The sequence below is a fragment of the Juglans microcarpa x Juglans regia genome, chromosome 2D, assembly GCF_004785595.1.
Source record: "Juglans microcarpa x Juglans regia isolate MS1-56 chromosome 2D, Jm3101_v1.0, whole genome shotgun sequence".
Classification (NCBI taxonomy): Eukaryota; Viridiplantae; Streptophyta; class Magnoliopsida; order Fagales; family Juglandaceae; genus Juglans; species Juglans microcarpa x Juglans regia.
This window is the reverse complement of record NC_054596.1, coordinates 22,818,502-22,890,590: the sequence shown is the minus strand read 5'-3', so window position 1 is coordinate 22,890,590 and position 72,089 is coordinate 22,818,502. Positions and strand designations below refer to the sequence as shown.

General features: G+C 38.3%; 1 protein-coding gene across 1 annotated transcript; it reads left to right on the top strand.

Annotated features, from left to right (window-relative positions):
* The first annotated feature begins 37,847 nt into the window (after positions 1-37,847).
* Positions 37,848-70,999, top strand: LOC121250824 (homeobox-DDT domain protein RLT2-like). The gene is given in 21 exon segments (XM_041150055.1): positions 37,848-38,395; positions 38,473-38,613; positions 38,770-39,213; positions 39,785-39,870; positions 42,514-42,939; positions 43,021-43,110; positions 43,190-43,354; positions 43,604-43,826; positions 45,901-46,001; positions 46,632-46,718; positions 46,816-46,968; positions 47,156-47,311; positions 57,534-57,743; positions 57,826-58,524; positions 58,615-59,175; positions 59,535-60,152; positions 60,825-60,929; positions 67,138-67,305; positions 67,691-67,951; positions 69,903-70,107; positions 70,110-70,999. Coding segments are annotated over 20 exon segments (5,469 nt in total). The 5' UTR covers positions 37,848-38,395; positions 38,473-38,498; the 3' UTR covers positions 70,706-70,999.
* Positions 71,000-72,089: the final 1,090 nt, after the last annotated feature.

Sequence of the window (72,089 nt, the reverse complement as noted above, 5' to 3'; positions counted from 1 at the left end):
ATTGAGCCCAAAAAGAAGTTGAATTGTGTCTTAAAATGGCCCAAATCGGCCCAAAAACTGTGGCCCAAACCTGCCAAACTAATAAACCAACTGTGAACTGGCCGGTTCCCCCTCCATACATGGTCGGTTTTGGTCGGTTTGCCCTCTCTAAATAGACCTATCGGCCGATTTCGGTTTAGGCCCAAAACCGACCGATAGGTCGATTTTTCAGCTCTAGTTTCAATTGATCGTGAAACCCAGAAATGATTTGTTTTTGAGAGGTGGAAAGACTAACAATGTAATGTAGGATATCATTTTAGGATAGTGATAGGATTACCATTCATTTACTATTTATAGTGTATTTGATTTTTTTTTTTATCATTTTCTTTTAAATATTTTTTTTAACATCCTTACTCATTAAGAAAAAATTTAAAAAAATATATATAATTTTACTAATAATCACTTCCTTAACCATTAAATAAAATTAAAAATTAAAGAAAAAATCAAATATAAAAAAAGTAGTAAATAGGTAGTAAGAGAGTAATAACTCTATCATTTTCCATCTTTTTATCCTAGTTACCATTCTTTCACGTGATATTAAGGGGATGTTTGGAAAAAAATTTCCTCTCATTCTATCTCATCTCATTTCCTTCTCAAATATCATTCAAATATAAACATTTTCAAACTAATCATTACAACTTTATCAAACTTTTCAAAATAAAAATTAAAAATAATTCAATTTTCTCAAATCTTAAAATAAAAATACTATTAAAAATTATATTCTAACAATATTTTTACTTTATAATATTTTTTATTCAACTTTTTTTCTCTCATTTTTAAAACCCCAATCAATACTTAACTCAAACTATCTCACTACTATTCATAAATCATCTTATTACTATTCACAAAATTCTCATCTCATCTCAAGCATCCCTTTAATGATTAAAAAATAATTATTAGATTTTTTATAGATTAATCATTTAATAATATTACATCAAAAAAATATTGTGAGGGTAATATTAAAAATAATGATAAATAGAATTCTTATTTTATTATTAAAACTTCTAATATACCGTGGCATAAGAAGTATGGTACACATAATTCAAGGTAAAAAGTATTATAAAAAGGATATATAGAAAGCTAAAGAATAGAGGGTAAAGTTATATTTGCAAACACAATTCATTTCAGATATTTTTAAATTATTTTATTATTATTTATTATTATTCATAAATTATTTTACTATTATCTATAAATATTTTGAGATATTTTTAATATCCAAACGGACTCCAAATGTATTAAAATGAGGATGAATTGAATCTATATACGTATGTTTGTGTTTTAGCTTTTAGACACTTTTGGTCCAAATGATCTTGAGTTTGAAAAAAATATATTTTATTTGGTGTTTTAAGATTTGGTGCTAAATGTTTTAGTTTTAGAAAAAATTTGGGTACATAGCTAGCATATATTAAATTTTTAGGGACTAACATGTTACTCCCAATTTTTTGGGAGTCTATAAGAAAAACTAGGCCTTGTTTGCTTAATGCTTTTTTTTTTTTTCAAAATTTCCAAAAATATATATATATTTCAATTTTTTATTAAATCATTTGCTTACCTTTCAATCAAAAGCCAAAAAACAAAAGCAAAACAATTTTAGCAAAAGTAAAAAAATAAACTAAATAAACTAAATAACTAAACAAATTATTTAAACAACTTTTTTACACTATATAACCAATTTTTTAAACCCCGATATACTGGTTTAACATCCATTAAAAGCACAACTTTAAACTAAAAGAGACATTGTACTGGAGTAGAAACTCCTTAGTTACAAATGTCTACATAGTCTCCTAACTACAAATTGACCTGCTCGCAACTTGGCTATCAACAGAAAAATGACATTCAAAAATTGGAGGATGGTCTCCGTTAAATCTTCTAGGCTCAGTCTCTCACTAATTGATCTCATCAAGACTTGTTCATCCTTCTTCATGACGACCTGGTACATCTCCTACCATTCTAGATGGAAATGATAGTTGGGACTATAACAAATTATACTACTACTAATCTACCAACAGTCTACGAAATATGCATAATAATAAACATAATGTGTATGCATGATTGACATGAACTTGCTTAGAGAGAAAACGTCACCATCATCAGAACTTAATACTTCAAGAAATGCTTACTTTCAGAAAAATAACATCATCAATAGAACACATGCTTGCTTTTATAAAACACCACTCATTCTTGGTCTTATTCTTATAGAGAGTTGACGCCTCACAGATTTTCATAAACCGTGTTCTCCTACTGGTTACCACACCATATCATAGGTCTTTTGACCAACTGTAAATACGTTATATAAAGAAGGAATGCTCAGGTATATCGTAACGCCTTCACCATGAGTACACTTTAGCTTTTGGCAGATCAAGTCGCCGTCACAAAAAATCCACATTGTTTCAGCAAATCGTAACAGCTTCACTGTAATCATTTTATTTTGCACTCACCAATTTAGGTGATATGACATCGCTACGGAAACCTTTTGGTCCAATTCGAAACCCGTTGACGGTTCTTTATCAATCCAGGAGATTTCACTCCATTTTTATACACTCTAGAATAAACATGGGAGTTCCACTAGAATAATTCTCCATCCAAACATTGGGTTTGTGACAAAAATTTAATTTGATGGTTACTTATACCTCATGGCAGATGTTCATGCTTCATGACAGATATTCATGCCTCATTATAGATGACAACATGGCATGACATAAATATTTCAGATATTGATGAGAACTTCAAATAACATGGTTCACTAATATGGTATTTATTATTTAGCATACTAGTATAAATCGAGAGTAAGTTAGAAGTTAACTTACAAAGTGCTTTTTAGTCACAGGAATTTTTGCACGGTTGAAATAAAGGCATACTAAGATTAGGGACCATTGAAAACTCATCAAACACTTCCAAAAACAGAATTTGCAAAATAGCTCTTTAATTATCCAAAAATTCCAATTTGACCCCTAAACTTTTTGAAATTCCATTTTGACCCAAAAAATATCATGATTCACAAACTTACAATATATATTATATACCATTCTAATTCCACTCCTAGTCTTATAATATGATTAACACAAAACCAGTCTCAAGAATGTTGCAAAAAGCTTGAAATTCATAACTTGAACACTAAGTGAGGATTAAACCTAAACCATACTCGAAGTCTTAACACTGAAATTCTCTATGATCATTTAACACCCCGCTCCTTCTTTCTAACGTAAGCAAGTTTCGAGGACGAAAATTATGTAACACTTTGCCTTTCTCTCTAGCGACTGTGAGTCTCGTTATGCGTGTCAAATCTCGATAACTTATTTTTAAAGATATTATGTGATTTTTAAAGTACGTCCAGTGTTTTAAATTCACTGAAAATATTTATATAGGGTATTTCTAGTGTTATTGAACTAACCTTAATTTTAAATAAGACAATTATAATATTTTTTAAGAGCTTCAAAAATATTATAATTGTCAGAAATCATTTTAATATCAATTATTAAAATGATTTCAGTTATTTAAAATATTGTGGGATTTGAATTATGTTTAAAACTCTAATTAATTAAATGGTTTTATTCTTTTAAAGATATTAAATAAGACTTCATCTTTTTATTAATGATGAAGGAATATTATTTTATAAACTAAAGTTTAGTTTAAATAATATTCTACCTTAATTCCTCTTAGTGCTTTTAATTAAATTAATATTTACGCATTTTAAATCCGTGTTTTAATCTTCTACCGTTAGATCATCTTGTAGATCCAAAGATGAAGGGCCTGAATTAAATACTCAAGCCCTCACTCTTTCTCCATCAATTTTCCTTTCCCTCTCTCTCTCTCTTCCCTCTCCCCCAGCGTACGCCGCACGCCCCTCTCCCTCTCACCCGATTCTTCCTCTGCCCAGCCTAGTGCGGCCATGCACCGCCCGGTCTCACCTCCACCATCAACGGCCTCCTCTCACGTCGGCCAGCCCCCACCACCTCACAGCCTCCACCTCGTAGCCAACTTCCCCATCACACACCCGCAGCTACCCATGCATGGTTTCACTGTGCACAGCCCTCTCCACCACCGTACGCGGCCACCCGTGGCTACCGAGCACCACCATGAGCTTTCCCTTCCCTCCCGCTCCCTCCTTCCCTTGACCCAGCCGCCGTAGCTCCTCCCTATACCGCACGCACGCAGCTTCAATACATGGGTTCACCATACCCACGGTTGAGCTCTACCTCCCATGGCCACCGCATCACCACCAGAAGCCTCCTCCCTCACCGGCGACCTCCCCTAGCCACCCCCATGCCCAACCGAGCCTCCCTCCTCTCGCACGCTCTCTCACTCTCTCACAGGTGTTCCTTCACCTCACAGCTAGATCCGCCGCCTCCAGCCATCATGTGGCGCCCTCGACCCCCACTTGTTATTTTTGTGGAGTTCGTGATACCGGGATGTTGACCACACGGATCACGCACCCCAACAACCAATGCTCAGAGTGTGTACAATATGCAATAAGTGTACAAATAATATTCGCAGCGGAGAAATAAAAATGGCTTTCTTTATTAAGTACCAAAATTGTTCAAAAATAATAAAATACTATTACAAGATTTATACAGTCATCCGACAGATAAAATTAAAGACAAGAAATAATATAAGGGAAACAAATCCCATAACACTGATCAATATCTTAGCAACTCAGACCTCCGGCGGAGCTGATCCCTCAGGTTCATACTCGGGCTCTACGTCAGACTCTACGGTACCATAAGACGGAACCGTAGGGTAAAACACCACAATGAGATTATGACATCTCAGCAAGTAATTAACCAAAACAACATCCAAGAGATTTAAAACACATTAATATAATCACATGTCCCCATACGGACAAATATTGCAGGAAACGAAACCACATTCTTTTTTCCAAAAATACCCTTTTAACAACTCACGCCAAAAATCCCATTTTTGGCCCAATCATAACCATTATTTTATTATGCATGCACCACGGTCTCCCATATGGACCGTCTGCACACCCTGGCTCTCATCATCACACCATGGGTAATGTCCGTGCATGAAATTTCGTAACGAGCGATGCCCAGTTTTGTGCCTAACGCGTACATGGCCAAGCATCATCTAACCTCGCCAGCAAAAGGCCACAGAATCGGTACGAGAGCGTTACCGTCTCGTCCATTCCCGTCGTCACCCTGTGACAACTCAGGGGACGTCATGTCAGTCTGTTACACTCCCGAGTGACCAGAGGAGCTCCACCGAGATAATGCCCCATCTGGACTTGGGGTTGTGATACACACGCGCCAACACCATTAATAACAACAGTCTCAATTCCAAACAGACAACGTGATTTCACAGCACAATTTATTTAAGACGATAAGTGTGCATGACGACAATTTATTGGATGACATATTAAATATCTCATTTATACATAAAATCTCAATCATTTACAAATATACAGTTTCACAAGAAACTACACTCGTAATCTCGTCCTCCAATCCGGCTGAAGGCCTAATTCCAACAACTCCAATTAACAATTACAATCTAACACTTCAACGGCTCAAGGCCCAATTCTCAACAAAACCAACAGATCAACAATACAACACAATTATAATAACGTCAATTTAAATCACTTGATTCGCGATGGAAAATTACATACACACGAAGATGGGTAATTCTAAAAGATCAAGCGAAATGAAGTGTTGCCAAAGGGAACGGCACAGCGGCGGCACACAGTGGAGCAGTGCCAAAAAGGCTTTTATCACACGGGTTGGCTAATTACAAACGGGTGGAAAACTCAACTCACAACAAACTAGTAATTTCACCAAGAAACCGAGTGAAATATACAAATTTTAGAACCAAAATCGAGCTCGACAAAACAACACAAGCTCACGGATTCACCAACAAAAATACAAAACAAATCTCAAAACACCAAGAGATGTGAAAAGCTTAAGCGAGAGAGAAGATGAGTGACTCGGCAGATTTTATTGCAGAAGTCGTGGCCTATTTATAGGCCAAGTATGGCGGTTGGAGGGGCCACGTGTCACACGGGTGGAAGAATGGTGAAATCGGTAGGGCAAGCCGTGGAAGCTCGAGGTGTGATGGTGCATGAGGCGGAAGGCATTGCAGCTCGACACGGGGAAAGCCATGGAAGATGGAGGTGGTGGCCGCGTGGAGCGGCAACTGGACAGTGAACATTTCGTAGTCCCATTGCCGCACGACACCGAGACGAAAGTGGGAGAAGGAGGTGGCTGCAGCGGGTGAAAATGCGTGACTAAAGGACCGCATGGCGTGGCAGCAGTTGCGTGGAGGAAGAAATTCGAAGGAAGAAGAAAAAGGTAGAAGAAATAAGAAGAAAATGGAAGAAAGTAAGGAGGAGGAAGAAAGGGGCTGCACGATGCAAGGGAGAAGAAGATAAAACCCTAAGGTGCAATCCTCCAAACGGCGCCGTTTCAGATAGTGGGAGGGGCTGGGTTCACTTAACCCGCACGGGCTGGGCTTCGGGCTGGGTCAAAACACAACTCACACGGCCCACAATTAGAATCACACAACACAAATAAAAACACACACACAGCCCACCAAAAATAAAAACACAACGAAAACAAAGGCCCAAACCGAAAATACACACAATTTAAAATAACATAAATAAAATATCACAAATAAAATAAAATAACAAATAACATAATTAAATAAATACTAGAGAATTAAAACACAAGAAAATTAGGAATCTCGCACACCGTGCCACCACTCCATCGCCACCATGCCTCTCCACGACACCTCCTAAACCCTTCCACGGCCAGCCGTAGTCCCAACCACCCCTAGCTTCACACGAACCCTCACCTTCTTGGGTGCACTATATAGGGCCAGATCCGCCATGCTCTGCCACCCCAGCCACCATGAGGACCACCCTCAGCCTCTCTTGGCCTCCCCTAGCCTAGCCCTACACCCAAACCGCCACTTTACGTGGTGGACAACCACTGTGCGTGGCTAACCACCTCGTACAACCCTTCCGACGTCATCAACCGTGACGGCCAGCGAACAACACACGGGTTATCTCATCGATGGTATAACCCTTTCTCCCTTGTTATTTATGTTATATGTTGGTTGGTTGGTTGGTTGGTTGGTTAGGTTGCAGACTGTCCTGTTAATATTGTGGAGTTAGCTGTATTGTGGGGTTCGCTGTGTAGTGTGGCAATTGTGATGTGCTGTGTAGTGAAGTGTTGGGCATAGTTGGGAAGTATGTTGTGTAGTGTTGTGAACTGTGCTATGAAGTGTGGTTATGGAGTATGTGCTGTAATGGTCACTTGGCGTTGTGTGGATTGGGAAGAGTACACGCGGAGTGTATTCTGTGTGAAGGAAGTACACATGGAGTGTACTCCATGTGATGGAGTGATGCACCATATGGCATGTACACCATAGTGGTGATGTGGTGTAGCGTGTGTGAAGGGAGTAGAGGTGAAGCGACACACCATGTGGCATGTCGCAGAGATAAGGATGGTTGTGTAGTTGATGGGCGTAGAGCGTGGTGAGTAGTGTCGGGAACTATGGAACAGTATCCCAAAGTAGTTGTGATGTGGCCTATAGTCTGAGGTGACAAGTGTCACCGTAATTGACTTATGGCTGGGAGTATATGTGAAATGACAGAACAAGTGTAAGAGTGCGCAGTGGAAGCATGACTAGGGAATGTCACAAAGTGACATGGTTACTGGCAGTCATGCTTGTGATGGGTGAGGAGTTAGTGTAGGAATGGCGTAGCAAGAACGTGACGAGATGTCATGATGTGGTAGGAGTAAGTGAGGGACCGTACTCACGATGAGTTAAGTGTGGTGTAAAAATGATATTGCAAGATGTCAGATGGCGTGACACGATCACGGTGTAGCTTGGGAGTAGTCTCGAGCTACATGATGTGACGTAAGGCATAGTTGTGAATGGAGTCTTGCCATATTAAGTGTTGAGATGAACTGTCAAAATAAACGGGTAGCATGAAGAGTCATGCTAGCCAAGTTAAGAGAAGGTTGGTATTGGAGTATGGCGCTTGTCTCTACGAACATGTGATCAACGTGTTATATGTTGGTCTTAGGTGATGAAGGAGTAAGGTACATGTGTAATCTAGTGAAACACATGTGCCGGACAGATTCACCATATATAATGGATAATCTGTCCTAAGTACGGGCACACGGTGCTTAAGCCTCAGAGTTGGCATAGAGCCATGTGACATGTATGGATGGGAATGAGGATTAGTATGAGCTCAGATGCTTGAAGGTAGTGACGGGTGTATTGTCTAGGATTGGGATGCGTGACTTCGTCGGTCGAAATCATGCATCGGAAGGTGGTCAATATGAAGAGTAAGAAGAAGGTCTTAGTGTCTTAATCCTAAGGTGAATCATGGGTTCACTTTAGTGAATGGGCACTCGTGGTAAGATCTTGAGTTTGGAAGGTGTAGCGACCGTAAGTGGATCCCGAAGGTTTTAACATAATAAAAGGCATGCAGGAGCACGGGATAGAAGGAGAGTGTTCCAAGTGAATTGTAGTTTATGTCTTCTAAGTTTAGTTGCTTATGCAATAGATAAATAATAACGTCAAGGTTATGTGTATGCATGTAGGTTGCTATCTGACATGCATAGGAATGGACTGTATGATATGAAAGTAGCATAGAGTCCAGGTAAGTATTACATTCATACTCTTCTAGAGTTTTCTAAAATACACGAAATGAAAATGAAATGTTTTCCCTTACGATGTCTTACGAAACGACATGAAAGATGTTTTATGAAAACATGATAAGTATAAGTGTTCAAAGGTATACATATGTACGACCCTCTTTGGCAGCCTCTTTTTAAGCACCCAAAGTATTAATTGTACGCATGTGAATAGATGACTATATGCAGTATCTATTGTATCTATTTTCCACGAAAAGAAATGTTGAGGCTTACGCCCCGAGCTTTAAACAACGCGAAGACAGTATGTTGTTTTAAAAGGTCCCTACGAACAGATGCTTTGTGGATGCCACGAAAGATGTTTTATGGATGCCATGAAAAATGTTGTTTAAGCCCATGCTTTTAAACGACATTTTTCCATGATCGAACTATTAAATGAAAATGACTAAAAGGACTAAAATGAAATGAACGTTTACTGTATAAAAATACGTAACGACCATATGAATGAATGAAAAAGGTACCAAAGGAATTGAGAGATTGCAATGCCGGATAAGTAGTACTAGTAGTGCATCCAGTGTTGCCCCTAACAAAAAAGGGATTCCCAACCCGTGGTCACAAGCAGAGTCCGAGTCCAAAAGACTGCTAACCCCAACACATGGGGCGTAACAGTGTGTACCGGCCAATGAAAGTGATAAGAAAGAATGTATGAATGCATCAAACTCTTGAAGAAAAGAAGGCACTAATGGGAGATATGTTTCATGAAAAGAAAATATTTTTTAAAGAAAAATCCCGTCCAGTGATGTTTTCAAACGAACGCACGCATGCATGTACGTATAGTATGTACGGAATGATGAATGCATGAATGAAAACCTATGTTATTATATTTTAACTGTATGAAGTAATACTTATGAATCATCGACTCATTTTAGTTTTTACGTATGCCCCTCCCCCTACAAGAACAGAATGAGCAGTATGCGTCAGGACGGACGTGGCCCAAGGGGAAGAGCATGGAAGTCTAGGCATGAGTTTTAATTGTATAAGAGGCCTTTATTTTAAAGATTAATGTTTTCCGCTGTAAACCTCTTTTATTCTTAAAGTATATTTTATTTTATAAAGTAGAGTCTTGCATCTTGGGTATGCAAGTAAAAAGTTTTAAATCGAACGGTAATTCCCGTCGTCTTTCCTAAAATCATTTTATAAAAATTGCCACCACAAGGACAGGCGTTATAGATCAAGACACTAAAGCATGAATTCACAAACATGTTTATTTGCTGATTTTCACTTCAAAACATTCAGACTTGAATAGAACCTCAATTAGGGCAAACTTTATCAACAACCATCAAACCATGACTAATTCTTTGTTTCCCTTTGTTTATTACAACCTAGCACTACATGGCAAGCTAAATTTTTTGTATATTCATGTCCAAAATAAGTCCAACAAGTGTTAAAACCAAGCATTTACATCAAACTAAAATATACATGGAAAGGGTAGCCATTTGATGCAAAAATCTAGCCTTGGCCGAAACATGAGTGTTGCCAAACTTTGCATACTATCTTCTATTCTTATGATCCTCTAAAACAAACTTATAACCATGCAATATACTCTTGTAAAATAAAATTTCTTGGAAGTCCTAAGATAATAGCTACACACAAATCCAAGAATGTACAAGTGAGAAAGTCATAAACATAAACCAAGGTTCTGAGACATGCATCTATCATTTGCTACTTAATAGCTTCCAATACTTAAGATCTTAGTGTTAATCACACATTTGAAAAATACTCTCAATTCAAACCGAGACTAGATACACCATACAAGTCACAAAGCTCAACTTTGACGACTCAAAACTCAAGTCATCAATATATGCAACAAAATTGCTACCCGATATCATTTTACCAACCTTATGATTTATGCCACTTCTATTATGCTAATACTTAAGTAATGATCATGATCTCAACACTACCATCAAGTTATTAATTATCAAAACCGAACTCACTATGCAAATCCTTTATTTACTCAATAACTTCACATTAAAGCTTTAAATCCATAACAAAATAAGGTTACTAAGCTAACAAAGATTAGTCCTCCCAACTTCCCAAAAACCAACTATTATACTTAAAAACATCATTATGTGGCATATGCTAATCATGAACTTAACTTGAGTGTCAAAATAGAAAAGAAAGAGATGAAGAAAGAGGGCTTACCAAAATTGCACTAGGACAAGGAAAACTTGTTGTCTATCACTCACTCGATTTTCCACTTGTGAATAGTTTGAAGTGCTTAGTTTGTGTAAGTTAACAAGACTGAATGAGAGGGAATTGGATGTGGCGTGCAAAACAAAAGGAACTAAAGAATGAGGGGTTGTTGGTTCGGTAGGGTAGGGCATGGGCTTTGCTACTTTTGAAATTAGACTTGTGCTTTAATGAAATTATTGAAGTAACCGAGAGGCAAGTGAGGCTATAAAAACTTGGTAAAAGGGTAGGGTATGGGATAGGTTGCTTGCAAAAATAAACTTGTGTGTGTGTGTGAGAAAGCAAGCCATCCGAGTGTGTGTTGTGTTGGGCGGTTGGGGAAATGAAATTCAAATGTGGAGAGGGGTTGGTCAGTCCAGTACAAAGGTGTAAGTGGCAATGCATGGTGTTTGTAAGAGATCTAAGATATGTAAGGTCTTAAGAGATGTAAGGGCCTTATAAGAGAGGTATGAGTCTTGATGGATTGAACTAGTGTGTAAGAGAAACACCAAGGGAGAGGGAGAGAGGCATGGACAAGGGAGGGAAATTTGAAGTGAGACATACATTATTTTGGGGCTGGTCTAGACATGCAGCATGTGTAAGAACATGTAAGAGAGGTATGGATTTAACTTGCCTTGCACACAACCTACTTACATACTTGTACTATGCTTGATATGTGTAAATGAATATCAAATGGAGGGTGGTGATGGCGCCATGTGTTAAGTGAGTTTTCCTAGTGATTCCAAGCTGACTTGGGCATCCTACATGGCATGTTGACAATTGGTTGGTGACATGACAAGCTAGATGCCACGTAGCACTCTTCGATTGGCCCATTTCGCACTTGGAACGAAAATTTTTATTGCACTGTAAATCCTAAAAATTCTCACGAATCCAATGGTGGAACCCATTTTGTCTAATTATAATCCTAATGTCTCAAAAAATTACAAATAGCAATGCATTCCCTTTACGGATCATAACTCGACTATGCTTTCAAACCGAAATTCTAACTAGTTTTTAATTCATGGATTTTTCGTAAGTTCCCATGGCATAACCAATATCCAAATTAAAGAAATTCTTTTAATCTAACTTATTTCGGGAAGTTACAGTTTCTAACATTTTTTTCCATCACATACTTAGCACTCTTGCAATCTACTCAAACTAAGAACTCCAGAAATTTTGCAACACACAATACTATAAATAAAATTTCTTTTTCAATAATATTATAATTACTTAGGCCGCATTCCAAACTCTTGAAAGAAATGAATGATTTGTTCATGAGAGTCTTAATTGATTTCCTGTTTGAGAATGCCATCATATCTAATGTTGGAGGCATTTGTCTCAATATCAAGATAGAGCAAAGTTTTAACATACTTTTTAATCTCTTGAAATAGGACTGTATAAACTGAAGTTCACCGGTAGGATTACTTTGGAGTATGTCAAAGAGAGGTTTGCATTCAATATAAAGTACAATGATGATTATCAAAATGCCCTTTCCAAATTGCTAGTCTATGGTTGTAACCAGTCTGGTCCGGTTTATTGTTTATACATGTGATACTATATAAGTTGAGACTTGAGAGCCGATTCCTCTAATGCTTGTTTTCCTAAAAGGAATTTCTCTCTTTTGTTTTACAAGTATCATCAAATGAGATTCTCTTGTTATATTAATAAAATTAAGATTAGCAATTTAGAAAATAATATATATAATATAAAAATATTTAATATATAATATAAAATTTAAAAATATATCTATTTTACAATAAAAAGGCTATAGCATCATGAATAGTGATTTGTGTTTGAGTTCACACCATCTCCATTTGCACAATTACATTTTTGCCTTCATTCGCATAATTACATTTTTATCCTCTAATCCATCATTAAAAAAATACAATTAAATTTTCTATAACTCTAATATTAATTAGAATATAATAATAAAAATGAAATATTAATAATTTACAAATAATCTAAATTGAAGATTTTGTTTTATTGAAATTTTGTGGAACAAATTAACAACTTAAGATATTTTTTATATTTATTTTTAAATTCAAAAATAATAGTATTTTTCTTATATAATCTTATTTGTAAATAATAATAATTATCTTCATATTATTTCTCATAGTAATTCATAAAAATAGATTATAGTCATTGAACTAATAATATTTTCATTTTACAAAATGCAATTATTATTTTTACCTTCCAATTTATGTATCAGTTTATAGTTGGTCTTTCATGCATCATATTTACTGTTATATCCATGTAGTTTTACGAAATAAGTAAAGTGAATATTATTTTATTTTATTTCAATTTATTATTTTTAAACTAATATTATTTTCATTTGAAAAAAACCATTATACTTTTAAATTTCAAATTAATAATCTATTTTTACATTTTATCATTCCAATAACAATTATATCATGTGGATTTTTTGAAACAATTAAAAATAATATTGTTCTTTTCATTTGCCTAATTAGTCTCATAACGAATGGAGCAATGCATGTTCTATTATATGATTTCAATATATTGAGGGCTAAACATTTGATTTGTAATGTGTTCAATAATTTTACATTTTATATTTCCTTCATTTTTTTTTCAAGTATAATTATATCATTTGTAACATTTATTGCATAGATTTATGATTATCTTTACATTTATCTATTTGTTGATCTAATTGATATGCATCTTAAAATTCATATTTATCATATCAAAAATGCAATAGCACTTTCAACATGTAGGCTCCAAAACTAACATATATATATATATATATATATAAACACATCGGTCTGGTTCAGTTCAAATCAATTTTCAAAATATGAAAATTTGTACCGAATCTATCTAAGACTGGTTACGAACCGGACCGTCTGGTTCGAGCGGTTCAAAAGATTTTTGGCTTTTTTTTTTTTTTTTTTTTTAACAACCCTAGCCATCACCCAATCAATTACAAAAAAATGCTAAAGACGAAATTCTAAAGAATTCTAGCAACCACAAAATGTAAAAGTAGGTGATTTATTGTAACGCCTCCCAACTTCTCCTTTCCTATTTTAACCCGTTGTTATGGTGTTGCTGAATAATCCATAGTTATCTTCCTACTGTGCCATTTAAAAAAGATTATGAAAAATGGAATATAGATTTTTTAAAAATTTATTGAGGATGAAGCGGAAGCATTTGAACAAACTACATTTCTTGTACCAGAGATAAAACTAATAACCATTAAATATATACATCATACTTTTACAATATAATTATACAACGGCTTTTTTACACACAAGCACTAACTAATATTATTTCATTTCTCCACAAAACGTTTACATAAGTACATGAAAGGCTCCTATTCATCTTGGTCATCCTTGTTAACAATCTTTTTCTCTAGAGTGGATTTCAATGTCCCGGCCATAAAATTTGTGGTTTCATTATCAGTAAATATTGAAACTGTAGTTGGACCGCCACCGTGAGATTTTAGATTTTAGTGCTCGAGATCCATAAATTAGACATGTGATTGCCATGTATTTTTATATTTCCAAATTTAATGCATAAATATATATAAAAAAAAAGAATAAAATAAACATTTACATTAACAAGCATAGTTTGTTTCATAATTAATCAAAAAAGCAATAAACATAATCAATCATTATTTCACAATTAATTCCAACTCCAAACTTTCTTATATAACTTTTCAACAAAACACTTCCTTCATAGACTTTACCAATGATCGACTTCCTTTTCATAAATTATAAATACTTTCTTTCATTTGTTTTCTTTCATACTGTACTCCATTATACACAAGTCATAGCTTATCATATGTAACACCCTTCCTTATGGTGAGAATTTAAAAAATTATTTTAAAAAATGAGACCTGAAATACTGAACCTTTTAAAACTTTTTCCTTTCATAATCTCAGGATATAAAAGATTTTATATTTAAAATTAAAATCTACTTTACAAATTAAAAGATAGTTTACTGTTGAAATCAGTAATTTAATTAATTACAAAGTCCTTTAATAAAATACTCATTCTTTCATACATTACATAAACATGTCTAGGCTTCTGTCACCCTTCTCATGGGTAATGTCTGTCCTGGCGCTTCGAATACTCAGTAAACATTACTTCGTATTGTAAAAATGTATTGTAAAAATATATTAACATAGGTTTTCATTCATGAATTCATCATTCCTCTACATACTTTACATAAAACATTTATTTCCTTAAAAAATATTACAAGGTGTGACTTTTCTTTAAAAATATTTTCATTTCTCATAAAACATTTCTCACACTTTGCACATTCATTTATAAAGAAGCTAAATCATGCATACATTCAATTATTCTTATCACTTTTCCTCTGACCTGTACACACTATTATATCCCATGTGTTGGGGTTAGTAGTCTTTTGGATCTAGATTCCACCCGTGGCCACAGATTAGGAATCTCTTTCAGTCAAGGGGCAGAACTGGGTGCAATACCAGTACTACTTACCCGGCATTGCAATCTGCCCAGTCCATCGGTACCATCATTCATTCAGTCATGGTCGTTACTTAACTTCATACATTAAAACATTCATTTCATTTCCTTTCCTTTCATTTCATTCATTTTCTTTTCATTCATTTATTCATTCATCAGTTCATTTCATTTCATAAACATCATTTTAAGCATAAACATGAACATCAGCAGTAAACATAATTTCATAGCATCCTTTAAATATCCTTTCATAGCATCATTTAAATTTTGTTTCATAACCTCATTTAAATTTTGTTTCATAGCCTCATTTAAATATCATTTTATAGCGTCATTTAGATATCATTTTATACACTCATTTAAACATCATTTACTAGCATCAAGCATAAACCTTAACAATTCATTTCATGGAAAATAAAGACAATAAGTACTACATATAACATCTATTCATATGCATACAAATATTCTTTGAGGTGCATCAATAGGGATTACCAAAGAAGGTTATTACATACATATACCTTTAATCATTTATACATAGCATGTTTTTATATCATTAGAAAACTCTAAAAAAGTATGAACATAATACTTACCTAGACTCTATGCTATTTTCATTTCATACTGTCAGTCCATTCATGTGCGTGTCAGATGGCAACCTACATGCATCCATAACTTTACATCATTCCCTTTTCATTTACATAATAAACTTAAACTTAAAATATGCATAAAACTACACTTTACTTAGGCTATGTTTGGGTAGTGAGGTGATGTCAGATAATCTGTGAATAGTAGTAAACAAGTGGTGAAAAAGTAATGATAAAATATTAAATAGTAATGAATAGTAGTAAAACGTAAGTGAAAAGTAATGATAAAATACTGAGTAGTAGTGGAGTGATCTCACTACCTATACACAACCTTTAACTTTCTTCACTTAGACCCATTCAATTATTCAATCCAACTTCTATAAATTATTTTATCACAATCTTCTAAATTCTCAAGTTGTAGCTTTGGGACCCACTTAAAGTCACCTTCCTAATGCAAAGCATTTAACTTAAGGTTCTTATTCTTTAAAGTGAACCTTCTTGATTCATTTTAAAGGTTAAGACACACTATCACATTCATCACGTTCTTTCTACCAAACCATCTATTCTGATGCATAACTTGAACCTACTAAGTTATACAACTCAATCCTAATCAATATATACATCCCTTCTTTCATTCATATGTAATAACCAACATCTTATTCTAATCCAAACCAAGCATAATACACGACTTTAAGCCAACTCTGAGGCTTAAACACTATATACTCATATTTAAGACAGACTTTCCATTATATATGGTAAATCTGTCCAGCACATGTGTCCAACCAATTTACACATCTACCTACCTTTTTATCACCTAAGATCAACATATAATTCACTAAAATGTCTGCTTGTGTCTACAAGCTTCATACACACCGACACTAACATCCAACTAAAATCACACATGTACGTTGCCCTTTCATCACCTAAGTTCAACATGCAGTCTACCCAAAACATCCACTTATTTTTACAAGCTTCCTACAAGCCAACACGTCCCTGCACACCGCATGTCCAAACTTCATAACTTATCCCCACACCTCACATGACATACAACCACATCACAAATTACACTAACATCCCATATCACTTCACACAGTTCACAACTACTTTCCAAACTGCAAAGTAATCCCATCACTTCACATGACATCCAACCACTTCACAAATTGCACAATCACCCCATCACTTCATATACACAAGCACATCACAACTTCACATTTAATCCGATCACTTCACAACATACCTACATATAACAAACTACATCACAATTGCACAATAATCTCGTCACTTCACACTAAACACAATCACATCACAACTACACAAACATCTCATCACTTCACACAGCACAACCACATCATAACTACACCACTCACAATTCACTGCACATAACACATTTCACAATTCACAATAATCAACAGAGCACCTTCCACAGCACCATTTAAGCTTCACAAACATAATATTTCATTAGATAATGAGAGAGATTTATACCATAAATCGAAGGTCGAGCCGGGCAGCGGTACAACAGGCCAGAGGCGGCAGTGATGAACTTGTGCAGCTTGCTGCCTGCTGGTCCACAACAATCTAATGGTGGTTCGAGGTGACAAAGCTGGTGGGGTTTTGGTGGGGTGGTCGCCATGAGGGGTGGTTTATGGCTATGTAAGGCCATTTCGTGTGGCTAGAAATAGAGGTCTGAAGAGGGAGGGCGATAAAGTGGAGGAGTTGGATTTGTGGCTCAGAAGAGATTGTAGTGACTGTGGGTGGAAGACAGTGGTGTTGGGTGAAGCTAGGTTATGGCAAGGGCTGTTTGGAGGAGGGTCACGAGATTCTCCACTGGGTGCAGTGGTTATGGCCTTGGGTGAAGGAGATGGTAGGGGCTGGAGGCTTGGGGCATCGTTGAATGTAAGGGCTGAAGAGTTTGGGTTTAAGAGGAGTTTGTCGTGATGAGAAAAGAACTAAATGGTGTGTTTGGTGAATATATGAAGTTGTGCATTTTGTGTGAGAATAACGGTATCAACTAAAAGGAGTTCGAAACAGGGCGTTATGAAGCTTAAAACAACTTTGTTTTCCATTGTAGCTACTAGTATAAAATGTTGATTCATTGTAAGTGTTATTTATTCAAAAGCTTAACAAAGAATTCGTCTTGGAGGTTGGAGGTTCCTTAAAAGCCTCTTCCAAAAATCAAGAAGTAGATTCTTGGGTTTACGCTTCATCATTTGTCCATTGTTCTGTGAATGTTTTGTGGACTTTTCTGGGTGAATTGAAGAATGCTACCATTGTGATGAAAAACGAAATCCTACACATGTGTGTAAGAGTCCTAAAGTGTATATATTGCAAGTAGAGAACATTGTTAATAAGGCTCTAGAAGTTGAGGAGGTCGTGGATGAACCTCTAGTGACCAGAGAAGAGTTTGTGACATAAGATTGAGAAGGGGTGAAAGTATCCTTTCATGCAATTTCTGGTTGTTCTAATAATAATGTCATGAGGCTATTGGGAAGGGTAGGCAGTTGTGTAGTGGAGATCTTAATGGATTCAGGAAGTAGTAGAGGCAAGGTTAAAGGTGCATGATGACTCAAAGCTACAAGTGAGAGTAGCAAATGGTGACAGATTGGTTAGTAATGGTAAATGTGAAGAGGTCATAAAAGTTCAAGACTCAAAGTTCATAATTCCCTTTTATGTTCTGACTTTGGGTTGATGTGACATTATGTTGGAGTTCAGTGGCTGAAGACTTTGGGGCCAATCAATTGGGATTTTAATTCGATGTATATGAGTTTTACAGTGGGGAAGTCCAAGATCACTTTACATGGGCTGAAGTCTGATGGTATAAGGGTTCGGAATTAGGGGAGGGGGTAGTTTGAAGTCTTCTTTGGTAAGACAGAAGGGTTGGTTTTTGTAGTTAGTGGCTAGAGATCAGAGAGAAAAACCTGGAAGTCATGTGAAAGAGGTGGAAGACTTGTTGCAGGAGTTTAAGGACGTGTTTGCAGAACTTGTAGGGTTACCTCCCACCAGGTCTTTTGATCATCACATTCCTCTAAATGAGGGAATTGGTCCAGTTTCAGTGAAGCCTTATAGATACCCTCACTACCAAAAAACTGAGATTGAGAATCTTGTTCAAGATTTGTTGAAATCTGGAGTGGTTAGGCCCAGTTAAAGCCCATTTTATTGAGAAAACAGCTTTTAGAACTCATTAAGGGCACTATGAGTTCTTAGTAATGCCTTTTGCGCTTACTAATGCCCTTGTCACATTTTAAGGGTTAATGAATGATGTGTTTAAGCCTTTTTTAAGAATGTTTGTCCTTTTTCTTTTTCTTTTTTTATGACATTATGATTTACAACAGAAGTTTGGCGGATCATGTTTCACATCTGAGATCAGTGCTAGGGGTATTGAAGCATCATAGTCTCTATGCAAAGATGTTAAAGTGTAAGTTTATAATGCATGAAGTTGACTACTTGGGCCATGTCATTTTTGGTTGTGGTGTTAAAGCTGATCCTTCTAAGACTGTGTCTATGGTTGAATGGCCCATTTAAATTCCTTGAGAGGGTTCCTAAGCCTCACGGGCTACTATAGAAAATTCATCAAGGATTATGGAACCATTGCTGCCCCATTAATAGTAATGCTGAAAAAGAATTTCTTCCATTGGACTAATTAGGCATTTCAGGCTTTCCAACAGCTTAAAAAGGCTATTTCTAATCCACCAGTACTTCGATTGCCTAATTCATCTAAAAGATTCACCATTGAGTGTGATGCTTCAGGAGTAGGATTGGGAGTTGTTCTCATGTAGGAGGGTCAGCCTATTGCTTTTTATAGCAAGACAATAAAAAGTAAGGCATTTCTCTTTTCTACTTATGAAAAAAAGTTGGTAGCTCTTGTTTCTGTTGTTGCTAAATGGAGACCTTATCTCTTGGGGGTGTTTTTAAGGTGAAAACTGATCAGCAGGCTCTTAAGTAATTACAATTGAATAAATTTCCAATTAAACAGTTAGTTCGTAATTACACCTGAAATGCCTATTTTAATACCTCAAAATCTAAAATTTCTCTTCACTCTAAAATACCATCACTTTATAGATCCACCAATATCCATTTAATAAAAATCCATCTCAAAACTCAACTTCAATTAAAGACCACATCTAGCCCAACAACAAAAGCTTTTGTAAAACACAAGCTGAACTTAGAACCAAAGCCCAACCTAAAAACAAGGCCAATTCAAAACCCATTTGAAATATACATTCAAATCTTACTTGGCTTAAGGGCAAAATAGTAATCTCATAAATCTATAATCTCCCCCTACCCTCTAACTTTACGTACTGCAGAACTCAGAAGCACCCATCTATTTACGAAACTCACAAGAGAGGGAAGACATGCGAAGGAAGCTCATCGAGGAACACAAGCGGAGGGCGGCGAAAGGGTGGCTGGGCTAAGGTAGAAAGTGGTGAGCCTGCGGTAGAGTACACAAAGAGAGAGAGAGAGAGAGAGTTAACGTGTGAGATAGAGAGACAAAGAGAGAATGAAACAAAGATGTTGCCAATGGCTTACCGAGAGGGACATGGTGGGCTTGGAGCAGCATGAAGTGCCCATCGAAGTTTTCTGTGCTGGTGGTAACAACGTGGTGGGGGCTAGCACCGTGTGGTGGCTTCGAACGAGATGAGCACTGGCTATTGTTGCTCTATTTTCGGGGGCTAAAACAGGGGACAACGGGCTGAGTTCGTGAAGAGGATGGTGGCGCATGGTGGGGCTTGGGCTTTGGTGCTGCTCGTTTACGATGGAGGGAGGAGCTACGATGCAACGTTGAACGTGGGGCTAGGCAATAGCTGGTGGCTTCCATCGTGCAAGGGGAAAACCCACATGGGGTGGTTTCCGTTTAGCTGAACGCACATGGGCTTGGGTTTTTGTGATTGTGAGGGCGCGCAACTAGGCTGGCGAGGTCTAACGCCGTGGTGTGGAGGCGTGGGGCAACTAGGCTGGCGGGGTCAACCGTCGTGGATATGGAGGTGTGGGGTTGGGCAGTGGGAGTTGTCTCATGATGGTGCAGGGCTACAATGAAGGCTGGTAGCTTGAGGAAGAGGTGCTTCACTAAAGACTCAAGCTGCGGCATAGCTTATCATGTAGTTTACCTATGTACATGTATAAATAGTGATGGGAAAACCCTAGGGAAGGGAGACGTGCATGTGCATGGGAGTGGATAAATACATTAGAGATGTGCATGCTATGACTAATGAAAAGAGACGCGTAAGGGTGGGGAGTTTTTAAAAACAAATTGTCGTTGGGTCTCCCAGTTTAATAAAAATAGGCATGAGCCTTAGGGTGATCAGGTAGAGTCTATTTCAAAAAAAGTTGGGTCCAAAACATATAGTGAATAAAAAAATAAATGGGCTATTCCCTAAGTTTTGGGCCTCAAACCAAACTCTGCAATATTGCAACTTGTCTCTTGAAAAAAATTAGCTGCCTATAAAAATATTCGACAAATCAATTGGCTTTCCATACGTATAAATCCAAAAATTTTAGAAAGCAGTTTGGTGCTGGTCCTGGGTGTTACAAATACGTGATCCACATGAAAAAAAAACTAATTTTTTAAAAGTGGATTACACTCTTTTTCAAAACAATTGTGTGGCGCTTGCACACTCCACGATTGTATGTGCATTCCTCCTTGATTGGGCCCCTTGTGTTTGTAGAGGTGTGGGTGGTTAAATATAGAATGAGAGAAGCTATCATAGTAATGTGTGTATGATGTGGTGTAATAGGGAGAGGACATCGTGCGAGGCTAATTCACCTGTTCGAAATTAATATCGCTACTCGTATTCAATAGATCAGGGCTTGAGAATTCATTAGGGTGGTGCGTATTACATGAAAGTGGTCAAAATTTGATAGATCCATTTTCATCTTTCTTGAGGGAAAAGGAGGAGAAAAAAAAAGGAACTTCCAAACTTGTCCCTCCTCTCTTAAAAACAAAATTATCTTTATAGATCACTAGTGAGCGGCACTTGGTACAGAAGAAAATTAAGACGCCATAACACGAAAAGAAGAAGCAAGTGGGTTTGGATTTAGAGCTTTCAAAAGCAATAAAATATATAATAAATAAAACTAATAATTATGATTTAATGAAATAATACATAAAAAGTAAAGACATCTTTTAAGACTCTGTTTGAATAGTAAGATGAGATGAGATGATTTTAGATGAAAGTTAAAGTTGAATAAAATATTGTTAGAATATTATTTTTTAATATTATTATTATTTTGAGATTTGAAAAAATTAAATTGTTTATTATATTTATGTGGGAATTGAAGAAAGTTGTAATAATGAGATGAGATAAGATGAAATCGTTTCTCTATCAAAAGGGCCTAAATCCCTTATCCCAATTCAGAGCATTTGCATTCGATGCCCTAAACTTCATTTTCCCTTATAATTTGGGGGAAAGTTTAGGGTTTTCACCCTAAACACTCTTCCATCTGAATTTCTAAAATAGGGTGGTAGAATTCAGATGCTACAGTAGATCCCCATATTTAGGGAGTGGGGATCCACTGTACATCCCAGATGTATCTTCTCGTTGGCTGCAGCTCTTTGCTCCCGCGTCTCCCTCCCCCAAACCGTTGGGTGCCTTCGTCGTTTTCACCCCTCCCTCGCACCTTAGTTACCATCGAAGACAGCCTCTCCATCGGTTCATCACTGTAAGTATCCCTATCCCCTCTCGCTTTCCTCCATTGTTGGGTTCCCCCATTATCATTTGAACAGACTATGATGATTCGGGTTCATGCGGTTTTGGAATTTCATCTGTTAGAGATCCTCCATGGCTGTTTGTACTAAGCTTCTCTATTTCATTTCACTAAGAATAAGGTTCCTCCATGGCTGGATTTTCAGATTCAACATTTTGACAAAAAACCCTAGACTTCCTTCGGGTTTTCAGATCTCATTCGAATAAATGCTTTTCTCGGATTTTTGTTCCAATGTATTTCCTTCATTGCTGTGATTATCATTTTCTATGCTTATATTTGGGGCTATTTTTCACTGATTTGTAAATTGCAATTTAGAAGAAAAAAACCCTAGATTTTTCTGAGCAATTTATTCCTCCATGTGCTAAGATTGTCATTTTCTATGTTTGGATTTGGGGCTATTTCCCCTGATCTACATATTGCAAATTATGAAGAAAAAAAAACCTAAATATTTTCGCCTACTGTTGGATTGATCTGTGTTGTTCAATTGCTCTGTGATGTTGGATTGGTTTGTGTTTTTTCATTGCTCGGTGTTGTTGGATTGTAACCATGCAATTTCATTGCTCTATGCAATTTCATTGCTTTTTGTTGTGAATTGCTCAGTGTTTTTCATTGCTTTATGTTGTTTCATTGTGACCATGTTGTTTCATTGCGACCATGTTGTTTCATTGCTCTGTGCAGTTTCAATGCTCTGTGTTGTGGAAAGATCAGTGTTGTTTCAATACTTAGTGTTGTTTCATTGCTTTGTGGCTTTTCAGTGCGATCATCTTGTTTCATTGCTCAGTGTTGTGAATTGCTCAGTGTTGTTTCATTGTTTTGTGATGTTTCATTGCGACCATGTTGTTTCATTGCTATATGCAGTTCCATTGCTCTGTGTTGTGAAAACCTCAGCGCTATTTCATTGTTTAGTGATGTTTCATTGCTTTGTGCATTTTCATTGCGACCATGCTTTTCATTGCTCTATGTTGTGAATTGCTTAGTATTTTTTATTGTTTTGTGTTGTTTCATTGCGACCATGTTGTTTTATTGCTCTGTGTAATTTCATTGCTCTGTGTTGTGAACAGCTCAGTAATGTTTCATTGCTCAGTGTTGTTTCATTACTTTGTGCCTTTTCATTGCAACCATGTTGTTTCATTGCTCTGTACAATTCCATTGCTTTGTGTTGTGAATTGCTCAATGTTGTTTCATTGCTTTGTGTTGTTTCATTGTGACCATGTTGTTTCATTGCTATGTGCATTTTCATTTCTCTGTGTTGTGAATTGCTCAATGTTATTTCATTGCTTTGTGTTGTTTCATTATTTTATGATGTCAATTGATATGTGCTGTGAATTGCAATTGATGGTTTGGGGTGAAAACCCTAAACTTTTTCCCAAATTATAAGGGAAAGGACTTTTGCAGCACCAAATGCGAATGAAAGTGATTTACTTTAGTTATATCTTACTTAAATTCAGCAATTTAATATGAATATTGATTTTTTTTTAATTATGTCTTACTTAGTTGTACTTGATATTTTTGTGTTTTTTTTTCCATCTTATGCAACTTGAGTAGTGGCTCAAGAACTAAAATCATTAAGTAGTTGAAATAAGTTGTGAGTATGTTACCCTAAATTTTTGTCATCTAATGGTTAATTGTTTATAACTTTATACCAGGAAACTAGCACAAAGCAATGAATCAGTACAGAACAATTTGTATACTTGGGAGGTTAATTTACAAGTGTTAGTAGGGCTCCATCCTGTAACGTCCACCCTTGTGGTGTGACTTTTTATAAAATGATTTTGGAAAAGACAACGAAAATTACCGTTCAATTTAAAACTTTTTACTTCCATACTAGGGTGCAAGACTCTACATTATAAAAATAAATGTACTTTGAGAATAAAAGAGGTTTACAGCGGAAAACATTAATCTTAAGATAAAAATGTCTCTCATACAATTAAAACTCTCATGCCTAGATTTCCGTGCTCTTCCCCTTGGGCCGTATCTGTCCTGACGCGTACTACTCATTTAGTTCTTGTGAGAGGAAGGGCATACATAAAAACGAAAATGAGTCGATAATTCATAAGCATTACTTCATACAGTTAAAATATAATAACATAGGTTTTCATTCATGCATTCATCATTCCATACATACTATACGTACATGCATATGTGCATTCGTTTGGAAACATCACTAGACAGGGCTTTTCTTTAAAAATGGGATTTCTTTTTGTAAAACATTTCTCCCGTCAGTGCCTTTATTTCTTAAAGAATGCGATGCATTCATACATTTATACATTCCTTCTTATCACTTTCATTGGTCGGTACACACTGTTACATCCCGTGTGTTGGGGTTAGTGGTCTTCCTTTGGACCTGGACTCCGCTAGTGGCCACGGGTTGGGAATCCCTTTTCAGTCATGGGGCAACACTGGGTGTACTACCAATACTACTTACCCGACATTGCAATCTACCCATTCATTCGGTACCACTTTCATTCATTTATGTGGCTGTTACGTATTTTCATACATTAAACGTTCAATCCTTTATTTTAGTTCAATCCTTTCATTCAGTTTAGTCATTTCCTTTTCAGTCCTTTTCATTTAACAGTTCATTCATAAAAAAAACATCATTTAAGAACATGGGCTTAAACATCATCTTTCATGGCATCATTTAAAACATCAGTTCATGGCATCCTTAAAATATCAGTTCATATGGACCTTTTAAAACACTTTCTTCGTGTTAGTCAAAGCGTCAGTTAAGACTCGAGGCACAAGCCTCAATATTTCTTTTCGTGAAAAATATATACAATAGATACAGCGTATAGTCATCCATTCACATGCGTACAATTAATGCTTTGGTTGCATAAAAAAGGGCTGCCAAGGAGGGTCGTACATACGTATACCTTTGAACACTTATACTTAGCATGTTTTCGTAAAACATCTTTCGTGTCGTTTCATAAAGCATCGTAAAGAAAAAAACATTTCATTTTCATTTCATACATTTTAGAAAACTCTAGAAGAGTATGAACATAATACTTATCTGGACTTCATGCTACTTTCATATCATGCAATCCGTTCATGTGCGTGTCAGATGGCAACCTACATGCATACACATAACCTTGACGTCATTCTCTATCTAATGCATAAGCAACTAAACTTAGAAGGCATAAGCTACACTTCATTTGGAACACTCTCCTTCTATCCCATGCTCTTACCTTTATTATGCTAAAACCTTCGGGATCCATTTACGGTCACTACATCTTCTAAACTCAAGATCTTATCTCGAGTGCCCATCCACTACAGTGAACCCATGATTCACTTTAGGATTAAGATACTAATACATTTATCTTACTCTTCTTATTGACCACGTTCCGATGTATGATTCCGACCGACGGAGTCACGCATCCCAATTCTAGACAATACACCAATCACTACCTCCATGTACCTTAGCTGACACTAAATCCTCATTCTCATCCATACAATCTACACAGCTCTAAGCCAACTCTGAGGCTTAAGCACCGTGTAATCATGCTTATAACAGATTACCCATTATATATGGTGAATCCGTCCGGCACATGGATCTCACCAAATTACACATGTACCTTACCCCTTTATCACCTAAGACCAACATATAATATGTTAATCACATGCTCGTAGGGACAAGTGTCATACTCTGATACCAACCTTCTCTTAACCCAGTTAGCATGACTCTTCATGCTACCCGTCCTTTTTGACAATTCATCCCAACACTTAACACGACAAGTCTCCATTCACAACTATGCATTACATCACGTCATATAGCTTGAGACTACACCGTGACCGTGTCACGTCTCATCACGAGTATGGTCCCTCACGTACTCCTGTCACATCGTGACATCTTGTCATGTTCCTACTACGCCATTCCTACACTAACTCATCGCCCATCACAAGCACGACTGCTAGTAACCATGTCATTTCGTGACATTCTCCAGTCATGCTTCCGCTATGCACTCTTACACTTGTTCTGCCACTTCACACATACTCCGAGCCATAAGTCAATCACGATGACACTTGTCACCTCATACTACAGGCCACATCGCAACTACTTCGTGACACTGTTCCACAGTTCTCGATACTACTCACCACGCTCTACGTCCATCAACCACACAACCATCCTTATCTTTGCGACATGTCACACAGTGTGTCGCTTTACCTCATGGAGTACGCTCTATGTGTACTCCCTCCATACATGCTACAGCCCATCACCACTACGGCATACCCGCTATATGGTGCATCATCACTCCACCACATGGAGTACACTCCACCACATGGAGTACACTCTACGTGTACTCCTTTCACACATGCTACGCCTCACAAAATACACTCCACGTGTACTCTTCACACTCTACCTTTTGCTAAAAGGGTATATTTTACATATACTCTCCTTATCCTATACTACGCCACAAGAGTACACTTTACGTGTACTCTCTTCCCAATCCATACGACTCCACATCATCACTACACCACATACTTCACAACCACACTTCATAGCACAGTCCACAACACTACAAATCATACAACACAGATACGCCCAATACTTCACTACACGGCACATCACAATTACTAACAGCACAGTCCACAACCTAACCAACCAACTAACATAAATAACGAGGGATAGAGAGTTATACCATCGTCAGGGTTGACCCGTACGTTGTTCGCTGACAGTCACAGTCGATGACGTCGGAAGGGTCGTACGTGGCGACTAACCCACTTACGGTGGCTATTTACCTTACATGGTGGTTGTTTGGGCGTTTGGATAGCTAAGTGTGGTCTTGGAAGGGCTCATGGTGGCCTCGTGGTGACAGTGAGGGGCGGAACACGGCATATCTAGTCGTGTACAGTGGCGGTTAGCCATGTGTAGTGGCTGTTTTGGCCACTTGAGGTGGCTAGAGGTGCGGTTCTGGTCATGGCTAGCCATGGAGGAGCTTGAGAGGGGTATTGTGGGCTGTGGTGGCGAGGTGGAGGCGGTGGATCTAGCCATGAGGTGGAGGGAGAATCTGTGAGAGAGTGAGAGAGAATGGGGGAGCTAGGTGGCTTAGCTGGACATGGGGGTGGCTAGGGAAGGTCACCGGTGGCCAGAAGAGGCTCTGGTGGTGGTGCGGTGGCCTAGGTAGCCGCGTACGGTGGCACAAAGGGGATAAACCCGTGCGTGAGGGGGGGAAAGCTCATGCGTGTGAGGGAGGACTATGGGCTTCGGGTCAAGGGAGGAGGAAGGGGGAGGGAAGGGGAAGCTCATGGTGGTGCTCGGTGGCCGTGGGTGGTCGCGTATGGCGGCGCAAGGGGAGAGAAATGGGTTTTACCCATTTCGGTTGGCTTATCATGAGAAGAGAGAGAGAGCTGCGTGTGGGAGAGGTCGGTGGTGGTTGGCCTAGTCGCCAGCGTGAGAGGACGCCGGTGGTGGTGGTGGTGGTGGCGGCGATGAGACCGAGCGGCTGGGCTGAGAAGAGAATCGATGAGAGGGAGAGAGGCTTCGATCGTGCTCAAGGGGAGAGGGAGGAGAGAAAGAGGGCAGGGAAAAGTGAGGGAGAAAGAGAGAGTGGTCTAGGTTTTAATCATAATTCATTTATCTTGGGATCCTCAAAACGATCTAACGGTGGGGAATTAAAATACTGATTTAAAATGCGTAAACATTAACTTAGTTAAAAACACTGAGAAGAATTAAAGTAGAATATTATTTAAACTAAACTTTAGTTTATAAAATAATATTCATTCATCATTAATAAACTGATGAAGTCTTATTTAATATCTTTAAAAGAATAAAACCATTTAATTAATTAGATTTTTCAACATAATTTAAATCTCATAATATTTTAAATAACTGAAATCATTTTAATAAATGACATTAAAATGATTTCTTACAATTATAAGATTTTTGGAGCTCTTCAAAAATATTATAATTATCTTATTTAAAATTAAGTTTAGTTCAATAACACTGGAAATACCCTCATATAAATATTTCTAGTGCATTTAAAATATTGGACGTACTTTAGAAGTCACATAATATCTTTAGGAACACGCCATCGAGATTCGGCACGCATGAGGAGGCTCGCAGTCGCTAGAGAGAAGGGCAGACTGTTACATAATTTCCATCCTCAGAATTTACTTACGTCAGAAAGAATGAGCGGGGTGTTACATATCCATATGGCAGGGTAATCCTAACTCAGATGGCCATCAAGCATTTTGTGATAGTTGTCACAAAAGGCAACTGGGGTTTATGGTTTTGCAGCTAGTTTGTGATAGTTTTCTGATTTTACAATGTTGTTTGGATTTCCTTTAGTTCTTTGTTGTGATAGAGAAGTAATGTGCTTCACCTAATGTTCGTTGGATTACCTCCCTTGGCTGTGATGATGACAAAGTCTTGTGGTGACACGGAAAATTTGGTACATACCTCCATGGCATGGTAACCCCGACGACCAATAAGTAGTGGCAATCGGTTGTTACAGTCATTGGAGGGTGACAAATTTCGTACATGTTAACATTCGTTTCCTGAGTTGGCTAGCAAAATCATCCTAAAATTTGTTCCTGCATGTCTAACATGTTTACCGATTGTTGTGTGTCTATAATGTTTTAGAGATGGATTCACAAGACCATGGATATATGTATCTCACCAACCTCTTAAGTCAATATCCTCAACTCAACCCCACAACCAATGGTCAAAGTGGACATTCTCATATGACTGTTGACGACTCTCTACCCCTTCACCAACCTCTTAAGTCATATGACACCCTCATCGCCCGAAAGGATGCAGAGGAGAAACCAAAGAGAGCGATTGGAGAGAGAGGAGCAAATAATGATGATTGATGTGAGTACCTTGCCTGGACTACAACGAATATATTTTGAGCAACATCAAAGGGAAATCGTGGAGAGATGCAATGCTGAAAAAGACTAATTTTTTTTATTAAATGTATTACTTTATTGAGGGAAATCCCAATTTTTATAATTTGTAGTATTTACTATTTAGACTGAGAATGAGGTTGAATATTATGGATTGTATTTATTATTTAGACTAAAAAAGACTAAAAAAGATGGATTGTGTGCATGGATATTATGGAAAATGAATTTGGCCATTACAACTACTCAAACTATTATAGATTACCCCCTGATATTACAACAAATAATTTCAAGTTTCTTGACTAAAACATGTTTAGGGTACGAAAATTGGAAAAGCAGGAATATAGTCATTACTAATAAGAAGATAATACAAATATTATGCTGCTAATCTACTGTTGGAAATAGAATTGCCATTGATGTTCAATTAGATCTGCCTGGAGATGATGATGTCCTGAGCTGTCTCTAATTTCATGATGACGCTAAATGAAGTCCATAAGTTCGGTTGTACGATTGCGCGACAGTTCTAGAATATTATCATCAATTTGATCGTACTCGATGTTCAGAGCTTGATTATCATCATGCTCGTCTTCAATGATCATGTTATGTAAAAGAATAATTTTATGCATCAACCACTATTCACTTTCACACCTCACACTTATAAAGTTTTTTTCAAAGGGGTGTATGGGTGATTTTAATAGGGTGTGAGGTGTGGGATAGTGAATAGTGGCTGATGCATAGAATTTTTCTACCTAGAATAATACATGCTTTCATTATATTTGTTAGATCATTGATTTTGAACATTCGTGAAGGTCCACGAACGATTGCAAATTATTGTTGAAGGACCCCCAAATGCACGCTCTACATCTTTCATGCTAATTCTTGTGCTGCTACAAAATGTTTCTTCTTATTCTCTTATGGAGATGGAATTGTCTTCACAAAAGTTGATCACTTTGGATAAATGTCATCGGTAAGGTAGTACCCCATAGTATCGTCATTGTCATTGACTGAGTAATTTACTAAAGGAGCACGACCTTGAGCTAGTTCCGTGAAAATAAAAGATCTCTCTAACACATTTATATCGTTATGCAAACCAGACAATCCAAAAAATGCATGTTATATCTAAAGATCATACGAAACAACCACTTTTAAAATAATTGTTGGTTCACGACAGTGGCTAGAGTACATACTTTTCCAAGCAAAGGGATAATTTTTCACTTCTAATGTATGCAATCAATGCTTTCGAGCATCCTTGAAAATTCACGTTGTTCACCAATTGCGAGCAATCGAGCAATATCATTAGTATTTGGAGACCGCAAATATTTATTAGAAAAAATAGTTACAATTGTCTTCACAAATCTTTTGAACCTCTCCATTGCGATGCTTTCTCCAATGTGTATGTATTCATTCATAAAATCACCAGTTACTCCATATGGAAGATTCTAATGACAGCGGTTATTTTTTGCATAGAAGATAAACCAAGTCTTTAAGCATTACCTCTTCTTTGGATGAAGTACGACTCGTAAGCCTCAACCTTATGTTGAATACGAAGAAATAATGGACGACTCATACGAAATCTCCTTCGAAAAGATTTGAGGGATATACTAGTGGTTCTGCAAAATAGTCGCGAAATAGCTATTCGTGCCCTTGAATATGATCATGTTGAATATACTTACGGCGATTACGACCACGCCTCAATGTTGATCCGTCCTCGTCATTAAGAACAACCTCCAACTCATCTTCAGAGGATAAGTTAAGCAACAACTTGCGGAAGAAAGAACAAGCCATTTGATGAAGAGAGTGGAAGATGAGGTTGTAAATTGATAATTTCTAAGATGAAATCAGACTTAGGTTCAGGAGAATGTGAGAATATGATTGGAACCAAAAGACCAATTTATACAAAAAAAAAATTACTGTTACAATAGGACAAAAAAAATGTTACCGTTAGAGAGAAGACAAAAAATGTTACCATTGGAGAGAAGATAAAAAATGTTACCATTGGAGAAAGGACTAACAAAATATTATCGTTAGAGAAAAGACAACAAATGTTATCATTGGAGAAAGTACAGCAAATGTTACCTTTGGCAAAAGGCTGAAAAGAATTAACCGATGGATGAAGGATAAAAATTGTTACCGCTACACAATACAAATAAAATATTACCATTATATATGCGAGCAAAAATTTATTAAAATATATCACCGTGTTAGAAATCGCACATCTTTAAGAAAAAATTATTATTTGTTATATTGTATTAATTTAAAAAGTATTATTGTATCAGGGTAAAAATCGTAAAAATTGTTTACAAAATATAGTAGAATGTGATTTTTGAAAATAAGAAGAAAAAGATAAAAGAGTTAATAGTTAAGAATGTAAATAAAAGTGAGCAAAAAAATAATAAAGAAAGAATAAGGAAAAGTTATTTTAAAATAATAGGGAAAAGATAGGGAATGAGATGTATGATGTTTTTTAAAGATATATAAAATTTAGGATAAAATTTAAGGAATGATGTATTTTAGGCCTAGTTTATTTTCACAACTATTTTTATCATATCTCATCTAATCATTACAACTTTCTCAAATTTTCACACAAAATAATATAAACAATTCAACATTTTCAAATCTCAAAATAAAAATAATATTAAAAAAATATATTATAACAATATTTTAAACTTTTAATTTTTATCTTTGTTTTTTTTTTTTTTTTTTTGAAAAAGAGCATAGTCCATACTTTCATTCCACAGAAGAAATACATAGTTTTTCTAGTTGGATACAAGGTTTTATCCAATCGGGATAATCCTCTAACCAGACCACCTCATCCTCACATTACATAGCAAATTTTGCAAGTCTATGAGCTACCACATTACTCTCTCTAGGGGCATACTGCAGTAACCATCTCTGTGCAAAACGCAACTTCATCTTAATACCTTCAATTCCTTGTCTATACCATGCACAATTCTCCTCATAGTCTTGTACTTCCTTGATGACTTTCATTGCATCCACTTCCAAAATAGCAGCCTCAATACCAAGCCCCCTTTCTGCCACACCTTTCTAAAGATAAAGGCCATACTTTCTAGTTCACTTTTCACTAGCTTCTGTGATAATTCAGACCAAGTAACAAGAAAGTCTTCTTCTCTGCATATCAGCTTCTGTGCTTTACTCATGTTTTCGAACCACACATCAGAAGTGGCCACACAACTCCATAACACATGACCACTTGTTTACTCCACCTGCTCGCAGATTGGACACAACCCAGAGTCAACAAGCTTCATTCTCAGCAAATTATCTTTAGTAGGCAGACAATTTGTTAGAGCTCTCCACAGAAATACCTTAATATAATTAGGTATATTAAGCCTCCACATATTCTTCCAAACCATATTAATCCCATTTCCAGCAGATTGTTCCCCTTCAAGCTGTCTTTTAATCTCCATTGCAACATAATAAGAACTCTTAATAGAAAAAAAGTTCGTTCTTAGCAGGTCCCCAGTAGAGTTTGTCTTCCAAATTCATTTTGCTCACAGGTAAAGTACAAACAAGAGCAGCCTCTTCTCTATTAAACGTCTCTCTGACCAAATCATGCTCCCAGCAACCACTAACCTCATCAATTAACTCAGCCACGAATGCTTCCCTTCCCAAACTTGAGATAGGCAATTGAACCATGTATGATGAAGGAGTTGGCATCCATTTATCAGCCCATATCCTAATATTATTTCAATTTCCCACCCTCCATCTCATTCCTTCTCTTACCACCTCTCTAGCCCCCCACAGACTCCTCCGTATAAGAGAGGGTCCTCCATCAAGCTTTGCATCCATAATAGAGCAATGTCTATAATATTTCTCTTTCATAATGGTAGAAACTAAAGAGTCAAGCTTAATTAGTAATCTTCAAACCTGTTTTGCAAGCATGGCTTTGTTAAAACAATCAATATCCCTAAAACCAAGCCCCCCATCAAATTTTGATCTACTCATACCACTCTATTTCCTCCAATGGATCTTCTTGTCATTCTTTAAATGTCCCCACCAAAATTTCGCAAGTAAGGAAGAAATTTCATTGCATAATAGTTTAGGCAACTTAAAAACATCCATAGCATATGTAGGAAGCACTTGTAAGACAACTTTTTTCAAAACTTCTTTCCCTGCTTGTGTTAAGAACATATTCTTCCAGTTGCTGATTCTTTCCCAAACTATTTCTTTGATTACACAAAAGGATTTATATTTAGATCTACCCACAACACTTGGCAAACTCAAATACTTATCAAAATCACCACAACTTGTTACCCTGTTTCTTCTACTAAGTTGTTCCTTATTTGCTGAGGGGTATTTGAGCTGAAAAAACTGAGGTTTTTTGTTTGTTCAATTTCTATCCAGAAGCAACTTCATAAGAATCCAAAATATTCTCCAACTGTCGCCACTCTTCTTGTTTGGATGTACAAAATAGAATGCAATCATCAGCGAACATTAAGTGACTAATAGTTGTACCACCCCTTGTCACTTTCACACCCTTAACCAAACCTGTCATTTCTGCATGCTTAATTAAAGAACTCAGCCCCTCTGCACACAAAAGAAATAGGTAAGGAGACAATGGATCACCTTGCCTAAGTCCTCTTGTTGGAATGATTTTGCTCCCTGGTTGACCATTAACAAGAACAACATATTGCACAGAGCACACACACTGCATTATCAACTCAACCCATTGATCATGGAAACCAAGTTTCAGCATAACAGCCCTTAAAAAACCCCACTCAACCCTGTCATACGCTTTAGACATATCCAACTTAATCGCCATATTTCCATTCTTCCATTTTTTCGATGTTTCATAGAGTGCAAGGTCTCATAAGCAATGATAACATTGTCAGTAATCAATCTGCCAGCAATGAAAACACTTTGGCTTTGGGAAATGACATTAGGTAAAACCACATTCAGTCTATTAGCAAGAGTTTTTGCAATAAGTTTATAATATACATTACATAAACTTATTGGTCTAAACTCTCCAACAGAAACTGGACTCTTCACTTTTGGAATCAAAGCCAAGAAAGTGAAATTACAATCCTGATCCAATTGGCCCCCATTTAGAAAATTCAAAACTGAAGCACATACCTTGTCACTAATTAAGCTCCAATACTCTTGATAGAAACAAGCCCCAAACCCATCTGGTCCAGGGGATTTTAAAGGGGCCATTTGTTTTAAAGCATTCTCCACCTCCTGCTTAGTGAATTCCTGCAAAAGGAAAGTGTTCATCTCACTAGTGATCTTCTTCTCCAATCGCTCCACCCATTTGTTAATAGCAGCATCAGTTAGTTCATTAGAGGTATAAACCTCCTGAAAATGCATCTTGAAGGCCTCCTGAATACCACACTAGTATGATCGTAGTACTGATTGACCATCCATGATTTCCACAATCGAATTCTTTTTTCTTCTTTGAGTAGCACATGCATGAAAGAAACGTGTATGCCTATCACCACAAGCATACCAACTCCTCTTTGCCCTTTGCCTCCATTTTAAATCCTCCTCCTCCAACAATATCCCCACTTCCTTTTGTAAAGCTTTAATTCTATCACTGTTAGAGCCACATCCTTCTTCCTGTAATCGTTTAAGTACTGCAGACTTCTCTTTAATCACCTTATCCATCTGAATAGAATGCCATTTACTCCATTGCTGTAAAGAGAGACCACATTGTTGTAGAGATGCTTGGATTGAACCACCCATTGAGTTCACACCTGCTGTTCCATTCCCCCAATTGGCAGCTACAACTTCTTTACACTGCTCTTCCTTGCACCACCAAGCCTCAAATCTAAACAACCTCTTCCTGGACAGATTTCCACTCATGGCTGTAGTGAGTGTCATGAGCAAAGGTTTATGATCAGAACACCTTGCCACTAGCCCTTCCACAGTAACAGATTGATAGAGATCTCGCCACCTTCTATTTGCAAAGGCCCGATCCAACCTTTCCTTTGTATAACTATCCTCTCCCTGATTGTTACTCCATGTAAAACCATCCCCCTTATAACCCAAGTCACTCAACTCATTATCATCAACTGCCTTTCTAAAAGCAGCCATTTGAGTTTTTGGTTTAGCCCTTCCACCCCATTTCTCACTTTGTACCAGTATCTCATTAAAATCTCCAATAATGCACCATGGTTCAGGCCCACCATTAAGTCTAGCCAACAGGTCCCACGAATGTTGTCTTTGCCCCACCTCCGAATACCCATAGAATCCCGTCAACTTCCACCTACATTTGATAGTCTCATCATAAAGCCACCCACTAATATGTTTTTGTGAGTAGTTAAAAAGTTCAAAATCAGTTCCATCCTTCCACAATACAGCCAGCCCACCACTCCGCCCCATAGGATCCACACCTAAATAACCATCAAAACCAAGCTTTCTCTGAATAGCTTCCAACTTGTTAACTTTCAAGTAAGTTTCCATAAGGAAAATTACTTTTGGGCTCTTATCCCTTACTAACATGTAAAGGTCACGAACTGTTCGAGGGTTCCCAAGCCATCGGCAGTTCCAACTTAAAATTTTCATGGCTCTCGGCAGGGCTGTTCCACAGCCTCTACCTATATATCATGATGATCAGTTGAGTGAGGAATCACACCATCGCCTTTTTTTTTTCTTACTAAAAGCCTGGGTCTCCTCATCAACAATCAAAGATAAGCCTTTCCTTTTACCAGCCACACTACCCTTACTTAGGTTCAATTTTGACACTGCCATACCTCGAGCCTGTCTCTTCCATCTCCCCTTTGGTGCACCAACCACACTACCCTTACTTAGGTTCAGTTTTGACACAGCCGTATCATGGTGACTATTGCATGCATCCTGCTCTTTAGTTTCTGTCACGAGCAATGAACCCACTGGTGGACCTTTAAGAGAGTTAGTAATACCCTTATCCACGTCATTACTATTAATAGTAACCTGTCACACCTTCTCATTCTGCAGTTGACCCATAACAACCAAAGAATTCAGCTCAGAACCCTCCCATTTTTTAGCCATGTTTTCTCCAAATTCAGTGCCCATGCTTGTAGTTTGAATAATTCCCACCTTAACTACCTCCTTTAAACGTGCCTTAACTGCTCCTGTATCCACCTCCGTAGCATTAACAATCCTTACTCTCTCGAGATCTTTAGTAACTAACCCCGCCACCCTACTAATCTGCTCACCACCATACTCCGATGACACAGTAAGGGAGAACTGATGCCAGTTAGACCTTCCATCCTCCTCCTCAAACTCCTTGCCTCGATCATAACTCGAATCACCAGGAGAAGGTTGGGATCTGAACCTCCCCCTTCTTGTACCAGATTCTGCTCACAGTCAGGATCCATACTGAGTTTCTCCCTTGCTAAGTCTTGCACTCCCTTTACTTTGAGAACAACCTTGATCACCATGATAAAATAAATCGCAATTGAGGCAAATTCTAGGTAACTTCTCATATCTAACTGGCACCCACATACTCCTAGAACCCACCTTAATAGTTCTACCTCGAGCTATTGCCTTTTGTAAATCCAAATTCACTCTAACCCGAAGATATTTTCCCCATTCCAGTTCCTCTTCCAAGACATCCACATCAACTATGTCCCTCAGTGTATTACCAATCAATTCCCCATACCTTTGATTCATGCAGTAGAAAGGTAAATTGTGGAGTTGAACCCAAAATAATTCAGAATTAAACTCCATAGCATGTGGTTGTATCAGACTGTCAAGATTCTTTAAAAAAAACAGGTTTGTATCGAAAAGCCATGGTCGTCCAGCCATAACCTTCATACAATCACCCAGATTGTCAAAAGAGATAACAGAAGTATTAGCCCGCAATTTCACAAACTCCACAGCCTTGTTCACTTTCCAAATTTTGAGCATTGTCAATTTGACAACCTCTTTACTCAAAAACCGATCAGATAACACCTTACCAACCACACTTCGATTCTCTCTCTCCTTCAAACCTTCCCAGTTATCCTCCTTAATACAAATCTCCTGTTGTTCCTCCTCGTTCAGTTTCAATTTAGTCCAAACCTCTTCAAGTTCTTCCATTGCTCACCCTCACCCAGAAAGACGCTATGTTGCTTGAGATGAGAAGACAAAACAACACTATACTCACCTCTACTCAGTAGGAGTAGAAAGACTTGACGCTTCACCCCTTTCAGTCAGTTACGAGCGAAAGAGAGAAGAATTAAACACGAGCATGACTTTTTTTTTTTTAATTTTTATCTTAATTTATCTTCCCTTATCTTTAAAAACAAACTAGGACCATGGAAATTTTATCAGCAAACGGATGGGGATGCTCTCACAGCGCACACTGCACAGTTCCACTTCAGAGCCGCAATCAAAAGACACCCAAATTCTCTCTCGTTCGCTTTGCATATATATTATATATATATATATTGACATATAATACACGCACTCAGCAGTCAGCACTCTCTTTCTCTAAGATCTCTCTCTCTCTCAAATTTCAAAAAGGGATATCATCTCTATCTGACAAAATACCCAAATATTTATTATTCTATCTCCCCCTCTCTCTCTCTTTGCGATTATTAATTCCAAAACAAAATACACAAAAAGAGAAATTCGGAAATATGGGTGCGATTAGAGAGATAATGACTGCTCGTTCGTTTGTTCGTAGCAGTAGAAGTACTACTAGTTGTTTTTGTTGTTGTTCCTCTTTCCATCAAAATTCCCAGTCCTTTCTTCTTTTTCGTATTTTCTTCTTCTTCCTCTGTCATTATAGTTATTGTTTTTATATTTATTATAATCATTATCTTTTGTTATTCCCTAAATCTCACCGCACATTTCCGTCACGCTCTTCGATTCTTCTTCGTCTTCATCCCCTCTTCAAACACACCAAACTCTCTCTCCCTCTCTCACCCACTTTTTACTCGCAGCTACTCCACGCTCTCTGAACCCATATTTTGCAATGCATGGTTTTAGTGGGATTTCCCTTCTTTCAAGCTCTTAGTTTTACTCAGTAAGTGAAATTTTTGTTTTTACATTTTTGGGTTTTTGCTACGGTGAGGTTGGATTCTTAGGGTTTTCTTGGTTTAGTTTGGTGGCGAGCTTGATCTTCGTCAATGGAGGCTGCTGGTTCGGAGGGAGAGAAGAAGAAGCCGCCGGAGGGCGAGAACAAGACGAAGCGCAAAATGAAGACCGCTTCTCAGTTGGAGATTCTAGAAAAGACCTATGCTGGTTTGTCCTTTTTTTTTCCAAAAAAAAAAGATTTTATAAATTAATTTTTGAGCTGATTTTTAGCAGGTGACTTTCATTTCTGTGTGGATTTTCTTTTCTTTTATTTTTTGAAAAAGAATTTAGTATGAGTTTCCTTGGAATTTTGGTTTGGTTTAGTGGAGGCATACCCATCGGAGGCATTGCGAGCGGAGCTGTCGACGAGATTGGGGCTCTCGGATCGTCAATTGCAGATGTGGTTCTGTCATAGGAGGTTGAAGGACCGGAAGGGGCCGCCAGTGAAGAGGCAACCGAAGGACTCTCCGGTTGGGGAGGAAATGGTGGTGGGAGAGGCGGGAAATGAGCACGCATCGGGGTTGGGTTTGGTATCGAGTAAGTTTGTGGAATCCCGGCGAGTTGTTGGGCGACCAGGGGTCGCCGTTGCTAGGATTGGAAGTGATATGGGGGCAATGAGTAGGTTCTATGAGCCGCAGCAGTCAATACAAGAGCTTCGAGCTATTGCTTTTGTGGAGGCGCAGTTGGGGGAGCCTCTGAGGGAGGATGGGCCTATTCTTGGGATGGAGTTTGATCCCTTGCCACCGGATGCATTTGGTGCGCCTATAGGTAATTTTTTCTCGGCTTGATTGGCTTCTTGTTTTTCGGTAGCATCTTTAAATGCTAGCATTGATGAAAAAACATTAATGCTGTTTTTGCTTAAGAAAATATCGTGTAATTTATCAAAAAAAAAAAAAAAAAAAAAAAAAAAAAGAAAAGAAAAAGATTATCACGTAAGAGATGGCTTCTTTCTAGAGTTTTTCATAGGGCGACTTCATGTTTACATAAGCTATTCTGGCTTTAGGAAGAGCAGGACATAGAGGGGGTGGGCATGGTTGGTCTGCATTCTTTTTCTTTGATGGTGCACACAAGGGAGCACAAGGGATTTGATCGTAGAGGTTTCTATTTTTCTTCTTACATGCTTCTCGCTGCATATACTTCCCATATTAACGCCTTATGTGCATGATTATGACTGTTTTCACTCTGTCTTGGAATATTTTTTCTCATTTTCTTGCATCAAATATCAGCTAAACTTTTTTGAGCTTGTGCATGGAAGCGTAGTGGTCATATCATATAGCTTTTAACTGACAAGGAGACTCTAATGTGGTCAAATCGTGATAACCTTTTAAAATGGTTTTAGGATTGGCAACAGTGGGGCCGCAGAAGCAGTCTGGACGGCCATTTGAGCCTAAGTTATATGAGCAGCCTGATGCTAAATCAATAAAGGTTAGACCGTACTTTTGAGTATGTTAATTTAAATGTTTGTATCCTTGTCTACTTTGGTGGGTGCCCAGTGTGCATCATTGACGCATTATGCTGTGGCTGTAAGACATGGATAATTTATTTCCTGTAAAATTGTAAAATTGAAGGACCTTTTGTGCATGTTAAGCTATGGTCTGGGCTTCCATTTGTCTTTGATATTTGAAAGTGCAAGTACTAATGTTTGTCACCAATGAGTTTCAGTTTTAATGAAACTGTCTTTGTATAAGGCTGGGGATGTGGTTTTAGATTCAAACTTCAGACACTCGAGGGCATGTGTTACTCACAATTCAAAGAACAGCAATAGTGTTTATCTTCATAGAAGCTTTATGATGTAATGTAGATATTGGGATTTCCAAACTTGCATCAAGAATGCTGTTGATATAAAGTATTTAATTGCACCAATTCAAGTGTGTATATATATATATATATATTTTCAATTGTTAGTTATAAAAAATTTTCAATTATTAAATTTTGCCACATGTGATATCTTAAATTTTACTGATTCCAAGAATATAGTTTTTTTTTTCATCATATATTGAGCACATGCAATGGAAGCACCAAAAGAGAAAAAAAAAGAAAGATTTGTGGTGACCATCAAAGCATCAATCTTACAGAATCTCATAAAAGAGAGTTTTGGAGTGCAGGCTGTACATGATTGTTTTGGATATGATTTGTCATGTCATTTAAGATACAGGCATTATTTTAAATAATGAGTAATGTATCTCATTCCACATGTAAAATGCACCATGCAGTTTTTGCCCTGTGGCCCCTGTTATGGTCAGATACACTTGACTCACAGCAGTGGCATGTTTTTTTTTTTTTTTTTTTTATTTATTTATTTTTTTTTATAGGTAAAGTCACATCAGTGGTATTATGACATAAGGTTTTCGTTTTAAAGCAGTTTTTAATACATATTTATATATATGACATCTTAAGAAGTGCCAAATTTTTATTGCCTTGTTACCCAACGTATTGTATTGTTATGGACTTTGAAGCTTTGTCCTGAGCTGTGTAAAATGCTTGGTTTTTGTAATTAGGAAGTATATGATGCAATACGTGAGTGCAAAACTATATTTTTCCTTGGCAGAGTTACCCTTTACACCCTTGAGTTACCGCCCATTTCCAATGTGGATCTGGAACAGCGAAAAGTTACAATGTGAACTCTAAACTACCAATAAGGTTTAAGGAATTTGCTAAGTCTCCAGTCTTTTGGAGTTTAAAGGAGTTTTGCTCATTTTCTTCTTCTTGCTAGATGGATGTGTCCTTTTGTATACTTTCTGTGTACTTAGTTGTTCCTTTTAGCTCTTTTAATGAGCATTATTTACCCCCCAAATAAAGAAGATGGTATTTGAGTGATTGTAATGACTAACCTGAATATCTGGAAAAAGCACGAACTGTTGCTGCTAGGAGTAAGACTCAACTTGTGATAGAAATGTCATCCTTTCATGATTGGTAGTCAAAAGTACAAATCGGGCCTATTGAAATAATATTTTTAGCATTTTTATAATATCAATAACATTATTCTTGCCAAATATGTCAGGAAAAGGATTGAAGGACAATAATGTATGAACCATTTCTTCACCCTCCCTTTTCCCTTCCCCCTTCTCAGGCTAGATTACATGTTACAGTTCATCTTTCCAACAATATCTTCGATTAATTTTCTAGGAAATTTGTGTTTCTTCTGTAGTCTAGAGTTTTGAGATATATGAAATATAGCTTGGACCCTCAGCAATTTACTGCTCAGACAACCAAAATGTGGAAGAACGTCTACAGTTTGTATTGATAGGTGACCATGTCTTTGGGTGCCACAATCTATAATTGTTTTAGGAGATAACTTGTTAGAGAAATTAGCTCAAATATAAGTATGTAGAGCAATTAAAAAGAAAAAAAATTGGCTTTAGACAACAAGCTTAACTTCATGATTTGTTGGGGTCATATTCCCAATTTCCCAGATATGCAGTTCTTTTAAAATCATTGCTGTGTTTGTTTTGTGAAGAAGTTCCATCTTTTGTGGTTCTGGCTGTGTTAAGTGCATCTTTGAATGTGAGTTTAGGTGTGTGTGTGACTTTTGTAATGCATGGTTGGTTAAAGTGGGTTTTGCATGCGGTATGTTTATATTGGGTAAGTGGTAGAATGTGTGACCTGGTCATGGGAGAGGGGGTAAAGATTGTGGGGTGTTCGTGCTTTTATGTAGCTATTTTATTAGGTGTGCTGGTGGTAGGCTTTTACCTGAAGATCTTGTTTGTGTTTTTTGAATTTTTAGATTTTCTATTGTAAATATTTTACCTAGAAAAAAAAAAGTTTTTAGAGTTTCTATCCCTTGACTTGTCTAGCTCCCATCAGAGAGAATCTTTAAACCATAAACTTTCAGCTGTACGTTTGTCTTGCTTTCACATTTTTCTTTTTAACATTCTTATTAGGCAAGGCGGATCCCTTTCTTTTCTATATTTACTATATCTCTTTGACCTAGAATAATAAAAGCTAGATATGCTCACACAGTTCCATATTCAGAGCAGCCAACTGTTATAACTGTTCATCTTCAGATATTTCTCATGGTATCTCTCTCTTTGACAAAGAAAAATAAAAGCCAGCTATGTTCATATTCAGGGTGTAGGCAGGGCTCTCCATGAATACCAATTTCTTCCAGAGCAGCCAACTGTCAGAACTGATGCATATGAGAGGGTTGCCCCATCTTATCACTATGGTTCACCTGGTGATGGTCCAAATGCCAGGACTCCATCATTACCTTCTAGCCGCATATTCATGCATGGAAATGAACATGTACCTTCTGGCTATGGTTTTCAAGGTCAGATGCCTGGTCTAAATCTTTTGCCTCAACAAGGGAAGCAGGGTCATCTATTGCCCTCTGTTTCAGGAGAGAAGGACAATAATTCACGAAAGAACCCCTTCACAAATATCACAGATTCTCATTTTGGTGCTCATCCAATAACTCAAATGGAAAATCCATTTGTGTCCTCTGACAAGAGGGTCATCCTTGATGAGGATGTTTCGCGGATGGAGAGGAAGCGCAAGGTTTTGTGCTGCACTATTTATGATCTCATTCTTTCTAAATAATGATCTGCAGTTAATTCATCTTTATTTTCCTCTCGGCAGACTGAGGAAGCTAGAATAGCACGGGAAGTTGAAGCCCACGAGAAAAGGATTCGGAAAGAGCTTGAAAAACAAGATATATTGAGGCGTAAGGTTGTGTCTGTTACTATGCATTAATTTTCTCTGTAAACTTTATTTATTGTGAACTAATATGATTTTCTTTTGCATTAAGAGAGAAGAGCAAATGAGGAAAGAGATGGAGAGGCATGATCGTGACAGGCGGAAGGAAGAAGAAAGGCTGTTGCGAGAAAAGCAGCGAGAGGAAGAGAGATATCAAAGGGAGCAAAGGCGTGAATTGGAGCGGAGGGAGAAGTTTTTGCAGAAGGAATCGATCAAAGTAAGTTGAAGAATCTGAGGTTGTAGCTACTTCCTTGTAATATAACATGAGAGTATAATTTATTAAGCTTAAGAATCTGATTCTGTTCTTGCATCCTTATAATATAACATGAGAGTATAATTTATTATTTTACCTATACTTTTATAAAAAAAAAAAAAATAATAATTATTTTACCTATAAAAAAAAGTTATTATTTTGTTCTTGTCAGATTTAAGAAGAAAACATTTAGTTGTCTGTTGATGTACTCAGGTTGAGAAGTTAAGACAAAAGGAAGAAATTCGCAGGGAAAAGGAGGCTGCAAGGCTTAAAGCTGCTAATGAGAGAGCAATTGCTCGTAGAATTGCTAAAGAGTCAATGGAACTCATTGAGGATGAACGCTTGGAACTCATGGAGTTAGCCACATCCAGCAAGGGATTGCCTTCAATACTTTCTCTTGACTATGAAACTGCACAGAATCTTGAAATATATAGAGGTAGATTATGATTGACATCCCTTATATTCTGTTCAATTTTGATGAAGATGTATTTTATGAGATATATCTACAGATCTTAAAATTATCTGGCTTACATTACTAACTTAATAAGACCTTTTTTTAATCTGCAGACATTGAACTTAAAACTTTATTCTTAGGGTTTTGGTTCAGCAAAACTCCGTAGAAGTAACAATCATGGATACTATTCTAGTTCTACTTTTATCTAGTTTTGGAGTTTGGGTTGATAGCTGTATGTCTACCTGTAATTTTTCATGGTGAAGCACTTGTTATGTACCATTTGTTTCGCTACCATAAAAGTTTGCTTGTTCTGTCATTGAAGTTAAATTAGGTTTTTTTTTTAGCTTAAGACTCAGCTATATATGCTTGGATCAAGATAATCTGCTTAGGGAACATAACATAATACATAAATCAATTATATAATCACAATTATAAAAAATTATATAATATTTTCTATAAGATAAATATGCTATATGCGATCTATAGAGGAATTGTAAAAAAATCTTAAGATCTTAGAGGTATTAGGGAGTTGCAACAAACAGGGAAGTAAATAAAAGGAGAGAGATCATTGTTGCAGAAGAATATTTTGTTTTTTTTTAGTAATAGAACTTCACTAAAAAATGCAAAAGATGTTACCTAAGTACACAAAATTAAAAATTTACGTAAGAGAGTCACCAATCTAGAAGGAGAAAAGGATTCCAAAAAAAAAAAAAAAAAAAAGAAGAAGGAAAGAAAGTTGAGCCTATTAAAGTCTTATAGAAGCTGTCCAAAGTTAGATGTTTGAAAAGAAAGTTTTGAGCTCCTAATCTATTGAATAATTGAGTGGGTTTTGTCCCAACAGCTGGTGGATTTGTGGCTTGTTGGCATAGCAATAGTGATTGATATTTGGAGGATGATACTGTTGTGCGTACCATAAGATGGCTGCGGATGTATGGGTATCAATATTTTTTACTTTTGAGATTGAGTGGGTTATGTCCCGACAGATGGTGGATTTAGATTTTTGGGGCTTTTTGGCATACCAATAACAATAGATATTTGGAGGATGATCCCCTTGTGTATGATGTGGTGTATTTGATGGAAACACAATGCCTGTACTTTTGATGATTGTGGAGAGGACGGTGCTAGAATTAAGAGTCATTATGTTCAATATCCTTTATGTATAGATGGTGGCCAGAAATAGTTTCCGCTCCTACAGCTTTCTAGACTTCATGGAGTTGTGTTCCTTTTATTAGTCCCTTATAGCTGGGTGTTACCTGTTATATATTTCTTGTATTTGGGTTGCGCCCTTTGCGTCTTGAATAAAATATACTCTATCAAAAAAAGGTACACATAGGGTACATCCATCCATGTGCCCAAGAAAAAAGAAAAGGGAAAAGAAACGGAAAAGGAAAATGACATAATTTGAGGAGTAGTGCTACGTATATTTACAGTTTTACTTATACTTTTACTTACAACACTTATTTTGTTAGTTTTCTTTTACATGTGGAGAAGTAAGTTTTTTGTAAGTTTTTCTTAAGTACATTTAGCATTTTCCTAATTTGAGATATAGCCATTAAATATGGTCTTAACATAACCAATGGTCAATGGACTAGGTTGCATCTCCTCCTTGCTTAAGATGAGTGTTTCATCTTATCTCATTTCACCATTACAACTTTCCCAAACCTTCACACAAAATATAATAAACAATTCAACTTTTTCAAATTCCAAAACAATAATAATATTAAAAAATAATATTCTGATAATATTTTATTTAACTTTCAATTTTCATCTCAACTCACTATCCGAACGGCACCTAAGAGTGAAGCCATGGGTTTGATGCTATATATCTTTCTCATTCTTTCCCATAGCAATGATGGTCAGAACATTGAAATTAGTAATGGTAAGAATAATGGTGATTGCATCTGTACATTTTCTCAACTTTCTCATGGTGTAAATGTTTCTGCTATCAGACTTAGTTGCTTAGCTTCAATATTGACCACCTGAAACTTGTATTTTTTTTCTTGATATGTATTGTTGAATTTTGATCTTGGAGCAGCTGACATTGTCTGTATTTTAGATATGCGAACTCCGTTCCCACCCAAATTGGTGAATTTGAAAAGGCCTTTCACCGTTCAACCCTGGATTGACTCAGAAGACAACATAGGGAATCTTCTTATGGTGAGTCTGAACACTGTCTCTTCTACTCCACTTTTCCTGATAAGAACATGAAATCCATATTGAGACTGGAATGCTTCAGGAAGGTATGCTCTTTCTATACCCTTGTGGAATTGTGGTTTTTTATTTTTTTCTTTTTTTTTTTTTTTTTTTTTTGGGGGGGGGGGGGGGGGGGGAGTGTTGATCATGCTATGGTTTGTTCAGCTAATGAAAATAAAGGTATTAAAAGAAAATAGTGTTAGTTGCATGTCGTAGTTTGTTCTTCGTACCCTGCTGATGGTCCATATTGTTATTTCATGTCATGGTAAATTTCAGAAGTAACACTTACTGTTTGCTTCTCCAAGGTTATGAATTGTGCCATGTACACCTTAAATTATTTTGTCACCAGCATGGTGATTTAATCGAGTTCTGCAAGTATAAAATCTCCTTTCATTATGTTGTTGAAATTTTAATTGTAAATGGTGAATGGTGTTCTTTTGCTTATATTGCAAAGCCCTGATGTTCTGCAGCAAGGAGGCGAAATCCTGTGCTAAAAATCCTGCTTATTTTAGTGGATTGTCAGTCCGGTATCTTTTATCTTCAGAATATTTTTCATCTGTTCAAATGTATTGAACTGAGATGTTTTTTTTGAAGGTTTGGAGGTTCTTAATTACTTTTGTTGATGTTCTTGGACTTTGGCCATTTACTCTGGATGAGTTCGTCCAAGCTTTTCATGACTATGTAGGTCAAGCTTTCTCACTCTCGCTCTCTCTCTCACTCACACACACACAATTATGTTTATGATCAATTCACTTCACCCTCTACTCCCTGCACCCAGGATCCAAGGTTGTTGGGTGAGATACATGTTGCTCTTCTCAGATCCATCATAAAAGATATAGAGGATGTTGCGAGAACACCCTCTACTGGGCTGGGGGCAATTCAAAATTGTGCTGCTAATCCTGGAGGTGGACATCCACTGGTTATTGAAGGGGTAAACTATTTTTTTATTGCCAAATACAATCAGTTGTAAGAGGTAAACTATTGAGTAGTGGTTGTAACTGCTGCTGTTTTGTTCCACCTTTTTGGTCTCTCTTTCTTCCTCCCCCTCCCTTCCTCCCTCCCATACAAAAAGTCTTATTGTTTTCTTTTTTTTTTTTTTCACTTGGATTCTGTATCAGGCATATGCTTGGGGTTTTGATATATGTAACTGGCAGCGCCACTTGAATCCCTTGACGTGGCCAGAGATTTTGCGTCAATTTGCTTTATCAGCAGGTTTTGGGCCACAACTGAAGAGAAGGAATGCTGAACAGACATATCTTCGTGAGGACAATGAGGTGACATTCTTTTCAATTCAAAACTTAAATGAATGAAAAAGTGGCAATGATTTGTTGTCATTTCTTATATCAGTGGTAAATTGCCTGTTTGTGTTACATTAGCTTGATTCCTATTTCATTATAGATTTTGATAATCTTGTTGTTGATAAAGTTTTCCAAAGAGAGCTCTTCTACATACCCAATAATTTAGCCTAATGTGTTCTGAATATTGATACTTTTCTTCATGGTAAAACGAGACTGGTTAGAAAGTCTCAGATCGTACTTGATATGTTCTTAGTTCCTTTTTCAGTCTCAAATGAATCAAGTTGCATTTACTATCAAGGGATATTGAGCTTTGTTTTGAGTATATAGAAAGTCTGCTTGATGATTCTTGTATGTAACAACCCTTCACATTTTCCATAGCACCAGGTAATAAGAGTTCTATAGAAGAATGTAGACTTCAAACACTACTGATCACTTTGTTAAAACCTCAAAATAATCAAGGAATGAAATTCAGCATATTCAAACAAAGATTCTAATGGCCTTAATTAGCTTCACTAGCTCATTATCTCCTCAACTGACTTTGGCCAGCATACTCATCCTCATTGTCAACCTTTTTTTGATAAGTAAACAATATTATTAATAGAGATAGACATAGCCCAAGTACACAAAATAGTATATAAGAGATAACACCTATCTAGGTTGATGTAGTGGAAACATGAAAATCATGAAAATTTAGGCCATTAAAATCTATAGCTATGGCCCATAGAAATAAAGTACGGAAAGAAAAGTTCGAAGTTTCTCTAGTGACCGCTCCTTATCTTCAAATGTCCGATCAGTACGCTCTTGCCATATAAACCACATAATGCAGATCAGGATCATCTTCCACGCAACCTTGATTTGTGGGGCACCTCTCGGAAGTGTCCTGCTAGCCAATAACTCAACCATTGTGGCAAGCATTACGCAAGTTAACTCTACTCGGCTGAACACTTCAATCCACAAGGCTCTAGCTGTCTCGCAATATAAAAAGAGATGCTCTACTGTCTCGCCGGATTTCTTGCACATACAACACCAATCTAGAATAATGACTTGGCGCTTCCTCATATTATCAGTTGTCAAAATCTTGTCCAGGGCTGCTGTCCAAGTGAAGAAGATCACTTTGGGAGGCACCTTATTCCTCCAAATTTTCCTCCATGGGAAGTGTATATTTGATAATTGTGTGAGGGACTTATAGAAGGATCAAACCGAGAATGCACCCTTACTCGCAAGTGCCCACCATAGCGTATCGGCTTGTTGTCCATTCGGTTTCACAGAATATAGTAGACTGAAAAAAGCCTCAAAGTTGTCTACTTTTCAATCTTGCGCTGCTCTGCTAAAAGTGACATTCCATTGAACTTGGTCCCCTGATTGAAGCATGAGATTCGCCATTGAATCTTCTTGATCACGTACCCCTCGGAAAACAAATGGAAAAGAATCCTTTAGAGCCTCATCCCCACACCATATGTCCCTCTAAAAATTTATCCGAGAACCCCACCCAACAATAATTTAGTATGTCGATTAAACACCCCCACCCTCGCCTAATGTGCTTTCAAACCCCCACCCAATAATAATTTAGTATGTCGATTAAACAACCCCACCCTCGCCTAATGTGCTTCCAAATCCCCACTCTATAGGCCCCATTCACCTCTCCTATACACCAACCACCCCACAAGTTTCCGTATTTGCAATCAGCCACCAATTTCCATAGGGCTTCTGGATCCAAGTTATACCTCCATAACCATTTCCCAAATTGATAGAGCCCGTGAGGCAGCCCCCAACGACAGTCCCAAATATGTCATGGGAAGAGAGACTACCTTACACCCTAGTGTGCTGGCCAACTGCCGAGTGTTGTTGACATTCCCGCACTGGCACTAATATTGATTTATCAAAGTTCACTTTCAAGTCTGACGCTGCTTTGAAGCATAGTAATGGTGCCTTTAGTGCCCTCAACTGGTTTTGATCTGCCTCACAGAATGTTAGCGTGTCATTTGCAAATAATAAATTTGATAAAGTAATAAGGCCCCTTTGTGCGGCCTAGATCAGGCTGCCTAAGAAGTGCCGATCTAGCCCAATCGGGAATTTTTTTTATTATACAATCCTCATTGTTAACTAGGACATTTTAAAACATAAAAATGAATCGAACACTCAGTCATATTGTAAAAGAGTTGTTAACATCTTGTCTTTAAAAAGCATTGATAAAACATTTTACCCCATCATAAAGCATTTTTCCTTGAAAGTTTTGGGTGGCCAACACACACATATGCCCTTCGTCAAGGTCGGGGATCATGTTGATCCTGACTCCCTCTTGGTACTTATCAAAATGAAATATCTTATCTTATTCTTATCGTTGTTCAATATATCACCAAGTGGTTTAATGATGTCGAAATTGGAGTCCACCTTTGCACTGCCAGCACCTCTGTATATGATTTGGGACTCGCCAGAACACTTGGAATTTTCTACCCTCCACCGATAACTTACCCCCCAAACTAGATGACTAGGAAAAACCATGAACTGGTATCCTCAATTTTCTAAGCCAACAAAAGATGGAACCCATCTTCGTGAGAATCTCTAGGATATTAACATACACACTATGATCATTTATTTAGTGAGAAAAAAATACCATCCAAAGCAATTAGAGCACCATTGTGTGTTCAACGCTCTGTTTCTAATATGGGAAAACCTTACAATTTCCTTCATTCTATCAGCTTGTTGCAAGTCTTCCCCTGTTGCTAGAAGCCACTCAACACTGACCCTGCTAAGGAAACTAATTGCAATACCCCTTCTCCTAGCAATTCGTACCACAGAAATCCCCACTGATGCTGAAAGTTGATATTTTTAAATAACCGAGAAAAGAATTCCATAGTAAAGTGAGGAAATTAATGAAAAGATTTCGAATTATTATTTTTTGATAAGCGATATCGAATTATGAAAAATGATAGTTATAGATAGTTTTCTGGTGAAAATCGTTGGAAATAACCAGCAATCTTTTTTTGGCGGAAATTACTGTTCAAGTCTGTTTGCACTTTTTAAAAACCAGTACATATGGTTTAAAAAGTTTAAGACTAGCACCTATGGTTATGGTGAAGTCTTAAAATGGTCCCACCTGCAAGGCTTTGTTACCCTCCCAACAGAAAATGCTGATTTGGCAATTGACTGCCATATTGTGGCCTATTATAAGACAACACTCGTCATATTAGATACTCTTAGTATTTCAAAATTTTAAAAATGCACAATCAGCATGCCACGTCAGCATTTACAATAAAAAAAATTTTAAAATAAAATAAAGTTATAAATTTTAGAAAATCAACAAAATAAACAATAGAAACACAAAAAGCTTAGAAAACAAGAATTTATTTTTTAAAAAATAATTAATAAAATTTAGAAACTAAATCTTAAAAAATAACATTAAAATCTCTAAAATACAATTATAACAATTTTTTATGAAAATTGTTAAAGAGAATTATTAAAGCACTTTAAAAAGAAAATATTAAATAAGATTAAAATAAATTAAGAGAACTCAAAATCAAAAAAAATTGAAAAAATAAAATAAATTAACACTTTTACCTTTGCCCAGCCTAGATCGGGCTGCCTAAGAAGTGCCTCCCCTTGGTGGGCGCCATTTGGGATCGCCAGCCACGACTTGGGTGGGGTGGCCTAGATTGCGTCATTATCGTAGTTAGGGGTGGGCTCCGACTCCAACTCCAATCAGGAGCGGATTCCAACTCTGATCGAAGCTCCAGAGTTGGAAGTTGAAGCCCAACTTGGAGTTAGGGTTTTTTTTCCATTTTTCTTCCCACTTCCCACCATCCAAATAAATTCCAAACAACATCCAAACAATATACAACAACATTCAAACAAAGAAACCCATCTCAGCCTAACAAAACCCATCTCACCTTAGACAACAAATCTCCTACGCTTTCTCAACAGAAACACATCCAAACAATATCTCCTTCGCTTTCTCAGCCTAACAAAACCCATCTCACCTTAGACAACAAATGTGATCGATCTCGGTTCAGCCACCATTGCCGTCGAACAGCACGTTCAGCCACCATCTCCGTCGGACAACACGCACCATCTCTATCGCACCATGCTTCTCTCGACTCTCGGCATCGAAAAGTGAAGAAGGCTGAAGGAGGGGGACTGGGGGTAGAAATAAGTCTTAGGGGGGGGGGGGACTGGGGAAGAAAGTGAAGAATCGAAGATTGTTCTTGTGGGGGAGAGTGAAATAAGTTTGGGGTTGGGGTACGGTGCTGTTTTAGTTAAAAAACCAAAAACAAATTTGTTCTCTTGGGGCATTGGGGGCTCGAACTCCAGTCATGGAGATTAATAAAAACAGTAGCAACCATTTGGCAATCGGGCCTCACTTATTTATGTTGTAATATTAAATATATTAAGTATATCTATCAGAGTCGGAGTTGGTAGTCTGGAGTCTTGTTCAACTCCGAACTCTGACTTTGACTCCAACTATTTTTACCCTCTAACTCCGACTCCGAATTTCGACTCTGACTCCGACTCCGACTACTTTTCCGACTCCGACACAGTCGGAATCAGAGCGGGAGTCGGAGTCGCTGAAGTTTTTGCCCACCCCTAATCGTAGTGGCCCCCTTGAGCGGCTCAATCTGAGCCACCCTTGGTGGCCACTGACAAGTCGATCCTCTCTCTCTTTTTTTTTCCCCCAATTTTGTTAAATTTTTTTTGGTTTTTGAAATTTTCTTAATTTATTTTATCTTATTTAATTTTTATATTTATCTTTTGCAAGTGTATTAATAATTCTTTCAACAATTTTCCTTTTTATTTTATTTATAATTTCGTGTTTTAGAAAGTTTTGATGTTATTTTTCAAAAGCATTAGAGATCCATGCCATTAGTGCACATGATTTCTTAGCATTAAAGATCCATGGGATACACAGTCCCCCCCCCCCCCCCCCCCCCCCCCCCCCCCCCCCGCTTCCCCCCCCTTCCCCCTCTCCTCATTTTTTCTTTAATTTGATCATTATGAGTAGACATCATGAATACCCTTTTAAGAATCATGAATACCCTTTCATCAGTCGTCTTTGTTTTTTTAACTTTTCTCTCTGTACACAACTTTTCCCTCCCAAAAAACCCTAGCCTCCATCGTCCCTTCTGCCGCTGTCCCACTCTCGCCAATGGCCTTTCTAAACCCTAGCCTCCATCCCCATGATCTTGCCACCGTCTCTCTCTCTCTCTCTCTCTCTCTCTCTCTCTCTCTCTCTCTCTCTCTCTCTCTCTCTCTCTCTCACTGAGATAACTCTAGTGTCAATGCCGAGTCTCACCCACTCACTCTAGTTCGGCTAGTGACTGCACACTGCCGGCACATACAAGATTGCCTGCCCCCGGCATTGGCAGGCCTATTCGTTTTTGGTTTCTATGTTCTGTCATCTCCTCAGGCGGCTGATCTATGTTCCCGACACCTCCAACAAGGGACATCTGACACCGGTACCATCTCCGGCGACTGAGTTTTTGAGCAGTCTGGTTTTTTTTTGCCGCACAGATCTGGTTTTTTCGGGGTCTCACTCCAACGATGAGAAGTTAGATATGGTGAAAGGTGTTTGATCTGGGGAAGTTTAATCATGGGCATTCTTAAACACCTTTTAATAGAATCCAAGGTGTTTATGGTGTCTATGGAGGGTGGAAAGTATTGTCGTATCACAGAAAGGGGTAGGAAGGTAACCAAGGAGATGGTGCTCAGTCATGCTAGTGCTTATTGGCTGGCCAATACAGTGGAAGAATGTGTTTTATCAGATGGAGGGAAAGACTTCTTCAAGACTTATAGGGATGGAATCAAAGCTCTGTTTGTTCATAGGAGGTCGAACACTTATGGGCATTTTTTGGAAGTAATTGACCATGGTGGTGGTAGGGGGGGTCATGGTCTCTTAGTGATTTCGAAAGTAGTGGAAGGAAAGGGTTGGAAGAGCTTTTCTATGGAGTTAAAACAGAGTTTGGTTAAAAAGGCTCCAATCCTTGCACCACAAATGAATAGAGAGGTAGAGAAGGGGAAGGAGATTGTGAGGCAGTCCAAGTTGTATGCAGAGGTGGCGGTGGGTGGTGTAGGGAAGAGGGTGGCAGCGCATGGGGTTCTGAGTCAACCTCTGGTGGTTGAACAAAAACACAAAAAGGGAGGCATGGCAGGGAAACTTTCGGAGGGGCTTGGTCTGAAGAGGGAAGGGGCAAGACACCAATTACCTGAAATGGATAACTGTCAAGGAGAAAACAAGTTGCAGAGGTGTCTGCATAGTCTGAAAAAGGAGGTAACGAGCGTAAAGGAGGATTTGAAATTGTTTAGAAAGGAGATAAAGTCTTGGATTTTTAAGATAATCAAAGGTTTGGGCCTGGACTTGTGCCAACGTTTGAGGCCTCTAAAAATAGGAAAAAGGAAGTCTGCTGGGTGTAATAGTTTGAGGCCAGACAAAGGGAAGGCCAAACTATTACGATATAAAGCCGGAAAAACCCTTTCCAATGCATGATCTCCACACCACACGTCCCGCCAAAAATTGATTCGGTTGCCATAACCGGCTACAAAGCGAATATGATTTTCAAAGCATGTCCACCCCTTCCTTATGAACTTCCATAACCCCACTCCATACCCCCCTCACTTTGTTGGAACACTAACCACCCCAAGCAGCACCATATCTAGTGTCTATAGTTTCCTTACACAACGATTCCCCTTCCAAATGATATCTCCAAAGCCATTTACCTAATAGTGCTTTATTAAATATTCTCAAGTTACAAACATCCAACCCCCCATTCACAACTGGAGCACATACTGTCTTCCGACTAACCAAATGGAATTTCTTCTCCTCTCCTATGCCTCCCCATAAGAACGCCCTAAAAAGTTTCTCAATCCTATTCACCACCCCTACAGGCATAGGAAAGAGAGATAAGAAATAAGTGGGGAGGTTAGTGAGGATGCTTTTGATAAGAGTAAGACGAACTCCTTTTGATAATTACACCATTTTTCATCCCGCCAACCTTTTCTCTATCTTCTCCACCACCCCATCCCATATTGCTCTACTGTTGAAAGTTGCACTTAACGGAAGGCTCAAATATTTCATTGGGAAATAGGACACCCTGGAATCCAAAAGACTTGCTAGACTGTGGATATTAGGGACCACACCCACTGGAACCATCTCAGACTTACCAAGGTTCACCTTGAGCCCTGACACTGCTTCAAAACAAAGTAACAATGCACGTAGAGTTTGGACCTGGCTACTATCCGCTTCACAAAATACAGAGTGTCATCTGCAAAAAGAATATGTGAGATGATAAATGGGCCACCAGAGCCATTTCCCACCTGAAAATCAGATAAAAAAACCCCCGTCAACAGTAGCCTGCACCATCCTGCTCAACGCCTCCATAACAATAACAAATAGAAGAGGAGATAATGGATCACTCTGTCGCAAACCTCTCGAGCTATTAAAAAAACCAGCAAGAGTACCGTTAACTAGAACTGAGAATCAGGCAGTTGAAATATAATGACGCATCCAAGAAATTCACCTATCCCCAAATCCACACCTCTTAAGCAAGTACACAAGGAATTCCCAATTCGCATGATCATAAGCCTTCTCCATGTCAAGCTTGCAAAGAATACCTGGACTTACCTCCCGCAATCTAGCATCTAAGCTCTCATTTGCTATGAGCACCAAATCAAGAATATGTCTCCTACGAATAAAAGCATTCTGAGGCTTGGAAATAATATTTTCTAACACTGGACTAAGCCGATTAGCAAGAACTTTTGAAATAATCTTGTAAACACTACTAACCAAACTTATTGGACGAAAGTCCTCAATAATCAAAGCTCTGTATTTCTTGGGAATGAGAGTAATGAAAGTCGCGTTAAGTATTTTTCGAACTTCTGAAAAGCGTGAAATTCACTGAACACCAGCAAGACATCACCTTTCACAACATCTCAACAAGTTTGGAAGAAACCCATTGAAAAACCATCCGGACATGGCACTTTATCCTTAACCATACCAGAGATGATCTTGAAAATCTCTTCTTCATCGAAAGGTCTCTCCAAGACACTCACATTTTTCGGATCAATTGCCTCAAAAGACAAGGCATCAAGCTTCGGCCTCCAAGTTGCTCATTCGGTGAGAAGTCTCATAATAATGTGCAATATGATTTTCTAGTTTGGGAGGAGAGGATAGCACCTGACTACCTGAATGAAGCGACTCAATAGCATTGTCACGCTAATGTGAATTAGCCACTTTGTGAAAGAATTTCGTACACCTATCACCCTCTTTCAACTAAAGGGTCCTGGATTTTTGGCGCCATGATGTCAACTCTGACAACAAAACCCTTTCCAAATCTGCCACAACCGTGGCCTTCCTCAATAACACCTCCTTCGAGGCATCTCCAATAATTCCTTACCCTCTAGCTCCTGCAATTCCTCCAACAATGTAGACTTTTGATTGTCAGTCTGACCGAAAACTTCCAATTTACACTTTTTCAGATCTTGTTTTAGAGCCTTCAGCTTACCTGAAAGAATGAAACTTGGAGTGCCACTAAACTGGTACGATGCCCATCAAGTACGCACCATCTCTACAAACCCATTCGCTGTTAGCCACATGTTCTCAAACTTGAAGTACCGGCCACTCCTGTGAATGCCCCCACAATCTAGGAGAATGGTAAAATGATCTGAACTGACTCGAGCTAACTTTTTCTGACTTACATCTGGATAGTGGGCTTCTCATGAAGGCGAGACAATGAATCTATCCAATTTCAATCAAGCCCAGCCGTTAGACCATGTGTACTTGCCCCCCACCAAGGAAAGGTCCATAAGGTCCAGATCAAATATGAACTCTGAGAATTCCGCCATGGCCATAGTATGTCGATGATGCCTCGATCATTTACTAGAAAAGCGAGTAGTGTTGAAATCACCCCCCATACAACACGGCACATCCCATAAGGAGTATATACCCACCAACTCCTCCCACAACCTTCGTCTAACTCTGTCCATGTTAGGACCATAGGACCCTGCAAATGCCCATTCACATCCATCGCTCACATTTTTGAATAACGTCAAAACCGAGAACTCTCCAACACACCTCAATCGTCTCAACCACTTTTTTTATCCCACATTAATAACACTCCACTTGAGGCTCCCTGAGAGGCCAAATAGGACCAACCCAGATACGAGCATCCTCATATACTGCGCACAATTCTTCTATCAATGAAACGCAACTTTGTTTCTTGAAGACATACCACATCACCCTTCCACATCCTCAATAAAGATTTGATACGAAAACGTTTATTGCTGTCATTGAGCCCCTGTACATTCCATGATAGAATCTTAGGTTTCATTAAAACTTAACTTGCCCCTCCCTTTCGATCCATCCCTTCACTACTCCCTTCCTTAACATCATAATTGATGGAACAAGTTAAACGTTTAAGTTCCCTGTCCTGTTTTGTGGCTGATTTCGAACGGCTAGCTTCAATAGCCACGATAAGAGCCATAAATTGTTCTTTGTAACCTCCAAAAGAAACCCCAAAGATATCTTGTAACTCCTCTAACTTCTTAAAAACCCAATTCGACGAGCAACTCCCATAATTAGAATTGGGAGGGAGTGTACACAGAGGTGTAAGAGCCCCCTCCTCACCGACACTGTCATTGGGAAGCAGAAACAATTCCAAGCTACCCACAAAATTTGGTTCACCACTTGAAGCCATATTTTCAAAGGAAATACCATCCCCAGATTTAATCCCATAACAAACACCCATCTCCAGTGATGAGGAACCTAACGGAGGCCCCAGAAATGATAGCCCACATTCCCTATTGATATATATATATATATATAATATTTTTACTTATAAAAAAATTTAAAAAAAAAAAAAAAGATCCTTGCCATTATTTTCATTTGGAGGTGTGTTAATACAATTTCCAGAAGATTGAGGAAACTATGACTTATACAATTTCCAAAGGATTGAGAGAACTCTGTCATTAACTGTTAGAGAAGTTATTAGAAACATGGATTTCATGAACTGGTGATTGTTGACAAATTTGTTTTGGTTCTTCTCTTGTTCTAAATCTGGAAGTAATTGCATGCATATCTCGGATCACTGTTGAGTTCTTTGTTTTTTTTTTCTTTGGCAGAAGTCGGAAAAGAGTGCTTCTAGTGGTATCCTAATACTTTTTAAAAACATTTTGCAATGTTTTACCATTTTATTAACCGGGTGCAATGCAGGGTAATGATGGTGAAGATGCAATTTCTATCTTGCGCAATGGAGCGGCAGTTGAAAATGCTGTTGCCATAATGCAAGAAAGGGGTTTTTCTAATCCACGCAGATCTAGGCATCGATTGACTCCTGGAACTGTTAAATTTGCAGCATTTCATGTTCTTTCTCTAGAGGGAAGTCAAGGTGTAACAATATTAGAAGTTGCAGAAAAAATTCAGGTAACTGTAGGTGGATGTGTGCATGCACTTTTAGTTTGTGTGCTTAACTGATTTGTTTATCAGCTTATAATTTTGCTGTCAGAAATCTGGACTTAGGGATCTCACAACAAGCAAGACACCCGAAGCCTCTATTGCTGCTGCCTTATCTAGGGATTCAAAACTTTTTGAGAGGACAGCTCCTTCAACATATTGTGTACGGTCCGCCTATAGGAAGGACCCAGCTGATGCCGAGGCAATACTCTCTGCTGCCAGGGAACGTATCCGGGTATTTAAGAGTGGGATTGTAGATGGAGAAGATGCTGATGATGCTGAAAGAGATGGAGATTCAGAAAGTGATGCAGGAGAGGATCCTGAGGTTGATGATGTTGGTGCTGAAATAAATCCAGTTAAAGAGAACCATAATTCGAAAGAAGAAACCAAAGTCAGTCCTAAAACTCCTGTGGGAAATGGGATGGGGAGTGATGGTATTATGGAAAATCCACAAGTAGATCTTGGGAATATTGATGAGGGTTTGTCTTCAATGCAAGCCAGAGGATTAAATAAGGATGAGGGTGCTGGTTTCTCTGTTGCACAGTCTGTTGATGTCTCTGGAATCGGAAATAACATAGCCACTGTTAGTCAAGAAGATACAGATATCGACGAGAGCAATCCTGGTGAGCCTTGGGTTCAGGGACTTATAGAAGGAGAGTACTCTGATCTGAGTGTCGAGGAGCGCCTTAACGCACTTGTTGCCTTAATTGGTGTGGCAATTGAGGGGAACTCGATTCGCATTGTTCTTGAGGTATTATTTCCTTTTTGTTCTTATTTTTAAATAATTAATTTCCCGATTTGCTTTTGATTGTCCGTGATCTGAAACGAGAATACTTTTCAGGAACGTTTAGAAGCAGCAAATGCCCTGAAAAAGCAAATGTGGGCAGAAGCACAACTCGATAAGCGTCGTATGAAGGAAGAGTTTGTAATGAAGATGCATTATTCATCATTTACAGGGAACAGGACTGAACCTAACCTTATGGCATCCTTGGCAGAAGGTAGGCAAAGTTCATTTCCTATTGGCAATGACAAAAGCAATGAGATGTCTGTTGCCGCTGCTGTCCAACAAGAACAACCAAATGATGTACAGAATGAGCAAAATTATCTTTACAGTTTGCCTTCTGAAGAGAACCTGCAAATGCAAGATTACTGCGCTGGCCCAGATAATCTTCCATATCAGCAAGCCGGATATTATGCTGAAAGGTCACGCTCGCAGCTAAAATCCTACATCAGTTACAAGGCGGAAGAGATGTGCGTGTATAGATCACTGCCTCTGGGTCAGGATCGCAGACATAATCGATACTGGCGGTTTATTACATCTGCTTCTCGAAACGACCCTGGCTGTGGCAGGATCTTTGTGGAGTTGTATGATGGACGTTGGAGGCTTATTGATTCTGAAGAGGTACTTTCTCTTTGATGAGCCAATACATTCTTTAGCAGTCTATTTAGACACTCATAAATTTATCTATTATCTGTGCTTCACATTGTTAAGCTGCTACACTGTCCTTACCCTAGAATATCTGATGGAATCATAGGCAAGAGATATTTGCTTCTTTAGAATCTCAGTTTGCTAAAACTGTCGTTTCTGCCATGCAGTATTTATCTTTAGCAAAGCTGTAGTAATTCAATATTTTATCTTTTCCTTGTTCGCAAGTGCTACTTATCCTGAAGCATTGACAGTGTGATTCTTCTAAAATTAGCAATGGGTATCTACTTCTTTAGTATGTATGCTGGTTTCATTAGTTTTTTACCTACGTGCAGGGCTTTGATGCTCTGGTGTCATCTTTAGATTTACGTGGTGTTAGAGAATCTCATTTGCACATGATGTTGCAAAAGATTGAGATGTCCTTCAAGGAATCAGTTAGGAGGAAGATGCTTTGTGTTAGCATAGGAGATAGTGGAGACTCTGTCAAAAAAGAAGCTGTTGAACTGCCTCGTGGCCCTGATTACAGCATAGGTACTGATAGCCCTAGAAGTACTGTGTGTGTTGCTGATTCAGATGCTTCAGAGACCTCAACATCTTTTGCGATTGAGCTTGGAAGCACTGTGAGTGAAAAGAATGATGCCTTGAAGAGATATAAGGATTTTGAAAAATGGATGTGGAAAGAATGCTTTAATTCCTTGGTATTAAGTGCCATGAAGTATGGGAAGAAAAGGTGTACACAGTTGCTGGGTACTTGTGATTATTGTCATGATATTTATTCTTTTGAAGACAACCACTGTCCTTCCTGCCATAAGACATACAGTGCCTTAAATTTTTCTGAGCATGTGTCAAAATGCGAAGAGAAATCAAAGCTTGGCCCTCATTGTACTTTGCATTGTTCACCCTCAACTCCTCTCCAGATAAGATTGCTTAAAGTGCAGTTAGCTTTGGTTGAGGTAATGTCTGCGATTTTCAGGCTTTGTTTTTTGTACATTATATGTTTTAGGGAAAGTATAGCACACTCCATGGCTTCTAAGATCCCACTTTCTAAACTTTGGTTTTTGAGACCAAAGTTTCCTGCCTTTGATTGTAACCCTCCTGTTTTTTCATACTAATGATGTCGGTTTCATTAAATTTACTACAGTAATATATAAAAACTACGGTTATTACCGATTTAAAAATTTCAAAACAAGTAAGAAAATGTTGGTGCATGGAGGAGCCATGGACCACTGACAGCATGACCACTAACTATGAAAGTTCGCCTTCAACAGACCAAATTTTTGTTTTTTCTTAGAATTTTTAAATTCATAGGATATAATTAAAATCTTATATGATATTTGGTGTACTTCAATGGAATGGCTGAAAGAGAGGCCAGATTTTATAAGGCACTCAGGTCTCAAAAGCTGAAAACTTGAGGCTGGGTTTTTAAAACCCATAAGGCCCATATAATAAGGGGCGTTTGCTTTATTTTTCCCTGAAATTTTATTTTATTCTTTGTTTTTTTCCATAAATTTTATAATGCAAACTTTCTACTCTGAATGGCATTTTGACAAGCTTTGTTACCTGGTTATTTGTCCTCCTTGGCTAAATCTTTAGGTGACTTGTACATGTTTATCTTGGCTTGGCAGGTTTCAATTCCACCAGAAGCTCTTCAACCCTTTTGGACTGACAGCCATCGAGAATCTTGGGGTATGAAATTGCAGTCCTCATCATCGGCTGAAGACCTTCTTCAGGTTATATATTAGCCTTACTCAAAGGGATATGCATTAGAGGTTCCAATTATCATCGATTAAATTTTCTTGACTTCAAATTTATCATTTTTCTTGTCCAGTATTATGGTTTGAAAGCTAATGATACTGCAGCTGCTTGGGCAAAATGGAAAGAATACATTATATCTTTCTGAATTCTATACACGTGTCTGCTCTAATGGGAAACTGAAGTGAATGTAAAACCAAATAAAAGTGTTTAAAAATTTGAAAATTACATTGCAGCCATGGAAGAAAGGCTAGATTGTTTTCTTTAGAAGGATTTTCGGTTTTTTCAATTCAGAAGTTTTCTTATGTAGTAGGGCCAATGTCCAACATTGGAATGAAACTTTTTTTTTTTTTTTTTTTTTAATGAGCAATAAGAAAATTTTATTGACAAGTAATTAGGCATAGTCCAAGAACACATGAAGTATACAAGAAAAAATACCTAAATATAAGCTAGGAACTAGAATAGGCTAAAAGCAAATCATGAAGATTATCTCCATTCAATACAAGAGCCTTTGCCCAAATATAAAAAAATACTAAAGAAAAACTCTCTTAAGTTCTCCCATCAAGTGTTCTCTATCTTCAAAACACTGCCCATTCCTTTCAAACCATAAGCACCGTCTACCCACAAGCAAAATGGGGTCTAAGGATTCTGGCATTTCAGACCCAAAGTTGGGCCTGCAAGATAAAAGGAAACCAAATGGGCCATTTTTCGCGGACCGAGAAAGGGAAGAATAAAGCCCATCTTCTCACAAGCAACCCCATCCGGAGTTGGCGCGTCAAACACGGGTTTGCACATTTAGAAACTAGGTCTTTGTCTGGAACCGCAAAAAAGTCATTGGCGCCGATGACTTTCGGGGAGGGGACTGCACATAAACCATCGCCAGAACACAGAGATCAGGTGGCTGGTGCTGCAGTGGATGCTTTGATGGAGATTACGCTAGTGTCAAGTGATGTGGCTGTAAAACACACTCTCGACGCAGAAAATGACATTCAGGCAGTGGAAACAGACAGAAATGACAGCGCTAACGATACCGCGACACCTCTGGCAGCATCAAAACACACAGAAGGGTTGAGTTTGGAAAGGGTTCAAGTTGAGGAAGGGCACTGCAAAATGCATATGGCAGGGGCAGAAAATTTAATAGAGGCGATAGGGGCTATGGTGGTCTACAAGTTTCATGCGGCTATGGGAGAACACAGGCAAGGGCTGAGATCTGACCTGGAGAAGGTATCCCAGATGAGCTTCATGGACAGTGATGAAGAAACCTGGGAGGAAGTCCTCCCACTGAATTCTGTACACCCAAGTAGAAACATCAATATATGATGGAGATTACACAAAGCAAAAGAGATCCAACATTGCGTAGGGATAATATGTGATAGCTTCGAGGACCAATTCATGCCCTCTTCTTACAGCCATAGAGGCTGGTCAAACACACTCAGACAATAAGCTCAGTTCAGCGAAGAAAAGAGCTAGAGAACTATAACTGGACAGTTCATTACAATGCTAGAGAGGGGAGTTCAGGCCATGCAAGATCGAAGGGAAGGGCAATGGATGTAGTTTTATGAAGCCAAAAATCATTTTGTGGAATGTAAGGGGGCTGAATGAGATGGAAAAGAGCCTCAAAATCAGAAATCAGCTTCAAAAATAGAAAGTAGGCATTGTATGTTGACAAGAAACGAAATTGGAACTCATCTCATTAAATACAATTAGAAGTTTGTGGGGATACAGTCAAGTGGGTTGGCTTCATTTTCCATTCAATGGAACCTCAGGAGGCATCATAGTGATGTGGGATAAAAGGGTGGTGGGAAAGATAGAAGATTGTGTGGGGGACTTCATGGTAGCTTGTTCGTTCAAGAATGTTGTGGATGGATTCCAATGGGCCTTTGCAGGTGTTTATGGTCCTAACCTAGATCATGCAAGAAAGTTATTATGGGATGAGTTGGTTGGATTAAACAACGTATGGGACCTACGTTGGTGTATTGGTGGTAACTTCAACGTCACTCAGTTTCCGAGTGAAAGATCGGGTGGCTCCAATTTCAATTCGGCAATGGTAGAATTTTCTAACTTAATTTTTTAATAGATTTGGGTTGGCTTTGGTGATGCCTTTGAGAGTAGTGGATCTTCTTGCACATTGGAATGGGGCTATATAGTTGCTCTCAAGTGGCTGCTGTGTGGAAAATGGTTCCTTTGTGTCTTATGTGGTGCATTTGGTGGGAAAGGAACGAGCGGTGTTTTAATGACAAGGAGCGCACCTTGGAGGAAATTCAGAATTTTTTTATGTACTCTTTATTGCAATGGTTTTCTGCTCTAGTGATTAATGGAGCTTTAGTTCATGATTTTTTGTTGTTGCTTTCTACTTCATAGAATGTACTCGTGTTTTCTTTTGTATACGTCCTATGTACATGGGCTTCACCTATTTTATTCAATGAATAAAATTGTCTTTCTATGAAAAAAAACTTAATCTTTGAACAAGATTTACTAGATCTTCCTTGTGCATGTGGCTCCTTTACTTGGTTGAACAATCGAGAACACCCCTCTTGGTCAAGGATTGTAGATTGTTGGTGTCATTTGAATGGGAAGCACGGTACCTGAATCTTATTAAAAAAACTCTTTCTTTTATTGGCACCAGGTGTCTGGGAATAATGTCCCGACTAATCCCGGGGGTGCACAGGAGAAGAAGAAGAGACTCTTTAGGCGTTGCTTAGACCATTTTCCCATCCTCCTTGATTTTGGAGGTATTCATGGAGGCCCAAGGTACTTCAAGTTTGATATTATGTGGTTGAGATTAGAGGGATTCATTGAGAGAGAGTTCGACAATAGTGATCCTCTTACCAATTTCATGGAAACCTAAGGTATGTCATGGCATGTAAATTAAGGGCTTTGAAGAAAGATCTGAAGGTTTGGAATTAGGGCAGGTCTTTCGAAATGTGGAAGGCCAAAAACATACTCTACTTGAAGAACTCGAGGGATTGGAGGGTGTGGAGGAGGTGAGGAAACTATCTGAAGAGGATAGAGTTTGTAAATTCCACGTATGCAAAACTTGAAAGGGTTTCTTTATTGGAGGAAATATCTTGGAGACAAAAATCGAAAGTCTTATGGTTAAAGGAGGGGGACAAATGCACCATATTTTTCCACTAGGTGCCAAATTCGCATAGGAGGAACAATGCCATCAAGACATTGTTGGTGGATGGGCTGGCTACTTCAAACCAACCAACGATCAATGACCACATTGTAAATTACTATGAGAATTTGCTTTCGGAACAATTTTCTTGGAGACTGAACTTAGATGGACCTACCTTTGATGCTCTCAGGTCATAAGAAGTAGCACAGCTTGAGTGACCCTTTGAAGAGATACAGATTTGGAAAGCAGTAAAGTGACGCTCCAGGTTCGTAAGGCTTCTCTATGGCTTTTTTTCATACTTGTTGGGGAGGTGATTATAGATGACATTATGGTAGTCTTTCATGAATTTTCATGAAAATGGAAGGTTTGAAAAAAAACCTCAATGCAACTTTTATTGCTCACATTCCCAAAAAATCTGATGTGGTAGAGGTAAAAGATTATCGACCTACTTATTAAAAAAGAAATGCAACTTTTATTGCTCTCATTCCCAAAAATCTGATGTGGTAGAGGTAAAAGATTATTGACCAAAAAAAAAAAAAGAAAAGGAAGAAGAAGAAGATTATTGACCCATTAGTTTGGCGAGTGGGATGTACTACAAGATCCTAATGAAGGTTTTGACAAATAGATTGAGCTTGGCAGTGAAGAAGTTAATATCAAAGCTTCAAAAAGCCTTTGTTAGAGGTAGGCAAATTCTTGACTCAATGCTTATTGCCAACGAATGTTTGGATAGTAGACTCAAGTTAGGAGAGCCCGGACTTTTGCACAAACTTGACATGGAAAAGGCTTATGACCATGTCAATTAGAGTTTTTTGCTTTACATGCTCGAGCGATGTGGCTTTGGTTCGAAATGGTGTTCATGGATCAACCATTTTATCTAAACTACTTGTTTCTCTATCTTGGTGAACGGCACACCCATGGGATTCTTTAAAAGCTCACATGGCTTAAGACAAGGTGATTCTCTATCTCTACTATTATTTGTTTTTGTAATGGAAGCTTTTGGCAAGATGATCTCAGGAGTAGTGGAGGGTGGACTCCTTTGTGGATTTATAGAGGGGGAGACAAGTATATCTTTCTTATTATTTGCTGACGACACTATATTTTATGGGGCCATACATGATCATATTCAAGCCATTGGAGATACCATCAAGAATGGGCGGGGGCCTTGTGGAGAAATGTTATAGAATTGAAGTACGGTGAAGCATGGGGAGGATGGTGTTCAAATGAGGTAAGTGGGCCGTATGGGGTGGTTTGGAAGCACATAAGAAGAGGATGAGATACATACTTTAGAAATACCCACTTTGAGGTGGGTGAAAAATTCAAAATCAAATTTTGGCATTACATATGGTGTGGCGACAAGACACTCAATGAAGCTTATCCAGAAGTCTATGGTATAGCAAGAAGAAGCCTCGATTGTTGGGCCTTTTGGTTCTATCAAATGGTGCTCCTCAATGGAATGTCTCTTCCTTTAAAAATGCACATGATTGGGAAGTTGACACAATTTCGGAGTTTTATGACCTCATATACTCTACGCATATGAGGGAGAAAGTTGATTTTCTGGCATTAACCCAAGAAAGGGTTCACCGTCCGCTCCTATCAAGCCATGAAGATGCATAATACAAATCCATTCCCATGTAAGACAAAGGCACCCTTAAAGACACTCTTCTCTGTATGGACAACTTCCTTGGGAGAGATCGTCGCCCTTGACAATATAAGGAAACGTCGATTCATTGTCATGGAGTGGTGTTGCATGTGCAAAGAGTGGGGAGTCTGTTGATCATTTATTACTTCATTGGGAGATTGTCATGACCTTATGAAATGATTTCTTCACTCGGGACTAACTTGGGTGATGCTAAGAAGGGGTGATCGATCTCCTAGCTTCTTGGAGAGGCCTTCAGGGTAACTCTCATATTGCAACAATATAGAAGATGGGTGTTTACGGCTGTTGGACCATGTGAACATGCCTCCAATTAATGGATGGAATATCCATTAGATCATGTTCGAAAATGAAATCAAAGTAATCCCTCATAGCAGGGTTAATGTGAGACGTACCCGATCTTTTGCTCAGGAAGTGAGTGACATTAAAGGTACCCCCCCCCCCCCCCCCCCCCCCCCCCCCCCCCCCCCCCCCCCCCCCCCCCCCCCCCCCCCCCCCCCCCCCCCCCCCCAATACAGCATGGTATTCCCACCAACTAAGAAGTTCCGCCTACTCTTCCCACAATAACCTTCTTTCCAAATCAAGATTAGGGCCATGTACTCCTGCAAATGGCCACATGAATCCATCTATGTTCTTAAAGGAGCAAGCCACAGTAAACTCTCCCACACATTCATCTAGTCTCTTCACCACCCTTTTATAATACTTAACTGAAACACCCCCGGATGCCCATTTAGATGGCAATTAATACCAGCCAACATGTTGAAATCTTCATAAACTTCGAATTAATTCTCTTGTGATAAATTCCAGCTTGGTGTCCTACAAACAAGTTATATCACCCTTCCATTGACAAAGCGAGTTCTAATTTGGAGCCGCTTGTTACTCTCATTCAGCCCCCTTACATTCCATGATAGAAGTTTTGGTTTCATAAAGAGGCCATCTTTGCCCTTCCCTTGAGTCGCCTCCAACTAGAGCTCCTCTCTCCAACATCATCATTCATTGCCCAAGTAAGCGTCTTTAATTCTTTCTTCTTTTTTTGGGCTGAATTGAGAGATGGATCTGTGCTTGGGTGGGAATATCCAACCTCTATACCCAAGTAAAACCATGAATTCATCTTCAAAACCCTCGCACGTGATCCCTACACAATGCTTAATTCCATAGCTTTTTAATTACCCAATCGGACATGCTGGGGTGAAACAAGTTAAGAGGGATAGGTTCTTCCCCTTCATCTGTTGTCCTGACCATCCTTGCATACTCCCTCCTTCTACCATCAGTTCTAACAACTGCTGCTCCTTCCCCCCACCACCACCCCACACTCACACACACACACACACACACACAAAACCAAAGCTCCTTCCATTTCGACCTCCCACACTATGCACTTAGTTTCCCCCACTGTTTTCTTGTACTCCAACAGATGATTGTTTCTGAGCTAAAACGTCATTTTCTGATGCTGGTACCGTCAACTTCTCAGCAAGGGTACCAGTCATTGGTCCAGATGTCTCTGGCAAAAGGTTCTATGCCTCCCTGCAATGTACTGACCTGCTTCCCCTTCCCCTTGTCTAACGCCTTATCCGGGACAATGGTGAGTAAAGGCAAAGCTTGAACCTTGAAAGTCGGGGTAATATGCATGGACGGTCATAGTTTGTTTCTTCCCTCAGTCTCCATGCTTTGAAATTTCTTCCATCACGATTTTAGTAATTTTGTTTTCTGGTTCATGATAAAACCAATTTGGAGATTTCATGGCTATTGTGTCTCTAATATTCAACAGCTCTTGTTAATCATAGCATGGATGATACTGATATATCCAACATGGTTTTTCTTATTTTCCCTCTCTCTCTCTTCTTCCCCCACTCCCCCCCCCCCCCCCCCCCCCCCCCCCCCCCCCCCCCCCCCAACTTTTTTTAATTGAATTCATTTAATATAATTTTGGAGAACCTACCAAAGAATGTGTTTGTGTTCTTTTTCAGATTCTGACATCATTGGAAGGTGCCGTAAAGAGAGTCTATTTGTCTTCAAACTTTGAGAGCACAAGTGATCTTTTGGATTCTTCTGACCCTTCAGGATTTGCTAGAGATTATTCTAGTGGTCCCAAAACAGTTCCTGTACTTCCATGGATACCAGATACAATGGCTGCTGTGGCACTAAGGTTAATGGAATTTGACGACTCCATCTCATATATGCTAGAGCAGCAGATGGACTCTCAGAAGGACAGGGGACCCTGGGTTATAGTGAGTAGTCCTTTCATATTACTACTGAATTATATCAAATTGACAAAATGAACTAATAAAAGTAAACTAAATTAACTGGTGGCTTTCACCTAGGCACTAGATCTAGTATCCAGATAAAGGAGGTTTTAAAGTAACAATTTTAGTAGGCTGGAGAGGCTTTTATCTACTTGCTTCTGGATGTACGATTTAAGGCAAAGAATTGGGTAAGAGTCAGTTTGGAGGAAAGAAGATTTTTCCTGTTTTCAAGTATCTCATGTTAAGAGAGGTGTTTGTGCCAGGCAAAAATTGGAACAACTTGATTATGCTATAAATTGTTCTTGAAGTTATAGTTCAAGCGTACTTAAATGAAAAATTCAGCATGGGCATGTCACACTACAATGATTTAACAAGATGAAGTTGGAATGAACGTTTGCATGTACACACATACATTCATATAATGTGTGTATATGTGTACATGTACATGTGCGTGTGTGTATGCCCTTGCTCTAATCTCATTTAGCGGGAGAAATTGAAACTTGGAATTCTAAAACCTAGTCCACATGCTGAGCCTGTGTGTGAATGTACCTGCGTTATAAGATCAATTCAGATTTCTATGATTGAATAGCAGAAGCACTTCTTAGTAGTAGAATCATCAAATTCTGATTGGCTTGTGTCTTGTGGTGATAAAGATGATAAATGGTGGATTGTTGTCTAGGGTCTGATAAATATTTGGAGTGACATTTTTCGCTGACAAAACTACCATGTGTTCTTCACTTTATACCCTAAACTACCAAAAGTTTCAAGTTACACCCTACATTAATATTGTAGTTCATCCAAATGGTTTTATCTTAACTGAGGGTGAAAAATTGAAAAATTTAGGTAGTTTGGGGGTGCAAAGTGAAAGTTTTGGTAGTTTGGGGTGCAAAGTTAAAACAGATTCTAGTTTATGGGTGAAAAATTAATTCCTCTTGCAACGCCCCAAGGCACATATGGGCCATACTTCAAAAGGATTAGTCAATGGTGCAATTAGAGCTCCATTGGAACCGTTATAAAGGACAAAAACTTCTCCCTCCCAAGCAATGTGGGATCTCATACACCACCTACACTCATCATTTAGTATGGGGTATCACACCCTCAAATATCTTGAGATTTTCACTTGGGTAACAAACAAAAACCGAGGGTGATTTCCCCCCTCTTTTAAATTTATCAATTGCTGAGCATTATATGTTATAGTACCTCTTCAAGCAGTAGAAGTTGGAATGAAGCTCAAGTTGTTTGTGAAAGACTAAAAGGGTACATATACACAAATATTCAGTATAGTACCTCTTCAAGCAGTAGAAGTTGGCTCAAGTAGTAAAGGCCTTGGGCTTGGGGGTATGCTTCTCCCAGGTCTAAGGTTCAAATCTTCTTGGATGCAAACAATTTCTAGGGGCCATCGGATTGGAGGATTTTTCCCTTGAATTACCCGAATGTGCACTTGCGGGAAACTTCTTGCTGAGGGCCTGTGCACCCCTGGGATTAGTCAGGACGTTGTTCTTGGACACCCCGTGCCAATAATATATATATATATATATATATATATATATGCACAAATATTCAGTGAAAGTATAAAAAGATTAAGTATACCTGTGTGGGGGTGTGTGTGAAAGCAGTCTTCTATTTATAGAGGTTCCAACTTTAGTGCCTAGAAGCATGGTGAGCTGCGAGGGATATAGTTCTAGTTGCCTCAAACTAAAATCAGTCTGAGGGATATGATTTTATGGGTCATGTATGGGGGTACATTCTTGCAGACTCACCAAAGGAGTCTTGGTCATGGCAGAGTCTGCACCCCTTTACAACGGAAGTGAACCTTTGTGGCTTGATACCACGAGTGGCCAGTAGTTCTAGGTCCCATGAATGACTGCTCTCTTTGTTTAATTTTGTGTCTTGATTCTGTTTATGAATATACTGACATTTTTTCTGTGTTTGTCAGAAGCTTCAATCAAAATATGCTGCCGGCAAGAATTCAAAAGATGATGGTACAGCTCATACACCATATCAAGCCGAACATCTGAACGAAGAGAACTTTGTTGACTCCGTTATTGGACTTAATAGCTATGTTCGTGGACGAGGTGGCCGTGGAAGAGGCCGCACTCGTACTCGTGGCGGGAGATCACAGAGAAGGGTCATTACTTCCAGGGTGAATCTGGCAAAAAAAGTACAACCATGAAAAGTGACAGATTTGGGCAGGTAACCGGATGGAAAGGGAGATCACGTAGACGAGGAGGGCGTGGGCGAGGTCGTCGGAGCATTAGAAGCAGGCAGAGATCTGCAAAGGTGGTTCTTGTTGGTGCAGAAAGAAATAACCCCAGAGAGATCATCATTGAGAAATCACAGAGTGACTTGGTCGGGAAGGAGTGGAATGAAGATGAAACAATGAGGTTGGAAGTTGAGGATGCTGGAAATACCAGTAATTCAGAAAGATCTGGTTATGATGATGAAAACGGTCTGGCAACAGGAGATGAATATGATGATATGGTGATGGATGACTATGCTCCTCAATATAATGGCAGGTCTGATGACTTGCTTCGAGGGACCTATTATGATGTAGATGTAGAGGAACATGATGATGATGACGACGCTGATGAAAATGAAGAAGATGAGCAAGGGGATCTTGATGTTGAGGAATATATAAACGGTGACTCGGATGATGAGGAAAACGGTGATGGAGACACAGAGCAGAATGTTGACCAACTTCAAGGTGCAGGATATACATCATCGGAGTACAGTGAGTAAAGAGATCACAGGTCTGTTGTATAAGTGATATTTCATCGTTGTTTTCCCTTTTTCTCAGGGGAGGGTGGGGGGATGTCGGTTCAATGGTTCAGAATCATCCCCTAATCCAACTGTATTTATAAAGTTTACTGTTACTGTGCAAAGCACATTTACTAAACGTAAGCATTGATGATTCACAATTATCAGACAGCTTATAACGTTGATAACTCAAATGAGGTTGAGGAAGGCTCAAGGGAGGAGACCCGGAGTGATCGGTAAATTTCGAACAACAGGTGGTTTTGACTCTTGATTCTTTCTTATACATGCATCTGTTCCGACTTGAAATTTGTTCCTTTTTCACACCCCACGATTCCCTTGGAACTTAAAAATATGTAGGCTCAAACAATCTTTTTTGGCTAAGCAAGATTCATTGATGAAGGAACTACAAACTGTTATAAATAATATTACAGATTCAAGCTGGGTGGGTGTTTCCCACTGAAAATCCAGTACACTTGGAGGACTTTTTATGAGGGGATGCTTCCATACAAGTTTGAAGCTTGCCCATTGCACAGTGCCACGCGCTGAATGAATTTTCTTAGTTGTTCAGCTTTCAAAACATTTTAACAATAGTTTTTGTCCCTTGCTTTGATTGTATGGTCCAATCTGATGCAAGAAGTGGTTGTGCAATTGCCTGAGCCACTATCTGGGAATTGCCCTTGATGATGATCTCTTTTATGGCTTTTGGTATCGCTTTTTGGACTGCCATGAGGATGGCAGTAGCTTCTCGATGGTGCGGGTTGTTGCTGGTAATAAAGCTTGTTTTGACAAAGATTGGGGTGCCGTTGTCAGATCTGCGAATGGTTGCTGCTGTGATACCTATGTTTCTCACTGCCGAGCATTGTGGTTGGATTTTGTCAACCCAAGCATTGTTAATTTGTTGTGTTCTTGGTTTTTCAGAAATTGTCCATAGCAAGACAGAAAGTAATTCTGATGGATTGAGAATTATCTCGATCCAGTTTGGAATTTGATGAGCAGCAAGAGAGATATTTAGAGGCCATGTAGACTGTTTCCATAAGATCGGAGAGTATATAGGCAGTTTAGGAATGGATGAGTTAAAGAGTCTTCTTTCATTTGTGGCATTAAGGGCATAGAGCTTGGTCTTCATTAACTGGGAGATAATTTCTTACGAGGGCTGTGTTTGAAAAATGTTGCTGCAAACTTCCCATAGGCAAACCATTGACCTGTATTGAAATTTTAACCTCCAAAGTTTTTCTCATGTCTCGGACGTGTATTGAGAATTATTGTCAATGTTGCTTAAAGCAATAGCCGCATGTGCACAGATATTACAGAGGAATTTCCTGAGAATGATGGATATGTTGCCATATAACTTATTTTAAGTGAAGGG